This window comes from Pecten maximus, chromosome 7 (genome assembly GCF_902652985.1).
Source record: "Pecten maximus chromosome 7, xPecMax1.1, whole genome shotgun sequence".
In the NCBI taxonomy this organism is placed as follows: domain Eukaryota; kingdom Metazoa; phylum Mollusca; class Bivalvia; order Pectinida; family Pectinidae; genus Pecten; species Pecten maximus.
Genome location: NC_047021.1, coordinates 34,281,338 through 34,337,664, shown reverse-complemented (window position 1 = coordinate 34,337,664; position 56,327 = coordinate 34,281,338). Strand labels below are relative to the sequence as shown.

At 37.7% G+C, this 56,327-nt stretch overlaps 2 protein-coding genes across 2 annotated transcripts; one reads left to right on the top strand and one right to left on the bottom strand.

Moving 5' to 3' along the window:
* The first annotated feature begins 714 nt into the window (after positions 1-714).
* LOC117331181 (GRIP1-associated protein 1-like) lies at positions 715-49,997 on the top strand. Its single transcript, XM_033889779.1, has 28 exons — positions 715-776; positions 1,437-1,503; positions 2,139-2,200; positions 2,518-2,544; positions 2,985-3,092; positions 6,030-6,183; positions 8,595-8,697; positions 9,319-9,374; positions 11,947-12,011; positions 12,392-12,490; positions 13,349-13,396; positions 13,669-13,700; positions 14,600-14,647; positions 15,018-15,117; positions 15,943-16,020; positions 16,998-17,132; positions 17,411-17,506; positions 18,674-18,820; positions 19,091-19,204; positions 19,664-19,807; positions 20,334-20,408; positions 22,492-22,582; positions 25,137-25,194; positions 25,428-25,494; positions 25,860-25,967; positions 27,413-27,506; positions 27,937-28,094; positions 45,984-49,997. The coding sequence occupies exons 1-28, from the start codon at positions 735-737 to the stop codon at positions 46,137-46,139; spliced, it is 2,532 nt and encodes an 843-aa protein (XP_033745670.1). The 5' UTR covers positions 715-734; the 3' UTR covers positions 46,140-49,997.
* Positions 49,998-51,149: 1,152 nt separating this feature from the next.
* Positions 51,150-51,689, bottom strand: LOC117331180 (TRAF3-interacting protein 1-like). Its single transcript, XM_033889778.1, has one exon. The coding sequence runs from the start codon at positions 51,687-51,689 to the stop codon at positions 51,150-51,152; it is 540 nt and encodes a 179-aa protein (XP_033745669.1).
* Positions 51,690-56,327: the final 4,638 nt, after the last annotated feature.

Genomic DNA, 56,327 nt, shown 5'->3' with positions numbered 1-56,327 from the left:
GTCTCTGTTATAATACATATATATAATTATATATATGTATAATACATATATATATATGGACTAACATTTATAAAATCGTGCCAAGCCCCTGTATCTTTATTTGTAAATTTCTCACACATCTCATCCGGGGAGTGTGTCGTCGGAAAAAAAATCTACCCAGTACACACTGTTCTGTCTGTTTCTAAAAAAAAAATCGCAATTAGCCTCATTATAACATGTTAAGCAGTCCCACGCTGCGCGTGTACGTGTGATGCTTCGTCAGAGAAATAAAAAAAAAACATTCCCATTCTAATTGGGGAAAGTGAGACAATTGATTACTTTTTCCTCCGTTGGTCTTTATATTTTTCTTTAATCCGATATGTGACATCTATAATACCATCAGTTAGACAGAGTATACAAAATTAATAAAAATAGTTAATAAATTTGCAACAGCTGCAGACTAGTAAGTTACCTGTCGCACTGGGGGACGAGACGGTCCAAACAGGTAGACCAGTTGGACCGGTGTTGTTCGTTTATGAAGTAATGACGGACCTGGTGATTTTATATTATTTTCAGACGAGCCTTGACGAAGACTTCCAATGCCTGTATTAACATTTGCAGGTCCGTTAAGATATATGTTTGAAATGTTACATTTATAAACTGACGAACCGGTTTGTCCGCATAAACGAACAGGCCCTTGATCTACCTATGTTTATGTAGCCTCGTTATCATTTGACAACATTGACAATTCCAAGATGGCGTCCTCCTTGTCGGAGGAGGAGTTCCATCGGATGCAGGTACTGCAACCGCGTAATCTGAGTGTCATATGACAGTCTTAAGATGCACACACACGATTTGATAACACAATATAGGTTATTGTCAGGTTTATATCGACGTCGTGACATATGATAACAATATGGATACTCTGACCAACGAACACTGGCCGTACTGTAGTGTACGTCAGTACACCCCCTCCACAAAGTTATTTGGAGTAGAACAGGGTTACACTGTCTGGCTGAATCTTACTGACCACTGGCCGTTTTGATGTCCTGACATAAGTGTTGATGTTATAACTTATAACTTTGTTATAAGCTGCTGTTTTACCTGAAATACTAGTACAAGTGTCGTAGTGATGTTAATAATTAAAAAAATCAAAACTCATGAAGAACTTAAAGAATGGATTTAAAATGTTCGAAATGCACACAACTCCTCCCCTCCTTACATTGCCCCAAGACCAAACACAAGCTATATGTTCATCTTATGTCTGTCGAAATCTGGCTATCACAACCTTTCAAGGTTGTTTTTTTGACTAGTTAGTTTTATGCATGACTTGTCAACTACTTCCCCAATCAGAGTGTTGTGAGAAATATACCAAGAAATTATATACATGTTACATTTTTGTGTATTGTTTTTTCCCCCAAACAAGTTAACAATTTGTTATTTCTTTGCTCTTTCAGTTGCAACTTATAGATTTAAGGACAGCCAACTATGAATTGGAAGGAAAGTGCAAGAAGCAAGAAAGGGGTATAAACTATAGTCATAGTCTTGTTAAATCTACTGCAGCAGATCTAGATCTAGACAAATTGCAGATCTAGCACTCAGCAGAGCTAGACACTATATAGATCTGGATGGTTTGCTGTGTATATGAATAATGCAGTTCTTTAGTTAAAACTGTTGGTACAGATAGCTCTGATATAATTTCTCATCAGGGGATGTTTGTACAGGGCTCATGCCAAACCCTATGAACTCTGATTATAGTATTGTAGTACAGGTATCTTTGCTCAAAATCCCACTTGACTCGAGTCACCAGATTCACCAATGCATGTCTCAGTTCACTGTTGAATCTATACTGACGGAATAAAACCCCAAGATGAGACTAAATGGGTGTTCTTGGGTAAATACACATCTCATTTATCCATATATGTATGGTAGGTGTTATGTCACAACCAATTTTCTTGTGTTTGCACCAAATATAATATAATATAATTTTTAAGCTTAGATAGCAGATATCTGTTCAGCTAACAACCAGATACAAAATTAAAATAGCTTGAAATCTTAAAAAATCAATTCCTGTTTTCACAAATTGATGGAAGGGATATTGGATCTGTATACATTGTATATATATATTCAATTTCATTGAGTTTCATTTTTACTTTAAGAAATCTTATCATGGACTGAAAAGACAGATCATCTCGAAAGGGATTTACAGAAGGCAAATAAGGTATGTTAGACAATCTGCATTCATTCTAAAAAAAAAAAAAAATATCCCAGTATACCATTAGGTACTCGGGGTAATAAACATTAATGGTGAAATTGTTTTTACCATATGATTGTTTGTTTATTTTAAAAGGACATATCAGTCAAGTGCTTCAGGTTCATTGGGCCTCTTGATGTTCTTACATGATTTTAGACTTTCAAATAACTTAAGCTGTTGGGAGGTCCTAAATCTCCAAATGAACAAGTACAATGAATTCATCTTTTATTAATACTGATTTACATTATTGTTGTCTATATAATTCACAACTGTTTTGTTTGTAGGCAATACAGAAAAGCAAGAAGGCAAAGGTAGGTATACATATATATGTGTATACAATAAATATAAACATGTGCATTCTTTTAGATAAAACAGATGGTACAAGCTCCAGTCTATTGATGAAAATGTGCTTTGCATGTGTATTTTTTCATTAATACATTTATAGTATATACATGTACAATTACATTTGTTTTCTGTAAAACCAAAAGGACTATCAATCTATTTGTAATGTACAAGGGAATACTTTCAAGATGTGTTATAAAAGTACTGTCACTCAAAATTCAAAGTCAATAAAATGATGATTTACTGTGAACAAAAGATAAATTTACACTGAGATCCATGGAGAATAAACAGACCAGGGGCTGAAGAGAGCTATAAAGTTTCATATTATTGGTAATTCCAGAATACTTGACTAATTAACATGGTGCACATATTATAAGCTCTAAGGTTTGTAACCTTTTTTCATTGACAGGAAGTTGAGCTCCTCCTCCAGGAGAGTGACACTCTACAGAGGAAACTGGAGAGTCAGGAGGAGGATTTCCGTCTTCAGAATGAAACACTAATGACAGAACTATCAACAGTATGTATGTAACCATGACGTCGGCAAATGTAAATCAACTTCCTTTCTGTGATTGAATTGCAAACAAGCTGACACACAGTGCAAAGCCTTGCCATGACGATGATCAACATAGCCCGGAAATGACGTCATAGTAACGCAATTGTTGTTAATAATTATCCTGCATTTAATTCATTTGTAGCGCATAGCTAAGCATTTCCATGATGTTGATCAAAATGATGTAACAATCACATCATGTGATGTTGACTGCATCTATACACTCATAGATGCAGCCCAGATTAACACTGAGGCAATGGGAGACTGGTGGAAATGTAAATTTTGGCTCTTTAATACATAAAGAAATACATAAAAGAATACCAACATTCAAATGAAACCGTAATTCACACTTGTGAAAGAAAAATTATAGATTTACATGGAGACACTTTAAAACGTATAAGGATATTAAGACCAGGTGTTCCGGAAGAGTAAGCGTCTTCTAACTGCTTCATTGACGACACCCACCATGCAAATTGTTTTCAAATTGGGGACAAGGGTGGTGACAACAAGACAAATAGGCATATCGACAAGCATGGACCATGCCTGACCTCGTGCTAGGAAGTTAAAACATTTCTAAATGGAATCCTGATGTTTTTAAGTTCAAATATCTGTTTTTACATTGTCAGGATTTTGAAATATATTGAGTATAATTATACCCCTGTAACAGTGTTGTGAGGTGGTGAAATGGAATTAAGAATCAGAATATCTGTCTGTAGACAGAAATTTGTCTGGAGTAATACCCCTTACTCTCTCAGTTAATTTTTAGGAAAATTGAGCCTTTTTTATGTATACAAACAAACCAATATGTGAATTTCTTAGATGTAACATTTCATGCATAAATCTTGACAGACAGAGCTGTAGACATTAATACAGGCCTTGCAAATCTTTGTCAGGGCTCACCAGAAAGCAACATAAAATCACAAGGCCCATCCTTATTTCACAAACGAACAGCTAGCATAGAACCGATTTTACTGCAATAAGTTAAAGTGCCCTTCGTTTACATGATAGTGTCTGAATTTGTGAATTTACTATTTATTTTTCATCTGGATGATGTTTTTCTTTGAGTTATGTCCCTTTAATTCTTACTTTTATGTAGGTGCAGGGTTGTATACATCTTTGTTAACCAAGGCTTACGATCTGCCTACTCAAGAGGAGAAGGTAAATTGTAACCCTTGGCTAGTGAAGATGGGTTGCATAAAGTTAGCCTTTGGCTTGTTAGCTCACCTGGTCCGAAGGACCAAGGTGAGCTTATGCCATACCGTGTCGTCCGTCGTCCGTCCGTCCGTCCGTCGTCCGTCCGTCCGTCAACAATTGACTTATTTGACTTCTTCTTCATAACCGCTGATCGGAATTTCACCAAATTTGGTCAGAAGCATCCCTATGGGTAGGGGACTCAAAATTGTTCAAATGATGGGGCTGACCCCCTGGGCGCCTCTAGGGCGGGGCCAAAAGGGGTCAATTTAGCTATTTTGATATAAATGACTTCTTCTCTGAAACCGAGCAATGGATATCGCTCATATTTGCTTGGTAGCATCACTATGTGGTGGGGATTCAAAATTGTACAAATGGTGGGGCTGACCCCCTGGGGGCCTCTGGGGCGGGGCCAAATGAGGTCAATCGGGCTATATTGATATAAACGACTTCTTCTCTGAAACCGAGCATTGGATATCGCTCATATTTTCCTGGTAGCATCACTATGTGGTGGGGATTCAAAATTGTACAAATGGTGGGGCTGACCCCCTGGGGGCCTCTGGGGCGGGGCCAAATATGGTCAAACGGGCTATATTGATATAAACGACTTCTTCTCTGAAACCGAGCATTGGATATCGCTCATATTTTCCTGGTAGCATCACTATGTGATGGGGATTCAATATTGTACAAATGATGGGGCTGACCCCCCAGGGGCCTGAGGGGCGGGGCCAAATATGGTCAATTGGGCTATATTGATATAAACGACTTCTTCTCTGAAACCGAGCATTGGATATCGCTCATATTTTCCTGGTAGCATCACTATGTGGTGGGGATTCAAAATTGTACAAATGGTGGGGCTGACCCCCCGGGGCGCTGAGGGGCGGGGCCAAACAGTGTCAATTTGGCTAAATTGATATAAACAACTTCTCCTCTGAAACAGAGCAATGGATATCTCACGTATTTGCCTTGTAGCACCTACTTGGGGTAGGAATTCAAAATTGCACAAATGGTGGGGCTAACCCCCTGGGTGTCTTAGGGGCGGGGCCAAAAAGGGCCAGTTTGGCTAGATTGATATAAACGACGTCTCCTCTGAAACTAAGCAATGGATATCTCACATATTTGACTGGTAATATCCCCTTGGGGTAGGGATTCAAAATTGTACAAATGATAGGGCTGACCCCCCTGAGGGCTGAGGGGTGGGCCAGAAGGGGTCAATTTGCCTAAATTGATATAAACAACTTCTTCTCTGAAACTAAGCAATGGATATATATATCGCTCATATTCGCTTGGTAGCATCCCCTTGGGGTAGGGATTCAAAATTGTACAATTGGTGGGGCTGAGGGGCGGGGCCAAAAGGGATCAATTTGGCTAAATTGACATTTTTAGAATTACAATAAAAACAATGTTTATGTAACCATATAAAATGCATATGATATATATTGACATAGCAATACCAGTGGCAAATATACTTAAGCATAGTTCTTGTTCCATATCTCATGAAACCAGGTGAGCGATACAGGCCCTCTGGGCCTCTTGTAGTTGTTGTTACAAAAGTACCCATTTGTAATAATTCCAGATGCAGATATTGGCCTGTTTCATGAGAGCATTTAAAGGTCATACTGCAGGATTTAAACACAGTTTGTATTATTAAGGCTATATTTCAATAAAATTGGTTAAGATGTTATTGTCTTAAGAGTTAATTCCTCATTTCAGCTTGTGGCAGCTAATGAAGACCTAGAGAAAAAGTTGAAGTCAGGTGGAGGAGTAGATGTTTCTGACAACCTAAACGCCTCCACTGTATCCGAAACTGATGATGAGATTCGCCACCTCAAGGCACAGAATGCTGCTTTACAGAAAAACCTAACAGGTAAATACCGTAATAAGAAAAATAGATAAAAATTAGGAAATATGACAAAAGATTTTATATTTAGTGTTGATTCAGATTTTAGAATGGCTGTTGATTAGAAGAGAAATTTTTAATTTACTAAAACTGTCTTAGAGCTGTGATAGAAATTTTGAACAATCTTAATAAACGTATTAACTATTCTATTATGTATCAAGTGTTGTAATATCTAACTCAAAATGATAATGTCATCTCTTGCATTTCATAAACAATTCTTGAATAACAACAAGTCCCTCAAATAAATGACATTGACCTTCATTCAAGGTCACATGGGTCAAATAGGCTATAATCTTCAAACGACTTCTTCTCTATAACCAAGAGGCCCAGGGACTTGATATTAGGCCTGTTGCATGCTGGGGTGAAGGGATACAAAGTTTGTTCAAATAAATGACCTTGACCTTCATTCAAGATCACATTGGTCAAATAGGCTATAATCTTCAAACGACTTCTTCTCAATAACCAAGAAGCCCAGGGACTTGATATTGGGCCTGTAGCATGCTGGGGTGAAGGGCTACCAATTTTGTTCAAATAAATGACCTTGATTTTCATTCAAGGTCACATTGGTCAAATAGGCTATAATCTTCAATTGACTTCTCCTTAATAACCTTTTGGCCTTTAGTTGAGTGTTCGCCTCTGTGAGGAAGGCTTTGGGTTCTGTCCCCTGGCCGAGACACACCAGAGTCTCTAAAAATGGTAGTTGCTGCTCCTGCTTAGCGCTCAGCATACAAGGAGTGGGACGACTGGTTCGCCCGTTGTCAGTATAATGTGACCGGGTGGGGTGTGCTGCTGGGTGTCTTCGGCAGTATGCTTCAGTGAGGTAGCACTATAAATCGGCAAAAGTTCCGGCCTATCACAAGGAGACTTAACACGAACATACCGCAGCCTCCCAAAACACACATACGCACTCACCACACGCATTCATGTCGCACACACGGGAGGCCGTCCTTAAATGACCTTAGCTGTTAATAGGACGTTAAACAAAATAAACCAAACCAAACCAACCTTAATAACCAAAAGGACCAGGGACTTGATATTAGGCTTTTAGCATGCTGGGTGAAGGGCTACCAATTTTGTTCAAATAAATGACCTTGACCTACATTCAAGGTCACAGGTGTGAAAACGGCTTAAATCCGTAAACAATAATTTTGCGATAGCCAAGAGCCTCCGAGACCTGATTTAGGCCAATAGATTGCTGGAATGAAGGACTAGAAAAATTATTAATAGGAATAAACCTAGCTTACTATGATATTTGAATAAAGAGGTAATCAGCATAGTATCTGTAGAAATGACCTCAATCAACTTCAACGTTGCTGTAGAGCCAGGTGAGCGATACAGGCCCATTGGGCCTCTTGTTTTATTCAGGTTTTATGTCCGCTATTACAACCTTAAGACCTTTCAGCCAACAAGTTTTATTTTGTTGAATCTATAGTTGATAGATTTTATATATTTAACCATTATATTGTAATAGGAAGGAGTAATGAAAAATACCCTGCTCCGCTTGGGCTTGAACTAATGACTTTTCGCTCTCAAGGCAAACATCCTACCACTAAGCTAAAGGGAAATTCTCCCTTGTCTGAGCTAGTAAGGTGACCTATACTCGCCACTTTTACACTACTCCCTCTTTCACAAAGTCTTCAACCCAAAAAACAACCACAATCTAGGTTCTTGAGCTCCAAGGAAGCCTCTCAATCTCCTATAGCTTTCACTTGGAGTGGTCAACGGAACCAAATCTGTAATAGGAAGGAGTATTGAAAAAAAACAAACCTGCCTACGCTTGGGTTTGAACTAGTGACGTTTTGCTCCCAAGGCAAATATCCTACCACTAAGTTAAAGAGAAATTCCTGCTAGTCTGAGCTACTAAGGTGACCTGTACTCTCTACAATGTGAAGACGGAACTGTACATTTCGTTGTGAACCAGGGATATTGATGATATAATTGAGGCAGGTTTTTATGGTAAATAGTGTACATATTAATATGGTCACCTAGCTCCGTGGTAGGGGGAATTTCCTTTAAGCTCAGTCAGTAGATCTCAGTCAGTGGACCAATAAGCCGAGGGTCACTGGTTCGATCCCCGGTGAAGGCACACTACTCTCTTTCCTGTTACATAATTATAGAGCTATGGCCCCTTTTGTTTTGTACAATAGCCATTCCCGCCTTTTTATCTATTTTCTTGAATTTTTGTTCTAGAAAATGAAATCAACCTGAAATTTCTGCTAATAATAAAAAATCCCAATTTACAAATTACAATAATTTTGAAGATTTGACTGATGTAAATTTGAAAACAGTATTATAAGTCATATTTTCACATTCTAAGATGTTAACTGAACATATACATTGTATTTCACAACATTCCTCATGTTCTATTTTTCTAACAGTCTATAAAGAGAAATATGAAAGACAAATGGCGCTGCTATCTCCTCCCAGTTCACCTGAAAAATCTGCTGACCTGTCAGACACAGAAAATCAACCTACAGCTAGGTAAATATCTAGACAGAAAGTGTATTTCAATATTGTCTTTTTGTACACCATATTTGATTTCAGTTTCAGCAAATTTTGATTAACTTTTTACATGTCATCAAGCTAAGCAGGTGAAGGGAGATAAATCTAATTTGGTTTTGAATTGGTTTGTTCAGAATTATGATCAGCATGTGTTATATACAGTAGAATTGACAATTTATCATGCATGAATTACATACAAGCCATAAAGTCCATCCATCCAATAGATGCTTAACAATTTATTAACAAATTTACATTTTATGGTCTGTCGGCAATGATTTGAGTTCAAATAGAAGTGTAAGATTGTTCTATATATAGAGTTGCTTCTCTTTAAGAAATAGGTGTAGTTTATATACTGTATTTATCCTGCAATAATCCTGGGGGACAAAACATGATCTCTGACTTAAACACAGGGAATGGGGTTATACGGGAAAATATCATTTGTTGGTAACTTTACAGAACAGCAATAGACACAACAGACTTATTACCAGGCATGGGCTTATTATTGTAACTGGATAATTACAGTATATCAAGAAATGAGGAGGCTGATGTTATGGTTAAGTGTTTGATATAGGGTACTGAATTCTAGCTGTTAATTTCCAGTGAAGAACCAAGTGATGGTATTGAACAGCAGGATGTTACATCACCTGATAAACCAGGTAAGTAAAACAGGAGGATGTTATATCACCTGATAAACCAGGTAAGTAAAACAGGAGGACGTTACATCACCTGATAAACCAGGTAAGTAAAACAGGAGGATGTTACATCACCTGATAAACCAGGTAAGTAAAACAGGAGGATGTAACATCACCTGATAAACCAGGTAAGTAAGTAAAACAGGAGGATGTTACGTCACCTGATAAACCAGGTAAGTAAGTAAAACAGGAGGATGTTACGTCACCTGATAAACCAGGTAAGTAAGTAAAACAGGAGGATGTTACATCACCTGATAAACCAGGTAAGTAAAACAGGAGGATGTTACATCACCTGATAAACCAGGTAAGTAAAAAAGCAGGATGTTACTCACCTGATAAACCAGGTAAGTAAAACAGGAGGATGTTATATCACCTGATAAACCAGGTAAGTAAAACAGGAGGATGTTACATCACCTGATAAACAAGGTAAGTAAGTAAAACAGGAGGATGTTATATCACCTGATAAACCAGGTAAGTAAAACAGGAGGATGTTACATCACCTGATAAACCAGGTAAGTAAAACAGGAGGATGTTACATCACCTGATAAACCAGGTAAGTAAAACAGGAGGATGTAACATCACCTGATAAACCAGGTAAGTAAAACAGGAGGATGTAACATCACCTGATAAACAAGGTAAGTAAGTAAAACAGGAGGATGTTACATCACCTGATAAACCAGGTAAGTAAAACAGGAGTATGTTACATCACCTGATAAACCAGGTAAGTAAAACAGGAGGATGTTACATCACCTGATAAACCTGGTAAGTAAAACAGGAGGATGTTACATCACCTGATAAACCAGGTAAGTAAAACAGGAGGATGTTACATCACCTGATAAACCAGGTAAGTAAAACAGGAGGATGTTACATCACCTGATAAACCAGGTAAGTAAAACAGGAAAATGTTACATCACCTGATAAACCAGGTAAGTAAAACAGGAGTATGTTACATCACCTGATAAATCAGGTAAGTAAAACAGGAGGATGTTATATCACCTGATAAACCAGGTAAGTAAAACAGGAGGATGTTACATCACCTGATAAACCAGGTAAGTAAAACAGGAGGATGTTACATCACCTGATAAACCAGGTAAGTAAAACAGGAGGATGTTACATCACCTGATAAACCAGGTAAGTAAAACAGGAGGATGTTACATCACCTGATAAACCAGGTAAGTAAGCAGGAGGATGTTACATCACCTGATAAACCAGGTAAGTAAAACAGAAGGATGTAACATCACCTGATAAACCAACTTTGTAAGCTTTATAAAGTCTGTCCATCCCTAGGGAAGGTTTTGTAAGCTTTATAAAGTCTGTCCATCCCTGGGGAAGGTTTTGTAAGCTTTATAAAGTCTGTCCATCCCTGGGGAAGGTTTTGTAAGCTTTATAAAGTCTGTCCATCCCAGGGAAGGTTTTGTAAGCTTTATAAAGTCTGTCCATCCCTAGGGAAGGTTTTGTAAGCTTTATAAAGTCTGTCCATCCCAGGGGAAGGTTTTGTAAGCTTTATAAAGTCTGTCCATCCCTGGGGAAGGTTTTGTAAGCTTTATAAAGTCTGTCCATCCCTGGGGAAGGTTTTGTATGCTTTATAAAGTCTGTCCATCCCAGGGGAAGGCTTTGTAAGCTTTATAAAGTCTGTCCATCCCTGAGGAAGGTTTTGTAAGCTTTATAAAGTCAGTTCATCCTGAGGAAGGTTTTGTAAGCTTTATAAAGTCTGTTCATCCCTGAGGAAGGTTTTGTAAGCTTTATAAAATCTGTCCATCCCTGAGGAAGGCTTTATAAGCTTTATAAAGTCTGTCCATCCCTGGGGAAGGTTTTGTAAGCTTTATAAAGTCTGTCCATCCCTTGGGAAGGTTTTGTAAGCTTTATAAAGTCTGTCCATCCCTGGGGAAGGCTTTGTAAGCTTTATAAAGTCTGTCCATTCCTGGGGAAGGTTTTGTAAGCTTTATAAAGTCAGTCCATCCCAGGGGAAGGCTTTTTAAGCTTTATAAAATCAGTCCATCCCTTGGGAAGGTTTTGTAAGCTTTATAAAGTCTGTCCATCCCAGGGGAAGGTTTTGTAAGCTTTATAAAATCTGTCCATCCCTGGGGAAGGCTTTGTAAGCTTTATAAAGTCTGTCCATCCAAGGGGAAGGCTTTGTAAGCTTTATAAAGTCTGTCCATCCCTAGGGAAGGTTTTGTAATTATAAGCTTCATCAACTTTTGGTAAATCAAGTTTGAAGTTATTTTCTAGGTTCAGATTTGAGGACAGAGGTCAAAGAGGGGACATAGAGACACGTGAAATTTATAGTGGTTGAGAGGGGAAGGGGTTGTCAAAATGTACCAGTATATTATACAGTAGGGAAGCTGACAGGGGAGGGTGGGGTCAATATTTACGGTACACTTTATGATAGAAGACTCGGTTCAGTATTATAGACTTGAAAGTCTGGAGTGCAGACAGTTTCTCTATCATAATTGGATGTGTTAGTGATGTAAGAGATGTAGGTACATAGTTGTTGTCCGGTCAGTTTGTGATCCCTATCATATTATTGTGTCTACAGTAACGGAGAAGAAGCCTGCAGTGAACCATGTACCGGTAACAGAGGGCCTCTCAAGTGAGATAATGGTAAATCATATCCACAATGTCCTGTTAACCCCCAAATATCAAAAAAATGTTTGATACAGTGGTCAGTAACATATCACATTTATGTTGAGCTGCAAATGATAAGATGGTTTATATACCGTATTCTTAAGCAAAGCATAAAGTTGTATCAGCCGTAAGTGATTAAATATTTCATATACAGCATTACATTGCTTATAATATAGCTATTTCAACACCCAAACATTATGGAGTACCCTCACCATCAGTAAATACTGCTATGACATTTGATTTTAATGATTCTGTTTTGTTAAATTATGCCATCTTCTATGTGGAGTTGTAAACTCATGATTTGCAGAAGTTACTGGTTTTAAGTCTTATTCTCAAATATTCCTATTATCTAAAAGTTCAGGTTTTTAATGATTTTTTTTTCAGATTTGATGTTGAATTTAGATACAGAAATGGAAGAAAAGAGAATACTGAAGGATCAGTTGACAAACAATGAGGTATGGACGGCAACTCTCTAAAATAGAGAAATTTATCACATGCCTGTTGATACTTTTTGAAAATTGTAGCTCATGTTTCTCAGTTAATGCCAATATATTTACATTTGCTCTGCATTTCCCCATTGACACAATGCTAAGAGGCAGTTGCCACCATACGCCTATAGCACCCAGTGCCTCAGGCTATAACACCCAGTGGGTCATGTGACATTTAAAAAGGCAGGATTTTTTTTTGTGGTTCAGTTTTTTTCAAAGTTGATGAAAATGGTAAGACTATGTAAATATAAGTATTGAACAGTGGTTTTAATGTTGTTATAGTCGATATGGCAGCAAGATGTATGGTGGGCAAATGCAGCATGGGAACCCTACCCTAACAGGTTCCCATGCCATTTGCCCACCATATATCTTGCTGCCATATCGACAATAACAACATTAAAACCACTGTTCATTGCTTAAATGATATGAACAAAAAATTATCAAATTTATTTTGATTTATATACTGAACTGACAAAATCAGTTGAGAAGTTGTCATTTTAGCAAATTTATTTTCCTGTAGAAAATCTCGCAGCCTTCATTTTAGGTGGCAACATACTAGGGCAAAATTCTTTCATATGAAATTCACATGAAAAGAGCAAAATATTCACACAAAGTCACAATTTCACATGAATTTCTTGTGAAAAAAATTCACATGAAGGAATTTTGCCTGTGTTGCCCCTGGTACATTTCCAGTAGATAATCCAGTCAACGTTGCTACCAATACAAAATCCAGCCCTTGATTTATGAGAATGAGCCCCTGACTCAAGGTTGTGGATTTCTAGATGGTTTTGATAAGAGTTAATTATTACATATTCTATTTTACAGAAAAATTTTAAAGAAAAAATATCTGCAATGCAAGATGAACTTGATAAGGTAGGTTTTCAACATATTCATGCTTTTGAAAACAAGACAAGAAAAACCTCTAGTTTGAGAAATTCTCCAAGAACCAACATCTTGTTAAGTTTGTAGGACTGTGACTAGTGTGTGTTTTGATTCATGTTTAACTTGCAGGCATTTGCATGGTCAATAAACTCTTATGATCCTTCAGTAAATTACACCTATGATTCTTCAGGGAAAAACAGTTGCAATATTTTCAAAAATCATTTGGTCTATCAAAAAATTAACATGAACTTCTGTTTTAACAGTTATCTGAGAAACTAAAGAAAAAACAAGAAAGGTATGTGATCTTTTCATCGAGTATGTACATGTGTACTCCATTGCTAAGATTTAGATTCTATAGGAATTGAGCAGTTGTCATACATATCTTGAAAACACTGGCTAGTTCAGAAGACTTAAGCCTCGGACGTGATATTTCGTCATACATTATTTGTAACTCAAAGAAAACCTGTGATGATGATAGTTAGGTTATCTAGAAACTATATAGCTGTACTGATGTCTACATGTATACAGGTATTTATATAGAAATCTGAGTACAAGGGTAGAAGCTGAGTAGAAATCTTAGTAAATATATTAGTGAAGGTCAAAGTTACACACTTCAGTGACCATGTGGGGTGTCCTGCTGTGTGTTTCAGCAGTATGATTCAGTGAGGTAGCACTATAAAGTCTGCATCAGTTCTGCTCTATCACAAAGAGACAAACACTACATAACATACCGCAGCCTTCCACAACACACTCACACATTATCACCACATGCATGCATCTACAATACAAACCAAACCTGGACATAGGGAGGCCGTCCTTAAATTACTTTAGCTGTTGATAGGACAATAATAAACCAAGCCAAAACTGAATTGCTTAATACAAGACACCAATGGATGTGCACCTAAATGATGTTTCTGGAAGAAAAGTGGCGATCTTGGCACTTGATCAACAACAGATTATCATCCACACATACAGTGATGTCTATGTTATTATGATAAGTTCATCAAACTGAAAAATTCAAAGGGTTTTGCATATAAACTATTAAACCCATTACCAAGTTTCAAATGAGAGCGAGTAAGAATATGTGTACACTTTAACTAAACACTTTACTTTGAAAATGTGTGTTGTATCATGTACGTAATACACGTAATACAGATCATGTGAAAGTTATTCTCATTGACACTTTATTCACAGCTACAAACAGCTTCAGGAAGAGAAGGAACAGTTGTTTAAAGAACAAAGGTAAGAGGAATTAAAACCAACAATTAAGACTTATTTATGATAAATGGTGCTACAATACGATTCACTGATGTACATATGATCGTTTTGAATACTAGGTAAAAAGGCAAGAAAATACCTACCTGTAAAATAACTGTTATTTGAATTTGATGGAAAGATTGCAAATCATGAATTAAGAAATCATTGTCCCCAAAGGGTAAATGTCTTTTCACCATTTGAGATATAGAAGACAGTCCTATGTAAGGCATTCATCAAATCTAAGGAACCTCACATTCTCAAATCCGGAACTTGGAAAGTGATGTCTGTCATTTCCTGAATAATTAACCATTGATATATTTAAATTATTGAACATTTGACATTGCTTTTATTACAGTAAAAAGATGGAGGAGCTTCAGGGTGCTCGAGATAGGGACCAAAAATATTACACTGACCAGGTGTCACGGCACCAACAGGACGCAGAAAAATTTAAACAGGTAAGCTTGACACATACATATCACCGACAGGTAAACTTGACACGTACATATCACCAACAGGACGCAGAAAAGCTTATTACTGACAGGTAAACTTGGCACATACATATCACCGACAGGTAAACTTGGCACGTACATATCACCAACAGGACGCGGAAAATCTTAAACAGGTAAGCTTAACATGTACATATCACCAACAGGTAAACTTGACACGTACATATCACCAACAGGTAAACTTGACACGTACATATCACTGACAGGTAAACTTGACACATACATATCACCGATAGGTAAACTTGACACGTACATATCACTGACAGGTAAGCTTGACACATACATATCACTAATAGGTAAACTTGACACGTACATATCACCGACAGGTAAACTTGACACGTACATATCACCGACAGGTAAACTTGACACGAACATATCACTGACAGGTAAACTTGACACGTACATATCACCGACAGGTAAACTTGACACTTACATATCACCGACAGGTAAACTCGACACGTACATATCACCAACATGAAGCGGAAAAAACTTAAAACAGGTATATAAAACTTGAAACACCCATATCATCATTTTCTTAAACAGTGAGAATCATTATGTACTTCTATTTGGGCCAACAAGAGGGATTAATATTAAGTTGATATAATTTGTTCCACAATTGTTGTAAAAGAAAGGAAGATGATATATTAATGCTTCTGTCGAAGGTACCTTTGACTGTTTGTATGTGCTAGTTTTGAATTAATCCTTAAGTAATAAATTCAATAGGAGGGAACAAATCCATTGGCAGATTTTGAACTATGATTTACTTTGTTTCAGGCATTAAGTGAGAAGGAGAAAACATCACACAGCACGATCGCAGGTCTACAGCGGGAAATGGCCTCTCTACAACGGCAGGTCTGTTTCCTATTTTGAGACTGATATTTTGTGGTTATGCTTCTGAAAATTTGTTATTAAAAATCATTTTAACTCCACAAACATCAAAAATGATTGTAACATAATATAATTATATTGTGCATGATACAACTACTGTTAAAAGCTTAATTAAATAAGAACAAGAAAAAAATGTCATATTTTGATGTTAATATTGATGTTTTGTATTTCAATGTATGCATTGATGTGTAATGTTAAAACATTCATGTTGATACGTTTTAGTGGAATGTTTAGGTAAATATCTAGTACATTATTTGAATGTTTAGGTAAATATTTACACTATCTTAATGCTTAGGTAAATATTTACACTATTTTAATGCTTAGGTAAAAATTTACACTATTTTAATGCTTAGGTAAAAATTTACACTATTTTAATGCTTAGGTAAAAATTTACACTATTTTAATGCTTAGGTAAAAATTTACACTATTTTAATGCTTAGGTAAATATTTACACTATTTTAATGTTTAGGTAAATATTTACACTATTTTAATGCTTAGGTAAAATATTTACACTATTTTAATGCTTAGGTAAATATTTACACTATTTTAATGTTTAGGTAAATATTTACACTATTTTAATGCTTAGGTAAATATTTACACTATTTTAATGCTTAGGTAAAATATTTACACTATTTTAATGCTTAGGTAAATATTTACATTATTTTAATGCTTAGGTAAATATTTACACTATTTTAATGCTTAGGTAAATATTTACACTATTTTAATGCTTAGGTAAATATTTACACTATTTTAATGTTTAGGTAAATATTTACACTATTTTAATGTTTAGGTAAATATTTAGTACACTATTAACACTATTTGAATATTTAGGTAAATATTTACACTTACTATTTGAATGTTTAGATAGGTAAGTGTTCATGTTATTTGAATATTTTATATTGAATGTTTAAGTGGATGTTTATGTTACATTGAATATTTAGGTGAATGCTGCCAGTATAGTGGGTAACCAACAGCTACAGGAGGAGACCACCAAACACAGACAACAGATAGAGGGACTACTGACTCAGGTGTCTTCCTTACAACAGACGAGAGACGACCTTACAGTACAGTTAGAGGTCAGTTATGCCGGTGGTGTTATCTACAATGGTGTTATCTACAATGGTGTTATCTACAATGGTGTTATTTCAGTTATAGGGGGTTTTATGAAATTGTCAAGGTCTGAAAAATTTACGTAATGTGTTTTGAATTTTGAATGCATGTCTGTTTGTTTGCCCAACATAAGTTTATGAAAGAAAGAAAAAAAGGCAAGTTTCTTCAAAGGCTTACTAACAGTTCATTTAAAAGCAAGGCTGCGGTGTTGAAACAGTGCGACTAACTGTTATTTCTGTTACAGGCTAGTAAACAGGCTTGCCAGGAGACACTGGAACAGTTATATGCAGTTCAGAAGGACCGTGACACTCGTATCCAGGAGTGGCAGGAGGCTAACAAGGTTTGTATATAGAAATGGTAATGTACTTGGCTTTAGTTTACAGAGATATCTGACCCCTGTCTATTAAGATATCTGACAGTTGGTTGCAGAGATATCTGACCCCTGTCTATTAAGATATCTGACAGCTGGCTACAGGAATATCTGACCCCTGTCTATTAAGATATCTGACAGTTGGCTACAGGAATATCTGACCCCTGTCTATTAAGATATCTGACAGTTGGCTACAGGAATATCTGACCCCTGTCTATTAAGATATCTGACAGTTGGCTACAGGAATATCTGACCCCTGTCTATTAAGATATCTGACAGTTGGTTACAGTAATATCTTAACTCTGGCTCCAAAGATATCTAGCACTTGGTTGCAAGCATATCTGATCTATGGCTACAAAGATATCTGACAGTTAGGGATATCTGAACTCTGGCTACAAAGATATCTGACTGTTGGTTACAGGGATATCATAACTCTGGCTACAAAGATATCTGACGGTTAGGGATATCTGAACTCTGGCTACAAAGATATCTGACTGTTGGTTACAGGGATATCTGAATTCTGGCTACAAAGATATGTTACAGTTGGTTACAGGGATTTCATACCTCTGGCCACAAAAATATGTTGCAGTTGGTTACAAGGATATTTGATTTAGTAAGGCAGATAGTTAATTGTTTGTAGAGGAATGCTTTTAAATTTATTTCATGAGATGGGAAAAAAATCAAATTGATAATGATTTATACACTTACAAATTAAATGAGTTTGAAAAGTAGTCATTCTAGCAATTCTTTTTCCCAATAGAAAATCTTGCTGCCTTCATTTTCTGTGAGCCATCTAGCCCCTAATAAATTTCCATAGAATAATGCAGTCTACTTTGCTACCAATACAATATTCAGTTGTTGATTTATGAGAACGAGCCCATAAATCAAAGTTGTGGATTTCTAGTAAATTGGTCTTGATAAGATTAAGCTAATTTCTATATAATTGTTTATAGTGAAAGGTTTTTCTATTGTATGAATAAAAGCATAAAAGACTAACAGGTATAATTCATTGTATATCCTATGTAACTACAGTAACAATATGGAAATATCCAAATTTGAAATATTAACAATTTAATGTATTGACATCATGTCCAATAGTTCAAACAAATTACATTTGGTATTTATGGTTGAGGACAGATTGCGGAGAAGAGGAAGAACATGCTTGATGAGCTGGCCAATACATATCAGAGGGACAATGCCAGCCACCAGGACAAGCTCCGGCAGCAGGAGGAGGCTCACGAGGCCGAGGTCAAGGTTCTTCAGGCCAAACTGGTCACGGAACAGGTAAATGGCCACATTGTGAAAATGTTTAATTCAAATTGCTTTTTTCCCCAATGAATGGAATAAAATCACAAAAAACAAGAAACTTTTACAGTAAAAATCAGAAACAAAAAAGATTATTATTAGTTTCAGATGAACAAAAACCAAATGTTTTGCTACAGTTTTTTGTAAATCTGCAAAAAAAAACCCCCAAAAAACGATAAGAACTTAAAAAAATATGAGAAAGTCAATATCACATGATTTACTGAGCTTGTGTCATTTTGTTTCCTTTAGGAACAGAGTGCTGAGTGTTTGAGATTACGGCAGCAGGTCGATGAACTTAAAGCTCAAAGTCAGTCTGTGGAGGAGGCCAAGGGATGGTTAGAGAGGCGTCTACAGGAGGTCGAGGTAAAAGTCACCTGATCACCGAATGGATAAGTCTGTCAGAAGTTGATAAATTAATATATGTCTTTAAATATTCCCTGACATTCTTACAATCACTCAAAAAGAAGATATCAGTCTTAGATATTACTATGGTTGTGTGATGCCAGCTTTACGGAATTCTGAAATAGTGTCTAGGAGTTTAATGAAGGCAGTGTAAAGCTCTCAGCCAAAGAGGCCTTGTCCAAAGAAACTTTTACCCAGGGAAATCTTTGATCTCAGATAAGAACAATATCTTTTCAACCCATCGAAATTTACCATGACTGTATGTGAGGGCAGCAAACTGGGTAGAGAAACATTTGCTCTGTTGTTGAATTTGGCAGGATATTATTCAATAAAAAATGGCTTAAAGTTTTAACATTATACAATATTTCTGACTTCATTTCATCTTTCCTCTCAGAGTTTCTCTGTTTATTAATGTTACAGCAAAATCTGAAGGACAAGGAGGTGGAAAACACTGCTACACTGAGTCGAGTAGAGGCTGAACACGAGTCCGCCCTGACACACCTCCGGGGGGAGAACCAGGAGAGGCTAGACAGCCTCAAGGAGAAATACGAGGAAACTTTAAAGGTCAGACCATGTTGGATTGATGTATCAGTTGTGTTTGAAATAATATGATAACTAAACACTACACACAAATAGACCCTGTCAGTTTTTCAGAATCACAAACTTTGAAATAGTAAGCTAAAGTCATTTGAATGTAAGCCCTCCAAAAACTTTAATGCTAAAATTTTATACTAGAGGAAGCAGCTTTACTGAGGATTAATACAGTAACATGAAGCTGGTACACTGGTTTCTTTTTGTTATGGCACAGTTCCAGTTCTGATGGATGTTTACAGCTTGATAAATGCCATTGACTTTGTCCATGACACACTCACTCACTGTGGCATGAGTTAACTACAGAATTGATTTTGTGGAGTAACCTTTCTCTTCTTACTCCTTAGAACATCAATTTGTATTTTTCTCAAGGTGTAGGTCATAATTATAAAACTATTCCTATTGAGGAATACGTGTTTGTGGACAAAATCCTAAAATAATTGTGATTTGATCATGTGTGCAGTTATTGATAATATGGAATCATCCCTGATTGTTTCAGCTGAGCTGTGATAAAGAGGAATCTCTTAAAGCTGAACTTCAAACTTATGAAAAGGAAATCAACAAATTAAAACAAGTAAGTAGATATATATCATAACCCTAAAATGAAAATTTATTCTTCATGATTTTTTGGACATCATCATCTGATATTTGACATCCATTAATTCTGAATATAAAGGTGGAAGTTCATGGATAAAATCAGATTCCATACCATGTGTTGAAGTTATAACATCAAGTGACAGGTCATGATCAAATAGATGTTTGCTCCACTAACAATTGTCTGTATTGGGTTATCTAAAACAAAGTCACGGTCAGATAGATGTTTGAACCTTTCATATGATCAAATAGATGTTTGCTCCACTAACAATTGTCGGTATTGTGTTATCTAAAACGAAGTCAAGATCAGATGGATGTTTGAACTATTGATATTCTATGATCAATTTTAAGTCAGTGCTACTGAGAATAGTTGTTAGTTTTGTAGGTCTATAAATATGCAGTTAAATGATCAGAATATCATACTTGCCAACTTTTTAAAATGCTCATGGGGGAGAAAGTGCGTGAGCGCCATTTTTGACCGGAAAACACATTTCACGCGCGACACATTTAGCAAACAAAAACTAAGGGGAGATTATTTGCTATTGGAAAATAAATTCCTTGCATGATCACTTAAGCTTCCTTCCCTCACTGAAAAAAAGGGGGGGAACATTTATTTCAAGCTTGGCCAATGATCTTTTTTATTTAAGTTTGGAAAGATAATTATATAAGCAACAATTTTCAAAAAAATAGCTGCAAAATTACATCATTTTAAATTATTTCTGGAAATTATTTAACTCACTGTTCACTCTAAATAAAAGTATTTACTTAGATATGCTATGAAAATTATGTTGTCAGATAGATGTCAGTCAATGATCGAATGCAAATTATCACAATGATATCACTTTCTCAAGCTTTCTCTCCAGCAGTAAACTTCAAAAGAAAATACCTAAAATGTCACGATAAATATCTAGAGTACAATATAATATCTGAATGAAATTTCAAATGTTTCCTTTGGATTACAACAAAGACAATACTACAACAAAAAAAAAAAAAAAAAAGGGATGTACCAGCAGTTGTAATCACTATAGTCTTAGACTACAACTCAAGTGCTTTGTAGGTGGGGACTGATACTTAAATTCAAAGTTTTAACATGACAGTATTTAGTTTAAGAAAGTGAGTATTTGTGGACATGTTTTTGTCTTTCAAAATGTGAATTGGGAAAGTTTCTGCCAAAATAAGTCTCTGCTAATTGACACTAAGTATGCTGATGATACGGTGATTGAAACGACGTTACCTACCGGCAACCAGGCCTTCGGTCTCTATGGTCGTTATTGTGAATTTATTTCCTTGTGCTAATTATCTAAAGATCAGCCAGTGTTTAAATGTAGTTAACATTTCAATAAGTAATCTGTCAAATTTGATACTCCGTTGATAACATTGCCAGTGTTGTTTTCACTTTTTCTGTCCGAGATATACTGTCAAGTAGAGGTCGTTTATGCGCTTGACATCAAAGGCAGTATACGAAGCCATTTACAAGCGTTTAATCAACCATGACTGATCTGCTACAAAACCATCACCACGCGTCCTCAGCTTAATTGGTTTTAATTAATTGTTTATTTATCGGGGTATTGTCATCCTTGCAGTCAGTGAAGTGTCAGAATTTCGTTACGGTCTGTGAGCAGGTCAGTTAACTGACCAATGCCCCACACATATGTCTTTCACCAGCCAGCAAGCGTTACCTGTCATAGGCCTAAGTGAATCTAACAAGATGAATAGGGGCTCCATACGGGGTTATCAAGACATATTCTCCAAAATCGGGAGAATACACTATGTTTTATCTATACGATCGGGAGACGGGGCAGGGAGTCTGGAATCGGGAAATTCCCGACTAAATCGGGAAAGTTGGCAAGTATGGAATATAGTTGCAGGCGATAATAAGTCAAAACACTGTCAAAGTACAGTTGTTATACAATACAGGTGTGGTACATTTCAGAACTTGTTTTACATTTGAAATGTCAGGAAGATCAAATATATTTTGCAGTATTCTGAATATTGATATCAAATTGGTATATAAAAACCAGTTTTAAACTTCAAGATACCAGTGACTTATTCTGTTCTTGCAGGAAATTTCAGATAGTGTTGATGAGAAAAAAATACATGAGAAGAAAGGACTTACTATGGTAAGTGTTCTAGTGAAAGAACAAAATTGGTTCTGTTTGCCTTACACAACTCAGTCTGTTGAATTAACTGTGGTATAGGTGGCATTGTCTCGCTGATTGATTAATCAATATTTGATTGGAGGGGCAACTGATTCTGTTGAAGTGGTATAATAAAAAATAAAGATACAAAACTACTCAGAGTAAAAGCTAGTATAAAAACAAAATGACGTCAAACTCTGCAATGGAGGAAATAGGCCTATTCAATTCTGGGGTAAAAAAAGGGAAGGATTATGTAATGGAAGAATAATCGAAAATTAATTATTTGACACCAACAGATTATATCTGATCATCAATGTTGAAATCTCAACCGATTCCAAACAGTAGTTATAGGCCACGTTACGAAAACTTGTGATATGTTGACTTGTCATTCTTTCCATCTTTACTTTTGTCTTTTGATTCTTTAGTTTTTAGAGATTATCCAATAATCTAGGAGTCTTTAGATTTATTATGGATGTGTTATAGGTGCTTTATCAAAATCACTAAGGTCAAGGTCAAAATTCTAAAATTAGGAAAGGGATCTATATGGTCAGATAAAGGTGTGATATGGTACACAGTAGGAACCTGTCAGTATTCTTGTACTCAGTCTTGATTATGATCAATTATTCCCTTATTATTATGAATATATTTTAGTTTGTTTCTTTGTTTTGATATTAAATTAAAAGCATACAAATGATTGTCCCTGATCAAATCTAACCAGGCATTAGACAGATATTGTGTGAAACATCATTGGGGGAGGGTGGTCATATTTTATATAAATGAGGCTGGTGTGGCCCCTGGGGCCAGAGGGGCGGGGCCCCAAAAGGGGAACTTTGATGAAATTTTGCTTTAAAATACTACTTCTCCTAACCCCCATAGTGAATTATTACCAAATTTGGTGTGAAACATCATTGGAGGAGGACAATCATATTTTTTATAAATGAGGCTGGTTTGACCCCTAGGGCCAGAGGGGCGGGGCCCCAAATGGTGAACTTTGGTGAATTTTTGCTATAAATCCTACTTCTCTCTAACCCTTTGGTGGATTAATACGAAATATGGTGTAAAACATCCTTTGGGAAGGGTGGTCATATTTTATATAAACGAGGCTAGTGTGACCCCTGGGGCCTGAGGGGCAGGGCCCCAAAAGGGTGGTGAATATTTGCTGTTAAATCCTAATCCTCCCTAACCTTTTGGTGGATTACAACCTAATTTGATGTGAAACATAAGGTGACGGCAATCATATTTTTTAATGAGACAGGTTTGACCCCTGGGGAAAAAAAGATGGGGCAAAAGGAGCGCTTAGGTTAAACATTTCTTAAAAATGCAATTCCTCCTTAATGCCTTAATTGATTACAACCATATTTAGTATGAAACATCATTGGGGAAAGGCAATCCTAATTGATATAAATGAGTCTTTTCTGACCCATTGGGACAGAGGGGCATGCCCCAAAAATGGGAACTTGGCTAAAATTTTGCTTTATGATGCTGCTCTTCCTGGACAAGCTAAATGGATAAAAACCAAATTTGATCCAAAACATAACTGGCTGCGATAAATAATTTATGGTACATTTAATAATGCTGGATTGAGGGGTGTGTCCCTGCTGTAAGTGTAAGTGTTTGTCAGATGACCGTTAAGGCCCATGGGCCTCTTGTTAATTAAACAAACTATGTATCGGTTACAAAACACTTACATCACGTTTAACAGATAAAGCAAAAGAAGTACAATGCACACTTACGTTGGGCTCTTTGCTAAAGACACGTGTGTTAACATTATGTGCATATAAAATATGGAATGCCGATTGGTTGGAGAATGCATGATTGAGTGACAAATAATCGATTAGCTTGGATATTTATGTATAAGTTTGAAACGTGACACTTTGAATATGAGTGAAGACATCGCAAAAATTAGTCCGCTTGTTTTACTGTTCCGTAAAATTTACTCACCGACCGCTGATTTCAATGGCGGCGGAGATCATCAGAGACGACTACCGAAATGTTTTACCGGAGTGATTTAATGTCATGGCTTCTAAATACACCTTGTATCTATCAATTTGGTCCGATTATTAATTAACCCCATGATCGGGAGTGACAACACACGCTATCGTTATCCCCATTGTCAGGCAGGGCATTTGGGGGAGAGGTGTGAAATCTTGCGGGGGGTCACGACAAACACCTGTCCAGTGGTCAGTACAGGTAATTTTTTTGTTCGAATCATGAGATGTCAATTACCTATAATATCATAGCTAACGGGCCATGAAAAAAGTTCGATACATCGAAAACTTTGATTTGTAAAAAATCGAATCATGCATAGGTTCGTTAGTAGCATTATATAGTAAGGAAATTCGGGACCAAGCAAAAAGTTCAATACAGCGAGAAATTCAAATCAACGAAGTTCGAATCATCGAGGTTTGACTGTACTTTAAAATTCTTGAAACTGGAAAACTTGAAGCTTCTTTATTTAAATACACTATACTGTGGAGTTACAACAACAGAAACATTTGAGTATTACAGGACCTATAGACCTTTTGTTTGTGACTTTTAAGTTCATTGATGTTTATTGTTTCTTTATTCAGCAATGGAGGATATGTTTGGCTCGTTTGACGGTGACAATTCACTGAGAGAAGACAGAAGGTGAGTGTCGTAGACGGAAACACCAGTTTTTGTTCAGCTATCACAGTAGGAGAATTATCAGGATTATGATCTAGATTTTTCACAGTTGAGTATCAACGATGAAAAAATGTCAAATCTTCTTATGAACAAATGAATGAATGAGTCTCAGCAATTTCAATTTACAAGTGTAACCAGGTTAATGTAATCAATGTAATTAGTGCACAAACCTGTAATTAAAAGTTTTACCTTGACAGCTCTGTGTCGTCGTGGAGTGTGGGAGCCAGCCTATCTAAAGACATGAGTAACACAAGCGGACCACAGGTAACACTGCCTTTATACATTTCACATGAAACTAGGGCATCATATCCCTATTGCTTTAAAGCAACAACATATTTCTTTCTTAAAATAATTTCATTATGTAGATTCTCCTTTCTCTCAGGTGTACATGGTCATTGTTGAGACTGGCTGGAAAACAAAATGACCAATAGGTGGCCATCATGGTTTTGACATTTTAAGATTTCTATTGCTATTTCTTAGAAAGTATTCAATGAATTGTTCCAAAATTTCATATCTAGGTTCACATTGTTTGATTAAAAGATACAGAATGAATTCAGAATGAAATGTACCAACATCGTAATCTAAGGTTGACCTTTGAACTCTAACCTCTGTGACTTTCTCTGTTCTAGACCCCTGACAGGTTACAGAGTCCTCTGGGTGAATTTGAACAAGAGCATAATGACCTGGTGTCCAGACTAGCTGAACTACAACAGGAGAAGTGGAATATGGAGGAGAAGGTATGTACAGTACTTAAGGGCAAACGGAGACCTCAGATATTTTAGAAGATTTTTTTGTCCGTTTCTTTATATTCTTTGTCATAACAAATATACAGTGTACCTCCAACTTGAAAAAAAGGAAAAGTGGGATTTCTATATTACAATTGAATTTCTATAGGTGCTGTGCTTGCACAGCCACTTCCAGAAGTACCCGGCGAGGTTGGCATGGACCAAATCTTTTGGGACTCCCAAGAGAAATCAACTTTTGCTTATTTCTATGATAAATCCTGATGAGTTCAGGATGGCACTGAACAATTTCTTCACAAAAAAACCCCAAAAAAACATAAAACAAAACAAAAAATAAACAAACAACACACTATCCATTCCTGTGTTTTTCATGCTTTTATATAGCTGAAGATGCCTATTTGAGATAAATTATAGAAAAATGTTGAATTTATTGACAGTTACATTGTACCTGCTTTATCACTGAATATTCATAACTGTTTTCGGCACAAACTATTTTGCTTGCTGCCTGGTTTGTGCAAGGGGAGGTAACTTGTATATACCCTTGTTGATGCATTTTTGATGCAACATTGGAAAGTCACCTCATAGGTTGATAAAAATGGCCCTCACCTTTGGAATAGTTTTTATACTCACACTTTTCAATTGGCAATCCGGAAGTGAAATATCCTATATTCATCTTAAATGAATGTAGAATACTTCTGATTGGCTCTGGCATAATTTCAAAGAAATACAAAAAATGGCCGTGTTGGTTGAGCTGGTCATTTCCGCAACAGAGACTCTGGAATCATTAAACAGGTTGCATTGTTTTGAAATGCTTGTATAGGTAACATGAATGTGCAAATTCAACAAATCACCAGAAAAGACAAGGCAGGCCCAGTCATCAGTAACAGTAAATTTCTGAGACAGTTTCTTCTAACAAAGTTATCAAAGATCAAATATCTTATCATGATCCAGATCAATTGATATGTAAGAAAAAAAATGCAGTAAATTGAATGAACACTTTGGAAAAAATATGTGCGATAGTAACTTATGGGAATATTGCTGGGAAAAATTGTCATGTGATTGATCAAGAAATGTGATGGACAGATTTGTCACTGACATTGCAACCGACACTAGAAAAAAATATTTTTCAAAGATATGACGAAGTTTACGTCACATCGATGGAAGTGAAATAAGTTAACCCTGTTTATTCCTGGTAATCCTGCATCATTTAGCGGATGTTAATGCAACCACATCCTTTTCAAAGGAAATCACATTCCTAAAAATGACGTGATCATCAGTAAAACGACCAAGAATGTACAATTACTGTCAAAAAACTAAAACTATCCTGTTTCCTGCCATTTTACATTGATTTACTACTTGCTTCTCTCCTTAAATTTGATCTCTTGTGCACAGTACCTATGGGTGGCCTTGAAATTTTGATTTTGATTTGCTTTTGACAGGTATCTCATCTTGAGATGAGCACTGCAGCTATGGCAGAAGATCTTATCGCCAAAACAAAAATCATAGAGCACTATGTGATGGATAGTCGAACAGGTATGTAGTGAGCTGTTCTCACTAAAGACAAAAATCATTTACCTCAATCAGATATGGATAGTCCATCTGTCTAATGCCAAACTTATAAAGCATAAGAAATAAGTTTTTTGCACATTCAAGTTGTCAAAAACAGTACCATGTGATTCCATATAAAAGGCATATTGACCAGTTGTGCGAAGAAATCTCGACTGGTAAAAAGGATTTTAGCTGGAGAAAATCTGGTTGATTGGATGTTTCTAAAAAAAGATTTTGCATTACTTCCCCTTGGTGTTGTCAAACAATGTCATGTTTTTCACACAGATACAACAAATGATAACTTTCTAACTTCGTCTATAATTAAAACAATATGTGCATATTTTCATGTAAACCATTCAGAGACATTATATGCATTGAGCAGATCTTGAATTTTCTGTGATTTGATATATTGTAGATCCAAAATCACACAGTGGAAACCATGACGACAAACTGACATTAAAGAAAGTGCTCGACCTTGTGAATAAGTCAGATGAACAGGGACTGAAGGAGATGAACCGGAAGTTACAACGGATGCTGGAGGAAACTCTAACCAAGAACATGCACCTCCAAAAGGTAAGTGTCTGGAGGAAACTCTAATCAAGAACATGTACCTCCAAAAGGTAAGTGCCGAGAGGAAACTCTAACCAAGAACATGTACCTCCAAAAGGTAAGTGTCTGGAGGAAACTCTAACCAAGAACATGTACCTCCAAAAGGTAGGTGTCTGGAGGAAACTCTAACCAAGAACATGCACCTCCAAAAGGTAAGTGTCTGGAGGAAACTCTAATCAAGAACATGTACCTCCAAAAGGTAGGTGTCTGGAGGAAACTCTAACCAAGAACATGTACCTCCAAAAGGTAAGTGTCTGGAGGAAACTCTAATCAAGAACATGCACCTCCAAAAGGTAAGTGTCTGGAGGAAACTCTAACCAAGAACATGTACCTCCAAAAGGTAAATGTCTGGAGGAAACTCTAATCAAGAACATGCACCTCCAAAAGGTAAGTGTCTGGAGGAAACTCTAATCAAGAACATGCACCTCCAAAAGGTAGGTGTCTGGAGGAAACTCTAATCAAGAACATGTACCTCCAAAAGGTAGGTGTCTGGAGGAAACTCTAACCAAGAACATGCACCTCCAAAAGGTAAGTGTCTGGAGGAAACTCTAACCAAGAACATGCACCTCCAAAAGGTAAGTGTCTGGAGGAAACTCTAACCAAGAACATGCACCTCCAAAAGGTAGGTGTCTGGAGGAAACTCTAACCAAGAACATGCACCTCCAAAAGGTAAGTGTCTGGAGGAAACTCTAATCAAGAACATGAACCTTCAAAAGGTAAGTGTCTAGAGGAAACTCTAACCAAGAACATGCACCTCCAAAAGGTAGGTGTCTGGAGGAAACTCTAACCAAGAACATGCACCTCCAAAAGGTAAGTGTCTGGAGGAAACTCTAACCAAGAACATGTACCTCCAAAAGGTAAGTGTCTGGAGGAAACTCTAATCAAGAACATGCACCTCCAAAAGGTAGGTGTCTGGAGGAAACTCTAATCAAGAACATGTACCTTCAAAAGGTAAGTGTCTAGAGGAAACTCTAACCAAGAACATGTACCTCCAAAAGGTAAGTGTCTGGAGGAAACTCTAACCAAGAACATGTACCTCCAAAAGGTAGGTGTCTGGAGGAAACTCTAACCAAGAACATGTACCTCCAAAAGGTAAGTGTCTGGAGGAAACTCTAATCAAGAACATGCACCTCCAAAAGGTAGGTGTCTGGAGGAAACTCTAACCAAGAACATGTACCTCCAAAAGGTAAGTGTCTGGAGGAAACTCTGACCAAGAACATGTACCTCCTAAAGATGGGTGTCTGGAGGAAACTCTAATCAAGAACATGTACCTCCAAAAGGTAAGTGTCTGGAGGAAACTCTAACCAAGAACATGAACCTCCAAAAGGTAAGTGTCTGGAGGAAACTCTGACCAAGAACATGTACCTCCTAAAGATGGGTGTCTGGAGGAAACTCTAATCAAGAACATGTACCTCCAAAAGGTAAGTGTCTGGAGGAAACTCTAATCAAGAACATGCACCTCCAAAAGGTAAGTGTCTGGAGGAAACTCTAATCAAGAACATGTACCTCCAAAAGGTAAGTGTCTGGAGGAAACTCTGACCAAGAACATGTACCTCCTAAAGATGGGTGTCTGGAGGAAACTCTAATCAAGAACATGTACCTCCAAAAGGTAAGTGTCTGGAGGAAACTCTAATCAAGAACATGCACCTCCAAAAGGTAGGTGTCTGGAGGAAACTCTAACCAAGAACATGTACCTCCAAAAGGTAAGTGTCTGGAGGAAACTCTGACCAAGAACATGTACCTCCTAAAGATGGGTGTCTGGAGGAAACTCTAATCAAGAACATGTACCTCCAAAAGGTAAGTGTCTGGAGGAAACTCTAATCAAGAACATGCACCTCCAAAAGGTAAGTGTCTGGAGGAAACTCTAATCAAGAACATGTACCTCCTAAAGGTAGGTGTCTGGAGGAAACTCTAACCAAGAACATGTACCTCCAAAAGGTAAGTGTCTGGAGGAAACTCTAACCAAGAATGTGTACCTCCAAAAGGTAAGTGTTTGGAGGAAACTCTAATCAAGAACATGCACCTCCAAAAGGTAAGTGTCTGGAGGAAACTCTAACCAAGAATGTGTACCTCCAAAAGGTAGGTGTCTGGAGGAAACTCTAATCAAGAACATGCACCTCCAAAAGGTAGGTGTCTGGAGGAAACTCTAATCAAGAACATGTACCTCCAAAAGGTAGGTGTCTGGAGGAAACTCTAACCAAGAACATGTACCTCCAAAAGGTAGGTGTCTGGAGGAAACTCTAATCAAGAACATGTACCTCCTAAAGGTAGGTGTCTGGAGGAAACTCTAACCAAGAACATGTACCTCCAAAAGGTAGGTGTCTGGAGGAAACTCTAATCAAGAACATGTACCTCAAAAAGGTAAGTGTCTGGAGGAAACTCTAATCAAGAACATGTACCTCCAAAAGGTAAGTGTCTGGAGGAAACTCTAACCAAGAACATGTACCTCCAAAAGGTAAGTGTCTGGAGGAAACTCTAACCAAGAACATGTACCTCCAAAAGGTAGGTGTCTGGAGGAAACTCTAACCAAGAACATGTACCTCCAAAAGGTAAGTGTCTGGAGGAAACTCTAACCAAGAACATGTACCTCCAAAAGGTAAGTGTCTGGAGGAAACTCTAACCAAGAACATGTACCTCCAAAAGGTTGGTGTCTGGAGGAAACTCTAACCAAGAACATGTACCTCCAAAAGGTAAGTGTCTGGAGGAAACTCTAATCAAGAACATGCACCTCCAAAAGGTAGGTGTCTGGAGGAAACTCTAATCAAGAACATGTACCTCCAAAAGGTAAGTGTCTGGAGGAAACTCTAATCAAGAACATGTACCTCCATGTAAACTGTAACTCCTAAAGGTTGGAATGTGCAAGTGTTTTACTGTTTAATTTCTTAACCTACATGTACCTGCCTCAAGGATTGAAATTTATTTACAAGAGTAGATGTTGGAATATTGTTTCAATAGTTGTAGTACATTGAACTGGAATATGAAAATGAATCCCTGATTGTTATTCTGAAAAACACGGTTGCATGCAGTACACATGTGTCCCTCTGGGATCTCCTGTTTCTGTTACCATGGGATCAAATAATGCAGTAAAAAAAAAAAAAAAAAAACACAACACAATATTCCCTGAACTGGGTTGACCGAAATAAAATATTTTTCTGCTATTAACACTTATTGTCGAACATATCTGGATAAAGAATGCTTCAGACATACAATTTTTTGTTTGTAGGAAATAGGTTGTTTATAAATACAGATTTCTATGTCAGATGTTGGGATAACTGTGTCAGATGTTGGTACAACTGTGTCAGATGTTGGTACAACTGTGTCAGATGTTGGTACAACTGTGTCAGATGTTGGTACAACTGTGTCAGATGTTGGTACAACTGTGTCAGATGTTGGTACAACTGTGTCAGTTGTTAGGACAACTATGTCAGATGTTGGTACAACTGTGTCAGATGTTGGTACAACTGTGTCAGATGTTGGTACAACTGTGTCAGATGTTGGTACAACTGTGTCAGTTGTTAGGACAACTATGTCAGATGTTGGTACAACTGTGTCAGATGTTGGTACAACTATGTCAGATGTTGGTACAACTGTGTCAGTTGTTTGGACAACTGTGTCAGATGTTGGCGTAACTGTGTCAGTTATTGGTGTATCTGTGTCAGATGTTGGTGTATCTGTGTCAGATGTTGGGACAACTGTGTCAGATGTTGGGACAACTGTGTCAGATGTTGGTACAACTGTGTCAGATGTTGGCGTAACTGTGTCAGTTATTGGTGTATCTGTCCCAGGTGTTGGCACAACTGTGTCAGATGTTGGGACAACTGTGTCAGATGTTTGGACCACTGTGTCAGATGTTGGTACAACTGTGTCAGATGTTGGCGTAACTGTGTCAGTTATTGGTACAACTGTGTCAGATGTTGGCGTAACTGTGTCAGTTATTGGTGTATCTGTCCCAGGTGTTGGCACAACTGTGTCAGATGTTGGTACAACTGTGTCAGATGTTGGTACAACTGTGTCAGATGTTGGTACAACTATGTCAGATGTTGGCGCAACTGTGTCAGATGTTGGTAAAACTATGTCAGGTGTTGGTACAACTATGTCAGATGTTGGTGCAACTGTGTCAGATGTTGGCGCAACAGTGTCAGATGTTGGGACAACAGTGTCAGATGTTGGGACAACTGTGTCAGATGTTGGTACAACTGTGTCAGATGTTGGCGCAACAGTGTCAGATGTTGGCGCAACAGTGTCAGATGTTGGTACAACTGTGTCAGATGTTGGGACAACTGTCAGATGTTGGTACAACTGTGTCAGATGTTTGGACAACTGTGTCAGAGGTTGGCACAACTGTGTCAGATGTTGGGACAACTGTGTCAGAGGTTGGCACAATTCACTGTGTCAGATGTTAGCATTGGTTTCATAATTCTATAGTCAAATATGTTGATGATAAAATAGAATTTTGCAAATAAACTGTGCTACATTTGTATTTACTCTTCCTTTTGTACTGAATTGATAACAAACATTTCACAAAATAAATACGTGTATGCACCAATATTGTTTATGTGAAAATTCTGAATATCTAGCTATAGCCAGCTCTTTTGTGCAGGCATGGCTAGATTCCTCAACTCATGTGCTGAATATTCCTTGGCCAGTAACTAGTTAAACACTTGCATGAAACATTGCAGTAATCTCCCTTTGTACAGGAGGCTACTTGCCTGGCCAAAAGACTGCTTAGCTGATAAAACTATACAGAATGCTATACAAAGCAAATTTTCTTTGCACTTAGGCTGTATCTATAGTAGGCTGGCCAATGAAGTCCAAGTTAAAATGTTTCCTGAAGGCTTGTTGAATTGGACTGGGCATGAAGGATGTGTGGTCAACTGAGGTAGAGGGATGGAACCTGTTAAGGATGATCAAAGCAAACTTTGGTCTAGAGCATCCATTGTTTTATTAGTACAGTATATCATCTGCCCGACATCAACTTTTCACTTTAAGCACCTTCTTCACAATAACCAAGAAGCCCAGAGACCTGATATTTGACCTGTAGCATGCAGGGGTAAAGGACTACCAAGCTTGTTCAAATGAATGAACTTGACCCATACATTCAAGGTCACAGGGGTCAACTATGCTAAAACCTCAGTAACCAAGAAGGTCAGATACTGTATATTTTCGGTGAAAGGTTACTTTATTTCAATGAATTAACCTAGGCTACTCTTATATTTCATTGAAGGAGAAATCTGCCTAGCATCTGTATTAATGACCTAGATCAATTTCAAAGTTGATTTAGTTGCATAAGAAGCAGGTGAGTGATACAGGCCCATTGTGTCTCTTGTAACCTGTGTTTTTTCTTGTGGTTCCCTCTTTTTACCTGTATTGGTTCTTGTGGTTCCCCCTTTTGTACCTGTATTAGCTCTTGTGGTGCCCACTTTGTTCCTGTATTGGTTCTTGTGGTTCCCCCTTTTGTACCTGTATTAGTTCTTGTGGTTCCCCCTTTGTACCTGTATTAGTTCTTGTGGTTCCCCCTTTGTACCTGTATTAATTCTTGTGGTTCCCCCTTTGTACCTGTATTAGTTCTTGTGGTTCCCCCTTTGTACCTGTATTGGTTCTTGTGGTTTCCACTTTGTACCTGTATTAGTTCTTGTGGTTCCCCCTTTGTACCTGTATTAGTTCTTGTGGTTCCCCCTTTTGTACCTGTATTAGTTCTTGTGTTCCCACTTTGTACCTGTATTAGTTCTTGTGGTTCCCTCTTTGTACCTGTATTAGTTCTTGTGGTTCCCTCTTTGTACCTGTATTAGTTCTTGTGGTTCTCCCTTTGTACCTGTATTGGTTCTTGTGGTTCCCACTTTGTACCTGTATTAGTTCTTGTGGTTCCCACTTTGTACCTGTATTGGTTCTTGTGTTACCACTTTGTACCTGTATTAGTTCTTGTGGTTCCCTCTTTTTACCTGTATTGGTTCTTGTGGTTCCCCCTTTGTACCTGTATTAGTTCTTGTGGTTCCCCCTTTGTTCCTGTATTAGTTCTTGTGGTTCCCCCTTTTGTACCTTTATTAGTTCTTGTGGTTCCCCCTTTGTACCTGTATTAGTTCTTGTGGTTCTCCCTTTGTACCTGTATTAGTTCTTGTGGTTCCCACTTTGTACCTGTATTAGTTCTTGTGGTTCCCACTTTGTTCCTGTTTTAGTTCTTGTGGTTCCCCCTTTGTACCTGTATTAGTTCTTGTGGTTCCCCCTTTGTTCCTGTATTAGTTCTTGTGGTTCTCCCTTTGTACCTTTATTAGTTCTTGTGGTTCCCCCTTTGTTCCTGTATTAGTTCTTGTGGTTCTCCCTTTGTACCTTTATTAGTTCTTGTGGTTCCCCCTTTGTTCCTATATTAGTTCTTGTGGTTCCCACTTTTGTACCATTGGACTAGATGGATCAGGATTTTAAAGGATTCGACTGGATTGATAATGATTTTAAAGGGACAGAGTTTGTTTAGACTTAGTTAATGATGATTTTAAAGGGACATAGTTTGCTTTGACTGGATTGATAATGATTTTAAAGGGACATAGTTTGCTTTGACTTGATTGATAATAATTTCAAAGGGACACAGTTTGCTTCGACTTAATTAATGATGATTTCAAAGGAACAGATTTTGCTTGAACTTGATTAATTATCATTTCAAGATTGATAATAATTTCAAAGGGACAAAGTTTGTTTAGACTTAATTAATCAGGATTTTAAAGGGCTTATATGTATTTCGGCTATGGTTTAATGGTACATTGATGGTTAAAATAGGGGAAATGATTTAACTATTAAACAAAAACATATATAGCACATGAAGCTATCTCAATTAAGCATGGAACATCACTGCCTAAAGAAATTCAATAAAGAAAACATAAAGAGAAAATAGCCTTGACCTTCTTATACATAAATGTTTCTGTGACCAAGCCATCCATTTTCTTTTTTATCCTGCCATTTCCAGCTATTTGCCTGGGGTCGTAATGTTTATTTCTATTCGTTAGTTACCCAGAGCCATCATGCTGGTCCCCCAGAGACAAGCCATGGATGACACCTTACCAGTTAATCTAGGGTCATATCAGGACCACACACAACCTTATGATTGGATTCACCTAATGGATTCAGATACAATTTCCCCATATTAGGATCAGGAGAGTCCTTAATTGTCCAACAAGTTTATCAGCGCATGGCCCTCTACTCTAACTCAGGTGTTTAATGCTACAGCTCAGAACTATTTCACGAGCTATTATTGCCTTTTGACCTGGATATTTGTACTAGGCTGATACATCAAACAGAATATAATATATTGCAAATACTGTTTTAACAGCAACATATCAAATTTCTGTAATTCAGTGTTTAAGGATGGATTTCCTTGACCAAATCAACATTACTTGGTCAGCCAAATCTCACAATGGAGATTATGTGATTAAGACAAAATATGATCGAGAGGCTGTTTGATTTGTGTGGGAGTTGTGTGATGTCAAGTTTATACTGGGAGTTGTGTGATGTCAGGTTTATACTGGGAGTTGTGTGATGTCAAGTTTATACTGGGAGTTGTGATGTCAAGTTTATACTGGGAGTTGTGTGATGACAAATTTATACTGGTAGTTGTGTGATGTCAGGTTTATACTGGGTGTTGTGTGATGTCAAGTTTATACTTGCAGTTGTGTGATGTCAAGTTTATACTGGGAGTTGTGATGTCAAGTTTATACTGGGAGTTGTGTGATGACAAGTTTATACTGGGAGTTGTGATATCAAGTTTATACTGGGAGTTGTGTGATGACAAGTTTATACTGGGAGTTGTGTGATGTCAAGTTTATACTGGAAGTTGTGTGATGTCAAGTTTATACTGGGAGTTGTGTGATGTCAAGCTTATACTGGGAGTTGTGTGATGTCAAGTTTATACTGGAAGTTGTGTGATGTCAAGTTTATACTGGGAGTTGTGTGATGTCAAGTTTATACTGAGAGTTGTGATATCAAGTTTATACTGGGAGTTGTGTGATGTTAAGTTTATACTGGGAGTTGTGTGATGTCAGGTTTATACTGATAGTTGTGTGATGTCAGGTTTATACTGGGAGTTGTGTGATGTCAAGTTTATACTGGGTGAAGTGTGATGTCAAGTTTATACTGGGAGTAGTGTGATGTCAAGTTTATACTGGAAGTTGTGTGATGTCAAGTTTATACTGGGAGTTGTGTGATGTCAAGTTTATACTGGGAGTTGTGTGATGTCAAGTTTATACTGGGAGTTGTGTGATGTCAAGTTTATACTGGGAGTTGTGTGATGTCAAGTTTATACTGGGAGTTGTGTGATGTCAAGTTTATACTGGGAGTTGTGTGATGTCAAGCTTATACTGGGAGTTGTGTGATGTCAAGTTTATACTGGGAGTTGTGTGATGTCAAGTTTATACTGAGAGTTGTGATATCAAGTTTATACTGGGAGTTGTGTGATATCAATTTTATACTGGGAGTTGTGTGATGTTTTATATATCGTGTTCTAGAGCATAGGTCAGAGGTCATAGATTTGAAGGCTTTGCAAAACACTTTATTCTAAATTTGGTACTAATGGGTTTAAGCATACAACAGTTCTGGCTGCCTCTGCGCAAATTCTGCCAGCTTATAAAGTGATATAAACAGGGGTTAGATATCTGACCTTGTTTTTTTCTGTATTTCTTGTAGTAATTAATTTTTCTGTTTGAATTCATAAAAAAATCAATAAAAATCAAGTGAAATATTATCTTCCTGTTTCATTGCACATATGAATAAAATTCATGGAAAAATCAAATGAATTCGCAGTCAATATATCATGGGGAATTATGACATGTGATTCCCTGCCTCTTTGTATCTATTCAATCTACGTCGCTGTCACTCCGTATTACTCAGCTTTAATTGAAATTAAGTAATCTCCTAGAGATCTGGAGCAAAGGAGCGTACTGTGCTTGATACAGTGTTCTGGCAGTCACCGATGTTCTGGCGATTTGGTATAATTGATGGACCTGCCAGCTACCTTCAGCTTTCCTTAAGCAAACACTACCAAGACATTACTCAGAAGAAATCCAATGTTGTCAAAGTTATATTTAATTAACAGTCTGATATTATGTGAAATGAATCATATTTTACCGATAAGATTGAAATTGTAATAAGAATTAAATGTGTTAATTAAAGATTAGCAGATTAGATTAACACTATTGAAATGTACAATAGATTTTTTGTTTGTCAGCTAAAATATGTAATCCTTATATAAAAGCGACAACTTTTGTATTGAATATCATCACTACAGTAATTTGTATAGAATTTATATGATTATCTAATTAGATTCTGGCATAAAGTATGTGATTCCCTGTGGCATACAGTTAGTACAGTGATTCTCTGTGACATACAGTTAGAACAGTGATTCTCTGTGACATACAGTTAGTACAGTGATTCTCTGTGACATACAGTTAGTACTGTGATTCCCTGTGACATAGTTAGTACAATGATTCCCTGTGACATAGTTAGAACAGTGATTCCCTGTGACATACAGTTAGTACAATGATTCCCTGTGACATAGTTAGTACAGTGATTCCCTGTGACATACAGTTAGAACAGTGATTCCCTGTGACATACAGTTAGTACAATGATTCCCTGTGACATACAGTTAGTACAGTGATTCTCTGTGACATACAGTTAGTACAGTGATTCTCTGTGACATACAGTTAGAACAGTGATTCCCTGTGACATACAGTATATGCAGTGATTCCCTGTGACATACAGTTAGAACAGTGATTCCCTATGACGTACAGTTAGAACAGTGATTCCCTGTGACATACAGTCAGTACAGTGATTCCCTGTGACATACAGTTAGTACAGTGATTCCCTGTGACATACAGTTAGTACAGTGATTCCCTGTGACATACAGTTAGTACAGTGATTCCCTGTGACATACAGTTAGTACAGTGAGTCCCTGTGACATAGTTAGAACAGTGATTCTCTGTGACATACAGTTAGAACAGTGATTCCCTGTGACATACAGTTAGTACAGTGATTCCCTGTGACATACAGTTAGAACAGTGATTCCCTGTGACATAGTTAGTACAGTGATTCCCTGTGACATACAGTTAGTACAGTGATTCCCTGTGACATACAGTTAGTACAGTGATTCCCTGTGACATACAGTTAGTACAGTGATTCCCTGTGACATACAGTTAGAACAGTGATTCCCTGTGACATACAGTTAGTACAGTGATTCCCTGTGACATACAGTTAGTACAGTGATTCCCTGTGACATACAGTTAGTACAGTGATTCCCTGTGACATACAGTTAAGTACAGTGATTCCCTGTGACATACAGTTAGTACAGGTGATTCCCTGTGACATACAGTTAGTACAGTGATTCCCTGGACATACAGTTAGTAACAGTGATTCCCTGTGACATACAGTTAGAACAGTGATTCCCTGTGACATACAGTTAGAACAGTGATTCCCTGTGACATACAGTTAGTACAGTGATTCCCTGTGATATACAGTTAGAACAGTGATTCCCTGTGACATACAGTTAGTACAGTGATTCCCTGTGACATACAGTTAGTACAGTGATTCCCTGTGACATACAGTTAGTACAGTGATTCCCTGTGACATACAGTTAGTACAGTGATTCCCTGTGACATACAGTTAGAACAGTGATTCCCTGTGACATACAGTTAGTACAGTGATTCCCTGTGACATACAGTTAGTACAGTGATTCCCTGTGACATACAGTTAGTACAGTGATTCCCTGTGACATACAGTTAGTACAGTGATTCCCTGTGACATACAGTTAGTACAGTGATTCCCTGTGACATACAGTTAGTACAGTGATTCCCTGTGACATACAGTTAGTACAGTGATTCCCTGTGACATACAGTTAGTACAGTTGATTCCCTGTGACATACAGTTAGTAACAGTGATTCCCTGTGACATACAGTTAGTACAGTGATTCCCTGTGACATACAGTTAGTAGTGATTCCCTGTGACATACAGTTAGTACAGTGATTCCCTGTGACATACAGTATGTACAGTGATTCCCTGTGACATACAGTTAGAACAGTGATTCCCTGTGACATACAGTTAGTACAGTGATTCTCTGTGACTTACAGTTAGTACAGTGATTCTCTGTGACATACAGTTAGAACAGTGATTCCCTGTGACATACAGTTAGAACAGTGATTCCCTGTGACATACAGTTAGAACAGTGATTCCCTGTGACATACAGTTAGAACAGTGATTCCCTGTGACATACAGTTAGTACAGTGATTCCCTGTGACATACAGTTATTACAATGATTCCCTGTGACATAGTTAGTACAATGATTCCCTGTGACATACAGTTAGAACAGTGATTCCCTGTGACATACAGTTACAACAGTGATTCTCTGTGACGTACAGTTAGTACAGTGATTCTCTGTGATATACAGTTAGTACAGTGATTCCCTGTGATATACAGTTAGAACAGTGATTCCCTGTGACATACAGTTAGTACAGTGATTCCCTGTGACATACAGTTAGAACAGTGATAACCTGTGACATACAGTTAGTACAATGATTCCCTGTGACATACAGTTAGTACAATGATTCCCTGTGACATAGTTAGTACAGTGATTCCCTGTGACATACAGTTACTACAATGATTCCCTGTGACATAGTTAGTACAGTGATTCCCTGTGACATACAGTTAGAACAGTGATTCCCTGTGACATACAGTTAGAACAGTGATTCCCTGTGACATACAATTAGTACAGTGATTCCCCGTGACATACAGTTAGTACAGTGATTCCCTGTGACGTACAGTTAGTACAGTGATTCCCTGTGACATACAGTTAGTACAATGATTCCGTGACATACAATTAGAACAGTGATTCCCCGTGACATACAGTTAGTACAGTGATTCCCTGTGACATACAGTTAGTACAATGATTCCCTGTGATATAGTTAGTACAGTGATTCCCTGTGACATACAGTTAGAACAGTGATTCCCTGTGACATACAGTTACAACAGTGATTCTCTGTGACGTACAGTTAGTACAGTGATTCTCTGTGACGTACAGTTAGTACAGTGATTCTCTGTGACATACAGTTAGAACAGTGATTCCCTGTGACATACAGTTAGTACAGTGATTCCCTGTGACATACAGTTAGTACAGTGATTCCCTGTGACATACAGTTAGAACAGTGATTCCCTGTGACATACAGTTAGAACAGTGATTCCCTGTGACATACAGTTAGAACAGTGATTCTCTGTGACATACAGTTAGTACAATGATTCCCTGTGACATACAGTTGCTACAGTGATTCCCTGTGACATACAGTTAGAACAGTGATTCCCTGTGACATACAGTTAGTACAGTGATTCCCTGTGACATACAGTTAGTACAATGATTCCCTGTGACATACAGTTAGTACAGTGATTCCCTGTGACATACAGTTAGAAGTGATTCCCTGTGACATACAGTTAGTACAATGATTCCCTGTGACATAGTTAGTACAGTGATTCCCTGTGACATACAGTTAGAACAGTGATTCCCTGTGACATACAGTTACAACAGTGATTCTCTGTGACGTACAGTTAGTACAGTGATTCTCTGTGACATACAGTTAGTAGTGATTCCCTGTGACATACAGTTAGAACAGTGATTCTCTGTGACATACAGTTAGTACAGTGATTCCCTGTGACATACAGTTAACAGTGATTCCCTGTGACATAGAGTTAGAACAGTGATTCCCTGTGACGTAAGTTAGAACAGTGATTCCCTGTGACATACAGTTAGAACAGTGATTCCCTGTGACATACAGTTAGAACAGTGATTCCCTGTGACATAGTTATTACAGTGATTCCCTTTGACATACAGTTAGTAGTGATTACCTGTGACATACAGTTAGTACAGTGATTCTCTGTGACATACAGTTAGAACAGTGATTCCCTGTGACATACAGTTAGAAAAGTGATTCCCTGTGACATACAGTTAGTACAGTGATTCTCTGTGACATACAGTTAGAACAGTGATTCCCTGTGACATACAGTTAGAAAAGTGATTCCCTGTGACACACAGTTAGTACAGTGATTCTCTGTGACATACAGTTAGAACAGTGATTCCCTGTGACATAGTTAGAAAAGTGATTCCCTGTGACATACAGTTAGTACAGTGATTCCCTGTGACATACAGTTAGAACAGTGATTCCCTGTGACATACAGTTAGTACAGTGATTCCCTGTGACATACAGTTAGTCACAGTGATTCCCTGTGACATACAGTTAGTACAGTGATTCCCTGTGACATACAGTTAGAACAGTGATTCCCTGTGACATACAGTTAGTACAGTGATTCCCTGTGACATACAGTTAGTACAGTGATTCCCTGTGACATACAGTTAGTACAGTGATTCCCTGTGACATACAGTTAGTACAGTGATTCCCTGTGACATACAGTTAGTACAGTGATTCCTGTGACATACAGTTAGTACAGTGATTCCCTGTGACATACAGTTAGTACAGTGATTCCCTGTGACATACAGTTAGAACAGTGATTCCCTGTGACATACAGTTAGTACAGTGATTCCCTGTGACATACAGTTAGAACAGTGATTCCCTGTGACATACAGTTAGTACAGTGATTCCCTGTGACATACAGTTAGTACAGTGATTCCCTGTGACATACTGTTAGAACAGTGATTCCCTGTGACATACAGTTAGAACAGTGATGTCCTGTGACATACAGTTAGTACAGTGATTCCCTGTGACATACAGTTATTACAGTGATTCCCTGTGACATACAGTTAGTAGTGATTCCCTGTGACATACAGTTAGAACAGTGATTCCCTGTGACATACAGTCAGTACAGTTATTCTCTGTGACATACAGTTAGTACAGTGATGTCCTGTGACATACAGTTAGTACAGTGATTCCCTGTGACATACAGTTAGAACAGTGATTCCCTGTGACATACAGTTAGAACAGTGATTCCCTGTGACATACAGTCAGTACAGTTATTCTCTGTGACATACAGTTAGTACAGTGATGTCCTGTGACATACAGTTAGTACAGTGATTCCCTGTGACATACTGTTAGAACAGTGATTCCCTGTGACATACAGTTAGAACAGTGATGTCCTGTGACATACAGTTAGTACAGTGATTCCCTGTGACATACAGTTATTACAGTGATTCCCTGTGACATACAGTTAGTAGTGATTCCCTGTGACATACAGTTAGAACAGTGATTCCCTGTGACATACAGTCAGTACAGTTATTCTCTGTGACATACAGTTAGTACAGTGATGTCCTGTGACATACAGTTAGTACAGTGATTCCCTGTGACATACAGTTAGAACAGTGATTCCCTGTGACATACAGTTAGAACAGTGATGTCCTGTGACATACAGTTAGTATAGTGATTCCCTGTCACATACAGATAGTACAGTGATTCCCTGTGACATACAGTTACAACAGTGATTCCCTGTCACATACAGATAGTACAGTGATTCCCTGTGACATACAGTTAGTACAGTGATTCCCTGTGACTAACAGTTAGAACAGTAATTCCCTGTGACATACAGTTAGAACAGTGATTCCCTGTGACATACAGTTAGTACAGTGATCCCCTGTGACATACAGTTAGTACAGTGATTCCCTGTGACATACAGTTAGTACAGTGATTCCCTGTGACATACAGTTAGAACAGTGATTCCCTGTGACATACAGTTAGTAGTGATTCCCTGTGACATACAGTTAGTACAGTGGTTCCCTGTGACATACAGTTAGTAGTGATTCCCTGTGACATACAGTTAGTAGTGATTCCCTGTGACATACAGTTAGTACAGTGATTCCCTGTGACATACAGTTAGAACAGTTATTCCCTGTGACATACAGTTAGAACAGTTATTCCCTGTGACATACAGTTAGAACAGTTATTCCCTGTGACATACAGTTAGTACAGTGATTCCCTGTGACATACATTTTGAACAGTGATTCCCTGTGATATACAGTTAGTACAGTGATTCCCTGTGATATACAGTTAGAACAGTGATTCCCTTTGACATACAGTTAGTACAGTGGTTCCCTGTGACATACAGTTAGAACAGTGATTCCCTGTGACATACAGTTAGAACAGTGATTCCCTGTGACATACAGTTAGTACAGTGATTCCCTGTGACATACAGTTAGAACAGTGATTCCCTGTGACATACAGTTAGAACAGTGATTCCCTGTGACATACAGTTAGAACAGTGATTCCCCGTGACATACAGTTAGTACAGTGATTCCCTGTGACATACAGTTAGAACAGTGATTCCCTGTGACATACAGTTAGAACAGTGATTCCCTGTGACATACAGTTAGAACAGTGATTCCCTGTGACATACTGTTAGTACAGTGATTCCCTGTGACATACCGTTAGTACAGTGATTCCCTGTGACATACAGTTAGAACAGTGATTCCCTGTGACATACAGTTGCTACAGTGATTCCCTGTGACATACAGTTAGAACAGTGATTCTCTGCGACAATCGGCTAATACAATGATTCTCTGACTGTCCATGCAATTTAACCCCTAGAAAGCCAGCGGATGTGTAAATATACACTTAGTATTGAGGAGGGTTGAGGCTACTACGACTGTCCCAGAGAGCATACAGCTCCAGTCAAATCAATATAACTGCCAGTGTAAGGCCTACCCGGTCTCTGTAAAGCATTTTGTAAGATTTAGCTGTGGGCTGATGATAAGACCTAGGTCCCTTGAGGATAACAGGCTCCTCGGCTATAAAAAATACTCCATTACAATTATTTCGTGAGCCATGACCTTGTCAAGATCTAGTCCTGAACCTACCTTGACCTTGTCAAATCTGTACAACAGACACATGCACATGCGAATAGCATGTCCAGAAATATTTTTTTATGATGGAGTATTGGTTGACTAATGAATGAAGCTGTATCTCGTAGATTTTTCATCCTTCTTTCAATTTTTCTTGGTGCTAATGGCCAAAAGTGTGATAACCTACAAGAAAAGTGAGAAAATCAAAATCAGCCAAAACAAATGTATAGGAATGGAAGTGATAATCTGCATGCCTTGTCAATGGTGGAATATATCTAGTCTTTCTTCAACACGTGTGTTATTAATATGTTAGTGTTGTGATGCCGAAGGTTGCAAAAACATATTTCGTAAATGAGATAAGCTTATGTCAATGCACAGCATCCTTTGTGTCATCTGTCTTCCATCCGTAAACTTTTTTTTCTAAAAATCGCTACATGTCATGAACGACTGAGCTGATTTTGACTAAAATCACGCCCAAGTAAACAGTATTGATTCCTGTATCAAGACCATGGCTGGCAGTGATGATCCCAGTATTAAGGTTAACAATATTGATTTCGGTATTAAGGTCCAGGTAAGTCATGTAGATTCCAGAATGAAGACTAAGATTAGCAGTGCTGGTGTCAGTATCAAGGTCCAGGTTAGCAATGTTGATCTGAGTATTAAGACTAAGATTAGCAATGTTGATTCCCGTACATATTAAGGCTAAGGTTAGCAATGTTGATCCCGGTATTAAGGCTAAGGTTAGCAATGCTGATTCCCGTACATATTAAGGCTAAGGTTAGCAATGTTGATCCGAGTATTACGACTAAGATTAGCAGTGCTGGTGTCAGTATCAAGATCCAGGTTAGCAATGTTGATCCGAGTATTAAGACTAAGATTAGCAATGTTGATTCCCGTACATATTAAGGCTAAGGTTAGCAATGTTGATTCCGGTATTAAGGCTAAGGTTAGCAATGTTGATTTCGGTATGAAGACTAAGATTAGCAGTGTTGATTCCAGTATGAAGACTAAGATTAGCAATGTTGATTCCAGTATTAAGGCTAGAGTTAGCAATGTTGATTCCGGTATTAAGACTAAGGTTAGCAATGTTGATTCCAGTATTAAGGCTAGAGTTAGCAATGTTGATACCGGTATTAAGGCTAAGGTTAGCAATGTTGATTCCAGTACATATTAAGGCTAAGGTTAGCAATGTTGATTCCGGTATTAAGGCTAAGGTTAGCAATGTTGATTCCAGTACATATTAAGGCTAAGGTTAGCAATGTTGATTCCGGTATTAAGGCTAAGGTTAGCAATGTTGATTCCTGTATTTTAAGACCAGGCTTTGCAGTTTTGATTCCTGTATTAAGACCAGGATTATCAATCTTAATTACAGTATTAAGGCTTTAGTTAGCAAAGGGTAGCAGTACTGATCCAAGTTAATGTGTTAGGGCGCAGGTTTTCAGTATTCATTCCAGTATTAAGGTTCAGGTTAGCAATGCTAGCCCCAGTATTAAATTTCATGTTAGCAGAGTATAAAGTCCAGGTTAGCAGTGCTAAACCAAGTATAATGGTTCAGGTTATCAGTATGCATTCCAGTATTAAGGTTCAGGTTAGCAGTTCTGAACCCAGTATTGAGGTCAAGGTTAGCAATGTTAATCCCTGTATCAAGATCGAAGTTAGCAATGCTGAATTCAGTATGAAGGGCAAGGTTAATAGTGGTAATTCCAGTATCAAGATCGATGTTAGCAGTGCTGATTCCATTATTAAGCCCCAGGTTAGCAGTATTGATCCAATGCCCAGGTTAGCAATGTTGGTTCCAGTTTTAGTAGAATCGTGTTGATTTGGATGATTAGATTACAGTAGTATTGATTTGAGAGACGGACATATTTATTGATGAAGTGCTTCACTCCGGGACATTGCCCGTCCGAGAAGCCGACGTGCTGTGGCCATCACTCATCTTGTTGCTTTTAGACAAAAACTGTATTGAATCCATTAATTTGTTCCTCTCCTTTACTGACTTGTGGAGTATTAATGACATCAAAATCGTAATTATTTTTTTCTCCTTTTCTTGATAGGATCTGGAAATGCTTTCTGAGGAGGTTGTTCGACTGAGCAAAATTCAGCATGTCGGTAAAACAGAGGCTGGCCAGTGCAATCAAGACAGTAGTCAGGAGAACAACGTATCTGAGGGAACTGTTACCATGGAAATGAAAATTACACAAGCCACATGACACAGAACACCTGGTGAGATGGACTATTTAAAATAACATTTGTCTTGATGTCGCTACGTTAGATGGCTATAAGGACACGAGAGAAAGGTCTACCAGACACTTCGCGATCCTAGAGTTTCCCCGCCACAAAGAATCACGACAGCATGCCATCAATCTACACGGGGTTCACGACGTGGTTGCTGGATCGCAAAGGCCACGTTTAGAGGAAAAGAAAGTTATCATAATCCTATTGACAGAACTGCCATAGCACTGTTTAATAATACTCTGTACTGTCGTCTGCTGCTATCCATCCTCATATGTAGACATCGCCGCCATATTTTTCATCATTCCAATCATTTATTATCTATTCGGTTTATCAGAACATCTGCTACAAAATCTGGGTTGTAAGCTGTGCTTCTCTGACCCCAGAGACAAAATAATAATGAGCATTTGTCATGCAAGTCACCAATCCAACCGTATTTGCACGTCTGTCGTGACCCGGTGCAATTAGGTTAATAGGTCAAAGGTCAATTGTGCCAAAACAAATATGGAATGAATACCATACGACCATCAACAATTTATATAGCCTTAGCTCAGCGTCACGACATGTGAAGAAGCTGCTGGCAATCAGAATGTTGTTAATCAGAGTACACACGCATTATTCTCATCTGTAATATCTGACAAATTTTTCAGACATATCTAAAGTATCCTGTGTATCGTTCAAAGGGAGAAATCGGGCGGATGGGTCGATAAGTATTTCGTAGGTGGACGGGGGCAGTGGTAAAAGATTCCTACGACTACTTGGGCCGAGAACGATAAAAGTTACTACAGAATAGATGTTTGTCTATCGAAGCTACAGAGTATGGACAGACGTGTGGACAGACAGTGTGGACAGACATGTGGACGGACGGACGTGTGGACAGACAGTGGGTACCTGTAGTTAGTATATGCCCAGCAATCCCTTCTTTGGCTGAGAAAGTATGGTAAAGTTCCTAAATTAAGTTAAAAACATGCATGACACCTGTTGTTTTCTTTGGTGAAGAGCTTTTTACAGGTTGCCGAAAGTTTAAAGACAAATGCCTTACTGAGAAATGTTACTGCTTTCCTAGCTAGTTGATGGTATCATACTGCAGATTTGGTTTTTTTCTCGTGGGGTTATCTTTATCGCTATTTTCGGGGTTGAAATAAAACCGCAAGAAATAAATACATTTTAAAATAATTGGCCTGTTACATAATGCCCACGAATTTTTTAACCATAAAAACTGAACCATCGTTAACTACTTCATTAACAGTAATTTTGCGATGTTTTTGTATGTATTTTACAGGCAAGCAGCCTTCCATACAGATTCAGTGGTGGGAATTTTGTTAACACGAATACCATTGCTGAGAGTTTCTAATGCTATCATGTGTTATAAAATTTATGTTGATTTTGCGATTGTTTTTTTTTTTTTTTTTTTTTACAAGTTATGTTGCCAAACTGTGACTGTTATATTTCGTTATTCTATGTTTGTTACATCGTATTAGATTATATTATTGAATCCTAAATATATAGATATATATATATATACCGCATGATATTTAGTGTTTCTGAAGTCTTTTCCTGTTTCCTGTTTTCTGCCTTTGGTGCTTTATTTTCTGTATCATGGGGTAGCTTCTAGGAAACCTCCGGGTCCAAGAGAACTTCCGCCAATCATGTAATGCGGAAATAATACGTTTAAAGCTAAACTGTTAGCTAATGAATTATGATACATATTGATTAATGAATAAGTGTCCAATTCCAGGTGATGCGCATGTGTGATTATGAAGATGTTGTCGAATTATTTGGTTAATCACTAAGACATTGACCAGGTTTATCGACAAAAGGCTTACTGAAAACAACATTCGTAGATTCCATCAATAAATCTCTTGAGATGTGTAGTTGCCAAAGGTCCCAGGCCAATACAGCTTTTGTGTATTAAGCACAACAGAAAAAAAAACATACCACGTTGTCGACAGTCGACAGTTTGACACACAATATTGGAACCGAAAAAAGACATCAACCTTTACTGGTAGACCGTGTTATCTTTAAGAACTTGTCTCGAGTCAAATTTAGGAATTTATTTTGGTCCCTTAAAATCTAAGATGATAGGAAGTGTTAAGACCTACAAGACAAAGATTTCTCAGTTTTCGTTATAAAAATCAGGCCGTAACCTACTCTCGGCAGCGGTCCTAGCCTACTTTCATTTCTGAAATAAGTGTCCTCTGTAGCAGTCCTAGTCTACTTTCATTTCTGAAATAAATGTCCTCTGTAACAGTCCTAGTCTACTTTCATTTCTGAAATAAGTGTCCTCTGTAGCAGTCCTATGTCTACACTTCTGAAATAAGAGTCCTGTATTTTTTTAAGTGTCCTCTGTAGCAGTCCTAAGTCTACTCTTACTTCTGAAATAAAAGTCCTGTGAATTTTGGAATTGTTCTCTGTAGTAGTCTTAGTCTACTCTTAATTCTGAAATAAGAGTTCTGTGTAGAGCATTAGCCAATTCGTATCGGTAGTGACCGTATGTAAAACTATTATGAATTACTTCGGTTAGTTGTGCTTTGCTGTAGTTATAGGCAAAAACGTGATTTCCTTTTCTCATTTTGGGGCAATGCTTAAATTACAGAGACAAAAATCTGTTGTTCTGAGTACAGGTTGAGACCTTACTTGATTACAGATGTTCTGTATTCACGCCATACTTTAGTGAGACATTAGTTACGTGCTATCCTGTGCTCAGTTTGAGGCCATAGTTTAGTGAGAGAGTAGTTACGTGCTATCCTGTGCTCAGTTTGAGACCATACTTTAGTGAGAGAGTAGTTACGTGCTATCCTGTGCTCAGTTTGAGACCATACTTTAGTGAGAGAGTAGTTACGTACTATCCTGTGCTCAGTTTGAGGCCATACTTTAGTGAGAGAGTAGTTACGTGCTATCCTGTGCTCAGTTTGAGGCCATACTTTAGTGAGAGAGTAGTTACGTGCTATCCTGTGCTCACTTTGAGGCCATACTTTAGTGAGAGAGTAGTTACGTGCTATCCTGTGCTCACTTTGATGCCATACTTCAGTGAGAGAGTAGTTACGTGCTATCCTGTGCTCAGTTTGAGGCCATACTTTAGTGAGAGAGTAGTTACGTGCTATCCTGTGCTCAGTTTGAGGCCATACTTTAGTGAGAGAGTTACGTGCTACCCTGTGCTCACTTTGATGCCATACTTTTATGACAAAGATACGTGAAGGTATCGTGTTCACTTTGAAGCCATACTGTTAATAGAGAGACGTATATGCGCTTGCGCTTTTCTGGGATCATTTCAGCGATAATATTGGTAATATTTACCATGTATTATTATTATCATGCATGCTATACAGTTAAAATCATTTTGCCGAGGTCAGTGCGTCGTGCTATTAACCCGACGATAAGCATACTAACCGAGAACGAAGTCAAAGGCTGTATGTAATTTATCGGGTTCTTATCGTTAAAACGACGAAATGATCGAAAGTAAAATGTCGTCTTTTTTATACATGTATAGTTTCTATTGATTCAGTGATTACTTTCTCCTCTTTTTCCTGACATTTGATTGGTGCGTTTGACGTCACAACAAAATTCTTGAAATGTCGGTTTTAATTGAAGCCTGTGAAATATTAGAATATTTCATCACAAAACCCGTGTATATATCGTTTTCCCTAGTAGCCAGTTTGTATTCACTGTTTTTATGTCATTGACACCAATTTCTTGTCAGATAAAGACTGGAATTTTTTATTAAAATTGGTGCCGTCAATGTAATTTATGATAACGATCTATCATTCCTGGAACTTAAAAAAACCTTATGTGATACATTAAACTTAAAACAGAGATTAAAATATTTATACAAACTATTACGGTGTTGTTTTCACTTATTATAACCCGAGGTTACGTGTTATTGTATTTGGGATTTATTTCACTGGAGTTATTTATTTTTCAAAAGTTACAAAAACACCAGCTTTAGCGATTGTTTTTGTAACTTTTGTAAAGATAACTAACGAGAGTGAATAAATGTCATATACAATAAAAAAAAAACAGTTTTTGTGGCCCCATTGCAATAAAAAAAAACTATTTCGAGAATGGTTACGATGTCATTTGGAGCGTAATGGTATGCCCTGTATTGAAATGCCGCTAATTTATATGTAAAACTGACAATTTTATAATATGCGGAAGTATTAAACTTTTTTCAAATTATAAGTAAGTGATAAGTTAATAATCATCAAATCATCAAATTGATAGAAAGCGGACTACTTTTTGTTTGTTATCATCGAAGCGACCTTCACGTGTCAGCCAATCAAAACGTCACAAATACGTGATTAAAAAGTAGTCGCGGTCAAAGGTCAACGTGTCGGCCAATCAAAACGCATTTACAGTTTGTACCCATATATTGTGGTAGAATGTTTATATAGCACCTGTTTCATATAATTTCATGATGCTAGAAAAACATTGGGTGTACAATATTTGTAAAAGGTGCCTCCATTTAAATCATATACATAGCGACCCAGGCAATTTGTTTCCATGACGACAATATCTGACTTTTCATCATCACTATACCATTACGACCCCCCTTCCCTTTTTGGGAGGTTGTGGCGTAGTCGATAGCAGCAAAACATATTTTTTAGGCTAGGCGAGCTAGTGCCGTGGATCGCGAGTTTTAAGCCCAGACATGACACTTGTCAAAAATTGTCTTTTATGTGTTTTATGTGATATACATATATAGTCACCCATATCAAACTGTCTTAAACCCCTGCCAATAAACATCCTGAACTGACGTCAGTAACGGTCATATTGCAGTAAATATTGATAAAGGGTATTCTAGTATGACAAACACTTGTAAATATAAGCGCCACGATTTGACAGCGACGGCTGCCTTTGTCAATGACGGATGACTACAATCGATCGTCCTGCACGAGATCGTATTCTCGTAATGGGCGAGTTGTCTCTACATCAAGTCGTCCACCTGGTAAAACCAGTTCTCGAGACACTACAGAGCTGCTTGTGGCATTTTACAGTATTTTGCTTCGTACATCGGTTCGTCTCATCAAACTCTCTTCCGTCCTTCCATCTGTCCGTTTGTGGTACGTCTGTCCTTCCTTCTGTCCGTCTGCGGTACGTCTGTCCTTCCTTCTGTCCGTCTGTCCTTCCTTCTGTCCGTCTGTGGTACGTCTGTCCTTCCTTCTGTACGTCTGTCCTTCCTTCTGTCCATCTGTGGTACGTCTGTCCTTCCTTCTGTCCGTCTGTGGTACGTCTGTCCTTCCTTCTGTCCGTCTGTGGTATGTCTGTCCTTCCTTCTGTCCGTCTGTGGTACGTCTGTCCTTCCATCTGTCCGTCTGTGGTACGTCTGTCCTTCCTTCTGTCCGTCTGTGGTACGTCTGTCCTTCCATCTGTCCGTCTGTGGTACGTCTGTCCTTCCTTCTGTCCGTCTGTAGTACGTCTCTCCTTCCTTCTGTCCATCTGTGGTACGTCTGTCCTTCCATCTGTCCGTCTGTGGTACGTCTGTTCTTTTTTTCTGTCGCATACAGAAGTTCATTCACAATTCCGTTCATTCAGCCGATACGTTGTATAAGGTCAAATGTCACTGTTATTATATTAAAGGCTGCTGAACGGTTTTAAAGTCAGTATAAATAATATGGAATCTCTACAAACGTAAATAGGATAAGAGTCTTGTTTGATCGTCAAGTGTTCGTGAGTCTTGGTAGAGCTGACAAAGGTCATACGACGACTGTCCAGATAAACCTTTCCAAACAAAGACAGTACTACAATGCTACAAAGATCAAATTTTAAACGGAGATGAAATCCAGACTTATTTTCTGTTATCTCGACCGTGTTTCGTATTGAAGACGCGACTTCTGGTCATCCGTTGTCGTGTCATAAACAACTTCCTCTTAAGAACCGCTTTACATAAGGTCATGGGAAAGGTTGTCAAAATTGTTCAAATAAATGACTTTAAATCAATTGTAGATTTACAAGTGTGAAATGCATTAAAATGTTTAATATTCTGAATATCCAATAATACTTATAATGTAACATTGAACTTTGTGACACTGTTTGATTGAAAGACTATTAAGCTTTTCAAAGGGTTGAGCTTGACCTACTTTTAGGGGCGTAAAAAATTCGTGGAAAATTCTCTAATAAGACTTGCAATATTTCTCTAAAAAAACTTCTACAATATTTCTCTAAAAAATCTTCTACAATATCTTGCATGTACATACAGAATGTTGGATAGAAAATTATCGTATTTTTTCTGGATGGTGACCTTGATTCCCTGTAAATATATCGCGAGTAACATAGCTCACAATGGTCACATGCAGCTTACTCCGACTTATTTTTAAGAATTTACCTGACCGTTTTTGAAGGTCAAACAAGTAAAACATATTCCCGATAGCTGATAAATACAAGTCCAATTTCCATAACTTCTAATGTCATCCTGTTTTGGCGACCGGCTATATATATCTGGAAATATGAAAAATTCAGCTTTTCCAGATGCTTGGCTTTTACTTAATTCACATAGGATGTATCGCAAGTGTTTCCGAATGCATTAATTTACCTGGCTTTTATCTTATTTACATACATAAGATACGTCATGAGTGTTTCCGAATGGATTTTATTATACATGGCTTTTACCGTATTAATAGGTTACATCACGAGTGTTTCCGAAAGCATTGTATTTACGTACAGGTACGTGATATCGCGGATGATTCATTTACTTACATGAAGTCTTTCGAGGGGAATTGATTTTTAATGTCAGATGCCAGTACAGGTTTTATGCAGAGAGCTGAAAAGAATTAAAACTGTGTCCAATGAATGAAGTATATCTACTAACTTCATTTAATGTTGAAATATAAAGTCGCATATTAAAACCAGTTCCATGTAATGACGTCATATATGTTTTGGCAGAATGATGTTGATTTCAATCTGTGTGTTGCAATATGATATTGACATCGCAACAGACACGGAAATATCGTTTGCCATCATATCAACAACAGAGTCTGAACTGTAGTTTTACTGTCGCTTCAAAACGTCTGGGGAAAATGAAATCAATATAAAGATTGTATTGACGAAGATGCAATGAAAGAAGGCGACTTTAATAGTTCCTAGAGGTAGGTTTAGCTATAACGTGTTTGCTTATCAAATAATTTAGGTTTCAAGTATGTTTTTTTTTTAAATAACGGTTATTAATTGTATTGTGCGGTATGACTATTAGCCAATGACAATTGATGTTACAGAACAGCATAGGTTAGGATCCGTTGTAGTAAGATTGGACCTGCTGCAGTATATATGTAATCTAAATCTCTGTAACATGTGACTGCGGGAAGACTGACGTGGTGGCCGTTGGAATCATTTTGTTTGATTTCCCAAGACGGCATTCAAAGACATATATACTGTATATATACTGTGGCAAGGTAGATTCACGGCAGCAGAAAGCAGCAGTTCTCTACACTCTCTCGTAAAGGTCAGAGTAACAGGATTCTCGCTGATACAAGAGGCATTGACATATTCCGGACTCACTAAACCGATATTTTAAGCAACAAAGATTTGTCTTACTTATATATAGTCACACAAGCTTGGAGTTTTAGAGATCTGTTAGTTTCGGCTTATCTTGTATGTTTTGACTGCCAGAATATCTTTGCTTATTCTTTTAAATATGATTGTGAGTGCACCCCGGTAGTTTAATGGGGAGATGCAGAAAAGGAAAGACTGTTTTTGACGCGTGTTTTATCTACGTTTCGAACCCACGATCCCCGACCCCATAAATCGACAGAAATATCAAAACTGCTTATAACCACTGTCCAGACTATATCCCGACCCATACAATAAGGGATCTCGGTCATTTCCGTCAAAGTTTCCAAGCTTTTACGGAATTTGTCGAGATGTTGCGACAAAGCGACTAGTAAGTGCCTTAGATTATAGCCAAATGTTTCGGGGTTTTTTTTGTTTAAAGTCCTATTAACAGCCAGGGTAATTTAAGGACGTGTCACGTCTTTGAGGTGGAGGACAGCCGGAGTACCCGGAGAAAAACCACCGGCCTACAGTCAGTACTCGGCAACTGCCCGCCCCGTATGGGCTTCGAACTCGAGACCCAGAGGTGGAGGGCTAGTGACAAAATGTCGGGACACCTTAACCACTCGGCCACCACGGTCCCCTTCATGTTCAACATTTTGTTGGATGTGTTTTATAAATCAGTTTGTACAAAATGAAAATGATCAAAACTGACAACAATTTAATTCGCTATTACGCCTGCCCTCAGGAACGTAACAGTATTTCCGTTTTGTTTTTCTTATAACATGTATACAGACTCGTTTCTTTTGTTTTACGTTCATAAATGGGGACGACCTTGAGACGCGCCGGGATAATATGGCGTGTTGTAAAACATAAAAATGGCAGTAATTGTATTGGATTTAAATGAGTTTTCTTCATTTGATGATGAAATTACGTAATTTGATAAATTTTGACGTCATATTTACTTGCTTATTTTACAACAGATACAGATTACTTTAAAAAGTATAACATGATTTTCACCATAAAACCTTATTATATATATACAGAACAACAGCGAAATAGAAATTTCGGCATTTCAGTACGATTTTCGTGTAATACCTTTTTTTTGTTTTATTGACGATCTGGATTTTTATTGTGATTTGTTTTTTTCTCTGGATTATATGACGGTCACGTTGACCGAGATACTTGTCTTCAGTGTTCAATTTTCAGTGGGAATTAGAATGTTTGTTATTTAATTGTGATTGACTTTGTAACCTTTGTTGGGCCCATTACCAATCTCCTTGGTAATTACCACAGATACATACATGTAATACAGATGGGGTAGATTTAAACATCCTCCCGCGAGATACCGCCGTTATGAAATCAATAGTTTGAACAATTTTTTTCAGCGAGTTTCTCATTAGAGAAAAATATTAAAGGCGCTAATTATGCTCCGGATAAATTGTATAAAAGTGCACAAGAGCAGTGACGTTATAATGTCACGTGACTTTTCAATTTAACTATTTATGTCCATGTTTTTTTGGGGGATTTCTTTTCTTTACAATTCTGGCGCATTTTGCCGTTAGTCAGTGTAGTAGTAATCAGGTGTCCGTCAATTAATTAATAATGTACAAGCTTGATAATTAAAATGTATAATTTATTTAATTTTCCATCCCTTTAATGATCTGTACGTTATTGTATGTTTTATATATGTGTTATGAATGTAATACTTATGAGCTGAAAGGCTTAGGTTAATATACATTGACATTGACATATTGAAACTTACGATGTAATGTGTATAAACTTTAAGCCTGAAGTTTCATTAATATTACAATATCATATCAAACAAGTTACAACGTAAAACTTTAAAGGTACCTGGACTTATGCATGATGTACAAACACAGGTGCTCGACTCGTCAATATTAGTATATGATGGTAGACGTGACGTTTGGTTTGGTTTTATTTAACGTCCTATTAACAGCCAGGGTCATTTAAGGACGTGCCAGGTTTTGGAGGTGGAGGAAAGCCGGAGTACCCGGAGAAAAACCACCGGCCTACAGTCAGTACCTGGCAACTGCCCCACGTAGGTTTCGAACTTCGCAACCCAGAGGTGGAGGGCTAGTGATAAAGTGTCGGGACACGTTAACCACTCGACCACCGCGGCCCCCTAGACGTGACGAGTACCATCAACGTAATTACTACAATTATATTGTACAACATATGTACTGTGTTGATCAGTTAACTAGTTGGCGGACGGTTGTAAGCTTGTGTAGATACAAAAGATTTAGAAAATGGACAGTAAATATGTAAATATTCTAAATGGAAATGGCTGTGAAATAAATTTCGATAGTTATCAAAACTGAACAAATATGTCGGACACAATCATTTACAGCACTGAACTTCAGTTATGTACTGAACAAGATTATATGACGTAAATTTACTAAACAAATGGACAAAATTAGAATAGAATGGAACTCATATTCTACCAAATTCTGGTGATATTGAGTGCGTAATCTATACTCTCCTGAAATATGACGATATCTCCCTTTTTGTGACATTATGCTGTTCCAGGAAAGTGGGTTTTTTTCTGTCGTCAAAGCAGCTACTTTATTTTCTTTGGAACTCTGAAAAAACGCGTTAATTATGTTTTAAATTGACGAGGAAAAAACACAAGACACGGGGATCAAAGGTGGTCATCGCCCAGG

What these genes read in the sequence shown, in the direction of transcription:
- LOC117331181 (XM_033889779.1), top strand. Translation starts at nt 735, where the DNA reads ATGGCGTCCTCCTTGTCGGAGGAGGAGTTCCATCGGATGCAG. An exon ending in ACGCAGAAAAATTTAAACAG is followed by an intron (nt 15,118 to 15,942) that starts GTAAGCTTGACA and finishes ACTTTGTTTCAG; the next exon opens with GCATTAAGTGAGAAGGAGAA. An exon ending in AGAACATGCACCTCCAAAAG is followed by an intron (nt 28,095 to 45,983) that starts GTAAGTGTCTGG and finishes TTTTCTTGATAG; the next exon opens with GATCTGGAAATGCTTTCTGA.
- LOC117331180 (XM_033889778.1), bottom strand. Translation starts at nt 51,689, where the DNA reads ATGAACGGAATTGTGAATGAACTTCTGTATGCGACAGAAAAAAAGAAC.